The sequence below is a fragment of the Solanum stenotomum genome, chromosome 12 (assembly GCF_019186545.1).
Source record: "Solanum stenotomum isolate F172 chromosome 12, ASM1918654v1, whole genome shotgun sequence".
Lineage (NCBI taxonomy): Eukaryota > Viridiplantae > Streptophyta > Magnoliopsida > Solanales > Solanaceae > Solanum > Solanum stenotomum.
In genome coordinates, this window is record NC_064293.1 from 47895577 (window position 1) to 47963368 (window position 67792).

The 67792-nt window shown below is 31.8% G+C and overlaps 9 protein-coding genes and 1 non-coding gene across 14 annotated transcripts; 3 read left to right on the forward strand and 7 right to left on the reverse strand.

The window, feature by feature from the left end:
* Positions 1 to 13638: 13638 nt before the first annotated feature.
* LOC125848644 (uncharacterized) lies at positions 13639 to 17481 on the forward strand. 3 transcript variants are annotated; one of them, XM_049528554.1, is made up of 6 exons: positions 13639 to 14182; positions 14256 to 15496; positions 16291 to 16353; positions 16444 to 16713; positions 16794 to 17029; positions 17211 to 17481. In XM_049528554.1, the coding sequence occupies exons 1-6, from the start codon at positions 14064 to 14066 to the stop codon at positions 17463 to 17465; spliced, it is 2184 nt and encodes a 727-aa protein (XP_049384511.1). In that variant the 5' UTR covers positions 13639 to 14063; the 3' UTR covers positions 17466 to 17481. The 3 variants fall into 3 exon arrangements, with proteins under 3 accessions (XP_049384511.1, XP_049384509.1, XP_049384510.1); XM_049528553.1 differs by having other exon boundaries at positions 13642 to 13833; positions 13898 to 14182; positions 16291 to 16713; XM_049528552.1 differs by having other exon boundaries at positions 13640 to 14182; positions 16291 to 16713.
* Positions 17482 to 18321: 840 nt separating this feature from the next.
* Positions 18322 to 22151, reverse strand: LOC125848176 (uncharacterized). Its single transcript, XM_049527997.1, has 7 exons — positions 22000 to 22151; positions 21554 to 21671; positions 20957 to 21118; positions 20245 to 20309; positions 19340 to 19427; positions 18973 to 19073; positions 18322 to 18764 (listed from the first exon to the last, which is right to left on the reverse strand). Exons 1-6 carry the CDS (start codon positions 22114 to 22116, stop codon positions 18979 to 18981), a joined length of 645 nt encoding a protein of 214 aa, XP_049383954.1. The 5' UTR covers positions 22117 to 22151; the 3' UTR covers positions 18322 to 18764; positions 18973 to 18978.
* A 3630-nt stretch (positions 22152 to 25781) lies between these two features.
* LOC125849123 (60S ribosomal protein L34-like) lies at positions 25782 to 27984 on the forward strand. The gene is made up of 4 exons (XM_049529140.1): positions 25782 to 25923; positions 26222 to 26301; positions 27419 to 27528; positions 27632 to 27984. Exons 1-4 carry the CDS (start codon positions 25845 to 25847, stop codon positions 27723 to 27725), a joined length of 363 nt encoding a protein of 120 aa, XP_049385097.1. The 5' UTR covers positions 25782 to 25844; the 3' UTR covers positions 27726 to 27984.
* A 746-nt stretch (positions 27985 to 28730) lies between these two features.
* Positions 28731 to 28814, forward strand: TRNAL-CAA (transfer RNA leucine (anticodon CAA)). Its single transcript has one exon. It is a non-coding gene; the product is annotated as a tRNA-Leu (tRNA).
* A 500-nt stretch (positions 28815 to 29314) lies between these two features.
* On the reverse strand, positions 29315 to 31329 carry LOC125848567 (putative NAC domain-containing protein 94). Its single transcript, XM_049528448.1, has 3 exons — positions 30891 to 31329; positions 30314 to 30618; positions 29315 to 30225 (listed from the first exon to the last, which is right to left on the reverse strand). The coding sequence occupies exons 1-3, from the start codon at positions 31069 to 31071 to the stop codon at positions 29521 to 29523; spliced, it is 1191 nt and encodes a 396-aa protein (XP_049384405.1). The 5' UTR covers positions 31072 to 31329; the 3' UTR covers positions 29315 to 29520.
* Positions 31330 to 36171: 4842 nt separating this feature from the next.
* LOC125847487 (non-specific lipid-transfer protein A-like) lies at positions 36172 to 36507 on the reverse strand. Its single transcript, XM_049527096.1, has one exon. The coding sequence runs from the start codon at positions 36505 to 36507 to the stop codon at positions 36172 to 36174; it is 336 nt and encodes a 111-aa protein (XP_049383053.1).
* Positions 36508 to 38205: 1698 nt separating this feature from the next.
* LOC125849401 (cullin-3A-like) lies at positions 38206 to 42560 on the reverse strand. Its single transcript, XM_049529475.1, has 3 exons — positions 42470 to 42560; positions 42039 to 42322; positions 38206 to 40554 (listed from the first exon to the last, which is right to left on the reverse strand). The coding sequence occupies exons 2-3, from the start codon at positions 42197 to 42199 to the stop codon at positions 38340 to 38342; spliced, it is 2376 nt and encodes a 791-aa protein (XP_049385432.1). The 5' UTR covers positions 42200 to 42322; positions 42470 to 42560; the 3' UTR covers positions 38206 to 38339.
* Positions 38206 to 51644, reverse strand: LOC125849402 (cullin-3A-like). Of its 3 annotated transcripts, none has more exons than XR_007444623.1 (3): positions 51066 to 51551; positions 47275 to 49368; positions 38206 to 38285 (listed from the first exon to the last, which is right to left on the reverse strand). XR_007444623.1 is itself a non-coding variant. In XM_049529478.1 (3 exons), exons 2-3 carry the CDS (start codon positions 51224 to 51226, stop codon positions 47328 to 47330), a joined length of 2202 nt encoding a protein of 733 aa, XP_049385435.1. In that variant the 5' UTR covers positions 51227 to 51364; positions 51509 to 51644; the 3' UTR covers positions 47194 to 47327. The 3 variants fall into 3 exon arrangements, 2 of the variants coding, with proteins under 2 accessions (XP_049385435.1, XP_049385434.1); XM_049529478.1 differs by lacking the exon at positions 38206 to 38285 and having other exon boundaries at positions 47194 to 49368; positions 51066 to 51364; positions 51509 to 51644; XM_049529477.1 differs by lacking the exon at positions 38206 to 38285 and having other exon boundaries at positions 47194 to 49368.
* On the reverse strand, positions 45116 to 45537 carry LOC125847488 (non-specific lipid-transfer protein A-like). The gene is made up of 2 exons (XM_049527097.1): positions 45200 to 45537; positions 45116 to 45125 (listed from the first exon to the last, which is right to left on the reverse strand). The coding sequence occupies exons 1-2, from the start codon at positions 45535 to 45537 to the stop codon at positions 45116 to 45118; spliced, it is 348 nt and encodes a 115-aa protein (XP_049383054.1).
* A 7133-nt stretch (positions 51645 to 58777) lies between the features above and the next one.
* On the reverse strand, positions 58778 to 60613 carry LOC125846763 (tubulin alpha chain-like). The gene is made up of 4 exons (XM_049526356.1): positions 60427 to 60613; positions 60105 to 60339; positions 59638 to 60008; positions 58778 to 59564 (listed from the first exon to the last, which is right to left on the reverse strand). Exons 1-4 carry the CDS (start codon positions 60517 to 60519, stop codon positions 58911 to 58913), a joined length of 1353 nt encoding a protein of 450 aa, XP_049382313.1. The 5' UTR covers positions 60520 to 60613; the 3' UTR covers positions 58778 to 58910.
* Between the last annotated feature and the right edge of the window lie 7179 nt (positions 60614 to 67792).

The following is a 67792-nucleotide window of genomic DNA, read 5'->3' on the forward strand; positions in this document are numbered from 1 at the left end:
GAGATCTAATATTCTCTCATATCCATTTTATATGACTGGATATTGTTAAACTTGCTTAATTTTCTAACTTTTAAAAATAAAATTTATATAAGTAGAATGTACTTACTACTATAAGTAATGAGTAAGAATTAGTACAAAGATATTTAAATGAATCACGAACAGTGCCACACAGAAAAGAGGGAGTAGCAGTGTACAATGGCACATGCATGTAATAAGTCACTTCATATCTAATGCATGAAAATGACATAATAGAGGAAAAAGGGACAATGGCATTCATATGCGTATTAATCAGCCGGACGGGCCTCCAATCGACGATCAAAGCAGACGGTGAGTGCCTTTTTAAATTTATTAATGGAAGGCTACCCACTATTAACACTAGCATTCATTCACAAGCCAAAAAATATCAACCGGACTTCCGGGTCCGGGTTGGGCTTGTGATTTGTGAATGACGTCCTGTCATTAGCATATAAGCCCTACGAATTGAGTGTCAGCACCTAAGAAGATAGCCGACCTCTTTCGAAACACTTTTTATTTCAAAATTCATAAAATGAGTTGAGTAGTAGGTGTTGCTTTCCCCTACCGATGATGTGCCGAGAAGTGCATTGTTGGAATTGGGTTGGAACCTAAGACCATAAGGTCTAAATTTTTTGAAGAATAATTAAACCAAATTATTTTGATTTTGATAATTATTTAATTCATATGTAATGAAATTTTAAATCATAAAGTTATAAGAATAAATTTTACAGATAGCTAAATTAGGTGTGTTACATTGCTAGTTACATTCATGTAGGGGAGCTAATAAAGAACTGTAGAGAGCATTATAAAGTCTATTGTGTTTATGAATAAAATGGGAAACTAAAGTACAGACTGTCTTATACACTCTAATAATATATGTTCTTGCTAGTTGTGTGTATATTTTGTAAATTAGATGAGGGAATGAAATTTGACTTAAAAAACTCCTAAAATATTTTCCTTGGGTTGGTGTTGGAGATAGTCCTTGTCATGGATTTAGAAACATAGCATGGTCAGGGCTATCGAGCTAAAATCTAAATCATATAGAAAATTTCTTAGTGATAGCCGATAGGTCATCCATTACGTCAAACCACTGCAAACTTCTGTGCATTAAATTTCTTATGAAAAGAAATAGAGGTATGTCTTTTGACCAAAGGAAGTCATTATTTAAATCAATTCATCAAAATTATATGTTTTTTTGAAAATTTACAGAATTAGTATAAACTTATTTCTCAGTAACGTTTTAGGCTATATTTTATTAAAAAAAAATTGACGCATAAAATATATGGGCTGACGACGTTAAATAAAGAAATGTTATTGGTGGTAACGTTTTAAGCATAAAACGTTACTGCCAAATACGTTTTATGATTCATTACTCGGAGGCGCGATTTATAGCTAAAACATTACTTACAATGACGTTTCTTTAAAATTCAGACAGTTGCTTAGTACATTTTTTGTTAATGTATCAGCTACTTTTTAATCATTCCAGGATTTTAACTGTGTTAGTTGAAAGGATCTAATAATTCTAAAAAGTGGAGAAATTTAAATATTCACATATAAAAGAATTTTTGAGTTCTTCCAAGTGTAGAAAAAATTTACGTGTTCAAGAAATAATTTATAGAAATATTTCACTGTCAGTCATGCGATTTTTCAATCGCTATCTCACCCACAATATATATATATATATCCAAACATTTGTTTTCAAGTAAGTTACTTCAAGATTTTCTAAATATCAACTCTCTCTATCTATTAAATTTTAATTTTTTTTTAGTGATGTCTTCAATTTGAGGTAAATTTTAATTTAATTTATTTTAAAATTTTGAGAATTAATTATTATTGTTTTGTAAAACTATTTTTCTTTAAATAGTTATATTAACATTAACAATTTTTTGATTTTTTTTTAGAGCAAAATAAATTTCACCACTTTAGATCCTAATTATTAGGATTCTCGATGGTTTTCGATATTCATTTGCCTATTGGTTCTTTACTCTCCTTTTTCTTAGTATTCTCTACATGTATAATGTTGGTTTTCTAATTCGAGAGTAATTTTCTCTCGCTAGGGTATTAATTTGAGGTGGTAATTTATCACTATAATTTATCGAACAGTTGGCAAAAAATTGAAAGAAAAATCATCACTTTTATTTATTTGTTTTATCCTTTTTTGTTCACTTGATTTTCACAAGAAAAATCCAATAGAGCATGGTTATGCTCACAAACATAGCTTATTCAAAAGGGACAAGAACGGAAAAAATAAACGTCGTGCATTGTTGGTATCTTGGATTGAAGTTAGCTTACAACAACTTATTGAATGGATACTAACACAACTAAAATTCGTGAACAGTTAAAATGTAACCGACACATTAACAAGAAATGTACTAAAAAAACTAAAAGTCTATGTCTGAATTTTAAAGAAAATGTTGCGAGTAACGTTTTAGCTATAAAACGTGCCTCCGAATAACGAATCATAAAACATATTTGACAGTAACGTTTTATGCTTAAAACGTTACCACCAATAACATTTCTTTATTTAACGCCGTCAGTCCATATATTTTATGCGTCACATTTTTTTTAATAAAATATAGCCTAAAACGTTACTCAGGAATACGTTTATACTATTTTGTAAATTTTCAAAAAAATATATTATTTTGATGAATTGATTTAAATAATGACTTACTTTGGTAAAAAATTCACTGCTTGTTTAGTCATCTGACAAACATGCAACCTGCAGTGTTTGCGATCTTTTTCAACTTAAAAAAATACAAGTGTGAGGGCTGAGATCGATTACAAATTTTAAAATTATGGGTTTGAAATTAGTATAATACTATGTATGTATTTTAAAATATATGCGTCAGTCAAGTTGTGGGAATTGTGGAGTCAGCAACAAGCTCAATAAGTTATAAGGTGTAACCCATTGGAGTTGCTGTTGGGCTATTGCCCATGTTCCAGCCAAAGACCCATGGCCTAATCCTACTTGAAAAAGGATTGGAATTATTCTCTTTATTTGATTTTCAATTCTATTAGGAAAATGATTGGAATAGTAATCCTATTTGGAGTTGGTTTTGGCTTTGTAAGGAAAAGCACAACTCTATAAATAGAGGATGGTCTTGAGAGAATAATTTAGATTGTTCATTAGTATTGTCTTTGAAAGACATTAGGACATAAGAGAAGTTTCGAGAAAGCTTTCAACAAGAGGTAAGAGAGAAGAAAAAAAAAGGTTCTTTTGCTGCAGTCTTTTAATCCGACCAGCAACCTTCAGATCGTGTTTTCCGATTAACTAACCGTTGGATCTGACTGAAATTTTTACTGAGTGTTCCTGACATCTTGGTGGTTGATTTGAACGGTGGAGATCGGATTCGGAAGTCAGCAAGATCCTGTTTTAGGTCCCAAACAGCAGCTGGGTTTGGGTGGTGTTTCTTTCTATTTATCTTTTGTTGGTGTAGCTATTGTTTGTTCTCTTTTGGCACTTGCTGTGTAGCCATTAGAAAAATAATTGTAACTCTCTTATTGTTATAGTGAAGCAATTCAGATCTTGTCGATCCCGTGGTGGTTACCTTCATTTTGAAGGATTTTTCCACGTTAAACTTGGTGTTCTTTATTTTAGATTTTCATTTTCATCTTTTCGTCACAACAGTTGCATCTATCCACCATAGTATGTTCTCCGGATTTTGTTTGATTGTGTACGACCTAATTTAACATGGTATTAAAGCAGAGTCCATCTCATCCAATGTTGGGGTCCCCAAAAATCAAAATTGCCCATGCACTATATGCTAAGCACTGCGCGTGAGGTGGGTGTTAAAGAATGACAAAAGTTTCACATTGATGGCTAATGAGATGGATGGACTCCTTATAAGGCTTGGGTAATTCTCCTCCCTTGAGTTAGCTTTTGAGTGTGAGTTAGGCCCAAGACCTAATTTAACATATTGATATGATGCGTTATGGTTATCTTCTTGATTCCAGCAACCAGCAAGTATCTTGCGAGTTATTTCCTATACTTTCATTCAAGTATTGAGAAAATCCAACTAAAGTAACTTTTGAATTTTTCTTTCCTATAAGATCAATAATACTTGAATGACATATAATTGGGAATTAACTCCTGCTCGTTATCCTGTATGTGAATATAATTAGTGGAAGTGGACTATTATTCGTATGGGTTTCGCTCATTTTTCAAGGAAATTTGTTAAGAGGGCTTTTTCATTCTTCAACTTGGACATGAGAAAATGAGGAATTTAAGTGGGTTCACATTAGTGGAGCATTCTCAATAGGCCCCTTAACTATCTACTTCATCTCCACGAGCCTGTTATATTTGGCCCAAGTGCAAAAATATCACTTTTTTGGAGTTGCTATTTTGATTGTAGTCGATGGTGAAACCCCCTTTTTTGCTAACACATCCAATTTGGAACCACTTTAGATATATCAGATTGAAGTTTGGAAATTCACGTGTGAAGTTTGATAAATTTAATTTATTTTTGTTTGAAGTGTGTCTTGTTAAAGATGAACATCAAACATTTTTACCTAAACTTTAACATAATTTTGCCAAATTAAGGCTAACTTCAAATACTTTTGAATGAAGTTATTGGCTTGGTAAGGTCAAACTTCAGGCATTTCTTTTTACTGAAGTTGTGGCTTTGGTAAGGCCTACTTCATACAGTTTTTCGACTGAAGTTACGAACTTGATCTAATTTCAAACATTTTGGCATGAAATTAAGGTGAATAATTTTTTGCTTGTGCAGCTAAATTAATTAACCAATAACAAAAAGAATGTAGCCGGTAGAATTTTATAAGTGTAATATGAAAAAGATAGGATATATGCCTATTTTCACTTAAAAGAGACTCTTTCAAAAATGTCAAAAAAATAAATTAACCATATATATTAAATTAGTACACCTACAATGGGACGGAATGAAATTATTTTTTTTTTAGTAGATTTTTCACACTAAACAAGATGGGACTACAAAATCTTTTTAACACCACGGCCACGAGAAAAATTGGTGGTGTTAGTAATATGTATCATGTTGATATAGCACCTTCAATTTGAACCACACTTAGAGCATCATATATCGTCTTATTAGGAGCCTTATCTTCTCATCTCTACATATGCAATCACGTCATAACCCAATATTTCGATTCGAAGTTGTACATATACGCTATATTGAGTTGTGGTATTTCGAAAATATCAATAGAATATAATTATTAAATATATTTATTTGCAACAAAACAAATATTAAAGTAATGAAAATAAATCAACCACAAGCAAAAGAATATTTTATTGATAAATTAATATGAGCACAATTTTGTTTCTCCCTTAATTCTTCTCTCATAAAATTTATTCATGATGAAGGTCATTAGTGACGTATTTCTCGAACTAGAATCATTTGAATTTAATCTTTTTACGAATATTTCATGATTTACGGGATATTTGAGATTCGAAATGTCTTATTAAAGGAACATAATAACTTTTATATAGGCATAAGTTAGGATTTAGGGTTAGAGTAGACTCCAAGAATTCAATCTCTACAGTATTGTTATTGTTACAAGTCTACTTGATACTCATTATTATATATAAATTTCGAAGTTACCTAATTTTGCCAAGTAAATATCACATAAAGCTACTTAACTATTTTTCTATAATAGAAAAAATCACTGTCTTTGCCTAATTATCACAGCAAGTCAATAAACAATTTGTGTAATAAAAAATTCATTCAACTTCTTTTTTGTTTCATTTTAGTGGCTTTCTTGATACTTGGCCAAAGTTGATTTTTTTCTCTATTACCAACAATTAGTCTAGCGAATTTCTTGATACTCATGGTGAAGGAAATAAGAGTACCCAAAGAAATAATATATGCACAAGTGAATAACTCAACATTAGCTATATAGAAGAAGTTTTAAATTATAAGCAGTAAAAAATTTTATTCAATAACTCAAAAATACTAAAAGAGAACATATATCAAAAGTAGGCTGTTGAAATTTAGAACAACGTTCAAACTAAAGTTCAACGTTTTTTCTTGCCAAATATGCTAAACTCCGGCTCCATTCCTTTTGGATTGCATGAAAGGATTTCTTCAAAACGGTCTGGAATTCTTTTAGGTTTCAATACAAGTATCAAGAGTGAGATTTAAAACTTTAACAGTCATGAAATATAATATGACTGTTCGTATCCCCCTATCATAACATTCGCTTTCTCAATCTTCAAAACCTTGTACTTAAAAACATTATGCTCTTTCTCATTGTGTTCTTGAATAGCACGGTTAGCAAATTTCATCATTATCCCAAAGTCAGCGTCCTCCTTGACATTTAAAATTGGTTCTATTAGAACTTCCCCACCGGGATAATCATAAAAATCAAAACCATAGGATTTACGAATTTGTTGACCGTATCTCTTTCGAATTTGATCGACAAGAGGACGGTGCTCCTTTAAAGTACCAATAGCATAGTCCTCGAAAATGTTGTCGCTATCTTTCTCCGTCATTGTTTTATTCAATGACTCAAAAATTCTGATATTTCACTATTAGAAAATATGTGAAAAAAACTTTGTATCTCGCTATTAGAAAATATGTGAAAAAGAAACTATATTTATAATAGTAAGAAATCAAAGTAAATTAGTACTAGAATATCTATTCCAGTATTAACTAGGATAACTAAACTCTAGCTAGATTCCAAATAAATACCAAATAATCAATCCTAAACAACTTAATTAGTATTATTACAACTTTGAAATAGTATTCCAACATAAAAAATTGAATGTTTTTTTGTTATAAAAAACAATTTAATATTCATTATATAACTAAACAAAAATTGAGTGATCCCATCTATGCTTAAAGCGAATACTTTCATCTCTTTACTCTTTTCTACGATCACAAATTAAAATTTTGTTAGTTGGAAGTTTTTGCCCTCTAAGTAGTATAAGAAAGTATTTATTAGAGATTTATGGTAGTATTCAATATTTTAATGACACTCGCAGAAAAATTACACAAAAAGCTTTCATGTAACTACTTATTAATTCTACTATTAACTTAAAGTAAAATCAAAATAAATCTTTCAGTTTTAAAAAAGGCGTCCGGAGCCAAAAGGGCAAAAAAAAATTGTCAAAAATTTCAAAAGGACACATCAAATTTTTTTAAAACCAAAAGGGTAAAATCGCTCCTGACGAAGCGATTTCCCTCTGACACAAAGCGATTTTGTCCATAAACTTTTTTTCTTTTATTAAAAATTGCTGCCACAACAGTGATTTTAAGTTGAATTTTTTTTTCCTTACATCGCTGCAAGGGCAGCGTTTTTCATGCCTATTGTTAATGTGCTATTATTTTCATGCCTATTGTTAATTATTAATAATATAAAAATGATAAAAAAGACAGACATTATACTCAATAAAATTGTTGAAGCATGAGAAAAATTGAATTATATATCATAAATAATAATAAAAGAATATTGAATTAAATAAAAAAAGACTTCAAAAGGGGCAAGATTAAACACATCAAAAAAAAATTCTATTTTTTTTTTTATCAAAATTGCTGGAAGTATAGAGAATTAAAAAAAAAAAAANGGCAAAAAAAAAATTGTCAAAAATTTCAAAAGGACACATCAATTTTTTTTAAAACCAAAAGGGTAAGATCACTCCTGACGAAGCGATTTTCCTCTGACACAATGACTAAAAATCACTGCCCTAGCAGCGATTTTGTCCATAAACTTTTCTTCTTTTTTTTTTAATTAAAAATTGCTGCCACAGCAGTGATTTTAAGTTGAATTTTTTTTTCCTTACATCGTTGCAGAGGCAACATTTTTCATCCCTATTGTTAATGTGCTATTATTTTCATGCCTATTGATAATTATTAATAATATAAAAATGATAAAAAAGACGGACATTATACTCAATAAAAATGTTGAAGCATGAGGAAAATTGAATTATCTATCATAAATAATAATAAAAGAATATTGAATTAAAAAAAAATTCAAAAAGGGCAAGATTAAACACATCAAAAAAAATTCTATTTTTTTTAACTTTATCAAAATTGCTGGAAGTATAGCGATTTTAAAAAAAACTTTTTAAAAAAAAATTCTTAACTATAGCAGCGATTTTGAAGATTTTTTTTTTTTTAACAAATGACGTCAATTTTTATCAGAAGAAAATCATTTCACGGAGCCATTTTTTCCCTTTTAGTTAATTTTTTTGATGTGCCGTCTTAATTTTTTGAAAGAAAAAAAAAAATTACCCTTTTAACTTCTGACTCTTGAAAAAAGCAAGTGAAAACATAAGTGGTGGCCCCTGTCATATAGCAAAAGCCATGAATTTCGGCCCAAAAGCAAAACTAATTAGCGTGTGAAATTATTTACTTCTTGAATATGAATATACTAGGGTAGTAACAGGGATTATTTACCTTATTTATAAGCAAAAAGTGCTGAAAAGAAATTTAAAAAGGCATGACCCTTTTAATTTACCATTTTCTACCTAAGGGATGAGACAGACATATAAACACGTTTAAGCTTATCTATGCTTTTGGTAAACACTCAAAATACACAAGTCAAAATCAGCCAAAAATCTTTTTTTTTTGAGATACTTTGCCAAAACAAGACCCTTAACTTCTTCTTTACTCCATATTAGTCGTTCATCATCTTATTTGCGAGAGATAATTTTTTTTTTTTAAATAAGTCTTGCGGCGGCAAGTAAAAAATATTTTCCATATGTATATATTTAACATAAAACAAAAAAATTGGAAGCGGAAGGCTAGATGGAGTGGGTAGAATTAATTTTTTTTAAAAAAATAAAATAATATCTAAATGAGTATTTGAGGGGTGAAATGAAACTAAAAAAATGTAAATACTTTTATAAAAAAAAATTAAACAAAAAGGGGGGAGGGGGTGTACGGCGAGAGGAAGTGATGGTGGGTAAGAAACATATTTTACATTTTATTTTATAAAAAAAAATAAAATTTTGGGATAATAATATTTTAATCTTTAATTTTTACTAATGCTAATAATTTATTTAATTTTCGTGAAGGTGAAATGTTTTGTCCATGTGGAGTGTAATGTGACAATTTTTTTAAAATAAAAGAGAGAGTATTACACACACCATGGTGAGAATATTATAATAGAGAGATGAGTGTTTCTCAAATTAATAAGTGATAGTTTAGATATGAAAAAAATAAATAGTTTAGATGTGTTTTTGACATTTATCTTTTTATTAATAATGATCGTCATCACTATATTTACTAATCACATCAACAATTTAGTATCAATTTCAACACTTGTATTCAAACACGTAATCATTTATTTATAATATTAATTTGGGCACTTACAAAATATTTTTTCTATTTGTGAAAATCTTCCTAACCTCTTCATTGTGACAATCTGAAGTGATGTGTTCATTGATAATTAGAGTGTGTGTATCCACTTATATACTATCTAAGAACGTTTTCATAAATTGAGGTTAATTAGTAACTAATCACGTGGCCATAATTAATAAGAAAAAGTTCAGCCTAGTAGATCTGTGTCTAAGATTGAGATCTTAAAAAGGAAAGACATATCAAGTGGAAATCTCTTACATAATCATAATACTTATCTTAAGCCAAATGAATATGATGAGCCATATCAGATCTAATACACTTAGTGATGTTAATCATTTTTTCATGTGATCGATAAAATGTAGAAGATGCTAAATTGGCATAACATTTGGTCAGAATTTGGTCAGAAAATTAAAAAGTCTATAATATCCTTTTTATTTTAAAATAAACATATCTTTTTTTTATTTTTTAATTAAAAAGTATTAAAGTTAAAAGGGTAAAAATGTTCAAAAAGGTAAAATAAAATAGTTTTTACCATTCTGGCTAAATTTTCTGGCCAAAAAGATTTTTCCAATGTTAGAATTATAAAAGATAAAGAAAAGTAGCTATATATATATATATATCACACTCGAAACACTATTAGCATAAATGTGAAAATAATTGCAATTAAGCTAAAAAGGGCTCATAAAGGCAGCAAAAAGTTCTGAATGAATTGAAACTAATAATTGAAAATGAGAAAAGTAATCAAGATGTAAGTGGCTAAACAAAAACTATTAGCAATGGAGATGTAGAAGATAAACAAGATAATGAAATTCAGAAAGTGTAAACTGTGATTATTGTTACTCCCAGTGGTCTGTTTTTACTTTGTTTAGTATTGATATTACATAATCCAAAATAATAAATAAAATAACAAATTTATTATTGTATATCACTTTGAATATAATAAATTTAGTACTCTGGAAAATCTTTTGGAAAATACTCCCGCTATTCCATAATAATCAAACTTATGAGGCAATGCATACTTATTAAGAAAATTATTCAAAAACATAATGCAAATCATACTTTTCACTATTGTCGTGAAATCAGAAATATAACTTTGTAATTTATAAGTAATGAAATTTATCTCCTAGAAAATATCACTTTATTAAAGGAAAGGATAAATATGAAAAAAAATTCTAAAGTAATATTTATCTTGAACTTTGAACTATTCAATTATTTTGAATAATAAAAAAATTCCAAAAAATTCAATTAGCATAGAGTAGAGGAAATATGTTTTCATTTTTCAAACTGGAAAAATACTCGGTCTGCTCTATTTTATTTGGTCAAGTTGACTTGACATAACTATCTATTTAAATTATTAAGAAAGCAACCTCCATTCGTGCTTTGAAAAGTATATTGAAAGGCTTACCGATTTTTCTACCATTAGCCATTAAAAACGCTTTTATTAGAGAAATAATCTTATTAATAATGTCTTGGGGGTTGGGATTCTAAATTTGACTATTGTTACTTTATTTAATTATTTAATATTAAGTGCAGCATGAGAAAAAATAATAAAATTCTCTTAATTTACTATAATAGTTAATAGATGGAAAGTGCTAAATGACCAGAAAATTTAAAAAATTATAATATTTTTTTATTTTAAAATAAACTGATCTTTTTTCTATTTTTTAATTAAAATGGATTAAAGTTAAAAGGATAAAAATATTTAAAAAGGTAAAATAATATAGATAAATATCATTCTGGCCAAATTTTCTGACAAAAAAGATTTTCTTTTTAATATAATAAACTGAAAAATAAGTTTGATTTCTTTAATATGCATATTTATTACTTTATTATTATGCCCGCTTGGAGTAGCAATATAACGACATACTCCCTCTGTCCCTAATTATTTGTTCACTTTTAAATTGACAAACTTAATAAAAAAGTAATTATTGACATAATGGATTTACCATTTTACCCCTATTAATTATGAAGTGGATGGATTAAAAATTTAAGATTTTCAAGAAATTTTACATTTTTCAAAGTAATTAATTGAGAGTATAATAAGTAGAATTATTTTGTCCTTTCTTGATTTGTCAAAATGAACAAGTAATTAGGGACAACTATAAAAGGAAAATGAAAAATCTTTTTGGCCAGAATGATAGTTTTTCTATGTTATTTTAACTTTTTAAATATTTTTATCCTTTTAACTTAAATACATTTTAATTAAAAAATGGAAAAAAGATCAGTTTATTTTAAAATAAAATAAAAATTATAGTTTTTTTAATTTTTTGGTCATTTAGCACTTCAAAAAAAAAAAAATAGACAAGTAATTAGAAACAAGGGGTAGCAATTTGTATCACTATGTTGATAATTTCCACATATTTGTTCCATGAGAATGTGGTTCCCAAGCACTATGTTTTCTCGTCAACCTTATAGTCAAAAGCATCATAAAATTAAGCCGACATATAGTTAATATGTCACATTTTATGAACTCACGAATAAGTTCAAAAAATATTTCCAGAAAAGAGAAGTCATTAAAGAACTATGACTACAAAGATTTACCCCACAAAAAAAAGAAAGACTACAAAGATTTACCCCTTTTCGCACTTTTCTCTCATACTTAAATGTTTAATTTAACTAGTATTTCAAATTATTATTGTTTCCGCCATTTGTATTAGAATTGCAATTTATAAGTTATTTATATTCAATTTAATTCGTAAAATTTTTCGATCCAACTGAATTAAAACAAGACGTATATAATATTTCACAGGAATTGAAATCGAAGAAGCAATCTTTTCAAATTTATGAGCTTGGTCAATTTAGCTATGATGCATTGATAGATTGTTAAGTAGTCAAGTAGGTAACAAAATTTATTGGTATTTATTTTTTTGGTTATTAGTAAGGGATTGATTATTCATTTATTGGTAGGGGATAGATAACTCATTTATTTTGTGTAATTATTATTAGATTACGCGGATGCCAAAGCCACCTAAGAAAATTAAATTTCATTCATAATTTAGTACCGTTAGTTTTACCATTATAATCAACGCGTAAGCAAAAGTAGAGAAATTTCCTTTATAGCACAATTACACCAGCAGACACGCTTATTGCTCGATTCCAAAATATGTCCATTCACAAAAATAATTTGACAAAGTCCGTTGCATATGCAAAAATTACAACTTAAACAAGAAAGTATAGACAGTTTAATGCACATACGTATTGCACGTGCAAACACAATACGTACTTAGGAAGATGATCCTAAAATGGTTGAATTTTACACCTTTTATGTAATGAAATGAATTGAACTTAAATAGAAGAGCCAATTCATGTAATTGATCTTAATTTATGTACTTTCTTTATGGAAACATCATTTTGGCCAAAATTTGACTATAATGACCCAAATACATATTCACAGTATAAATTTGATTTTCTTTTTGATAATTATATCTTTCTTTGTCAAATTTATTTATTAATTATGTTTCAATAAAAGAGAAAGCTTTCCAATACATGGGAAATTGACTAATTTTCATATTATTTTTTTTAACTTCCATACACATGGTTTTTAATTTCCTTTAGAAATGTTTTAAAATGACCAAAAGCAAATACGTATGTAGTTATTTTTTCCTTTTCTAAGTAATTAAAAATTTGTAAAGAATACCAAATTTAATGCAAACTTATTAAGAAAAAAAGGACATAATTTAACCATACTTTTCACTATTGTCCTTAAATATCAAACTTCATTTAAGGAAAAGGTAGTGTTATATTGGGATCGATTATGTATTTACTACTCCCTTTGTCCCTAATTACTTGTCCACTTTTTCTTTTTTAGATGTCTCTAATTACTTGTCCATTTTGACAAATCAAGAAAAGACAAAAATATTTTACCTATTATACCCTCAATTAATTATTTTGAAAAAGGTAGACTTCTTGAAAATCTTAAATTTTCATAATTAATAGGGGTAAAATGGTAAACTCACTATATCAATAATTGTTTTCTTAATAAGTGTGTCAATTTAAAAGTGGATAAGTAATTAGGGACATAAGAGTATTACTTAATAAATTGCCACATACTTGAAGCTTTTTTAGGAAAAAGTAATAGTATTATTTTGCCACGTATTAAAAAACTATTTTAACCAAAAAACACTTAAAATAAGTTAATTCAACTGAGCTATTAACGCAAATATTCTCAAATTACAACCCATAATAAAATTAAAATAATTTGCATACTTTTTAACAACATTTTTCTATTGAATAAAATAAATGAAATTTGCAGCCGACTGAAACTTCATAAAAGAAATAAATGTAAATTCCGTTTTAACCCCAATTTACCCCTATATATATATTTGTTTATTTACCCCCAAAGCCCACGCCCACTCTCCAATATTTTCGTCTGCAAAGAATAAGCAGGAAGAACAGGACTTGTCCAACTGATAATTTCCGATTCTGTAGACGAATTTTTATATAACAAACTCAATTCTTCTCTCTCTACTTTTTTTTTAATTAATAAACCAGAATTAGGCCAAGATGGTGACTGGTAGCTCTCATAAATCTGTGAAATTCTCCAGTTAGGTCACGTTTCAATTTCTCGACCCACACTAAAAGAATCCAACTTTTGTATTTGTTTACAGGTGCAGTGTCGATTTCTTGCTCTGCAAAATTCAAAATTGGCATGAGTTTTCCTTCAGATTTCCTCTCTTTCTTTCCTTCAAACTGAATTTTTCACCACTGGGTGTTAAAATCCATGGCAGATTCAGAAACTCTTTCTTTCTCCCAACCCTCTTGGTTTCTCTGAATATGGATTTCTATTATCGCTTATTCTTTCAAAATCTGTTCTTGTTTCTTGCTATCCTATTCATCTCTGTTTTCTTCTATTTGGTTCCTCTGTTCACTTTCATCCCTACATTGTTCCTCAGGTATCAAATTTCATTCTTTTCAGTAATTTTTATGTTGTTTGTGATTATATCATCACTAATTTTCACTTTGTAGATTAAGAAGGGGTCACGCTACTTTAAACGACAATTCGGAATTTTTTGAAGTTCTGCCTGAAGAAAAACAATTGGACAATGTGAAGGTCGAGCAAGAATTAGAACCAAAGTTTGAAGATTTTGAGAAAGTTGATTCGGACAAGAATGACGATAAGGAGAAAACTGAGTTTTGTTTTAAGTTTAAATTCCCAACCTATGAGGAATTTAGTAAAGACAAGACAGAAACTGGTGAACTTATCGCGTCTGATTTTGTACCAGAAAAGAGTTTTAGCAGTTTAATTCAAGAACCTGAGATTGTGAACCTGAATGCTGAAGAAATTGGTTGTAATATGAAAGATGTGTTTGATTTGGATGAAGAAAACAGGAAAGAAGTACCACATCATAAAATGGAAGGCATTCAGGAGGAAGAGGAGCACACAGGCGCGCCTGAACACCACGGTTATCAAAAGGAAATTGAAGGAATGGAATTCCTCAAGGGAGAATCAGATTCTGTGTGCAAACAATTTTTGGGTGATTCAGATTTCCCTGATGAATTTTTGTTTCAATCAGAGAAAGATTCGTCAGGTACTGATTCAGATACTGTATCAGTTGGTTTTGAGCATATGCGTTCGCTTATGAGCAGGTTAGTAAATTCCTACAGTGATGGCTTCTTGTCAGATGAAGATTTTGGTGGTGAATTTGAGCTTGATCCTTTAAATGATATTGATTCAGACTTAAAAAAATTTGATTTGTCTGAAGAAAATCATGAATCTGAGGATTTTGAGGACAGTGATAGTGATATAATGGAAGAGTTGAGGGAATTAGAACAAGAAGACCAGCAAAATGACTCAGAATTTTTATCCCAGAATGATATTCATGAAGATTTGGGCATGGTTAATACTTTAGAATTTGTTACAGAAGATGACAAGTTAATAAATGGTCCACAAGAGTCTGAAAATCCCAAGTCAATAAACACAGCTATTGTTGACACTTCTGGGGATGCAAACAAATTAGAATCCCTGTGGGAACATCAAGAGTTGATTGAACAATTAAAGATGGAAATTAGAAAAGTCAGAGCCACGGGTCTGCCTACTATTTTGGAAGAGTCTGAGTCTCCAACAATGGACGAATTACAACCATGGAAGATTGATGAAATGCTTCATCGTGAAGATTCTATTAGCGAACTTCACAAATTCTACAAGAGTTACAGAGAGAAAATGCGAAAATTCGACATCTTGACGTATCAGAAGATGTATGCAATAGGTCAGTTGACAACTCTAAACTACGTAATTTTTTTTCATCAACTGTCAACGTATAAACGTTGGAGTCTTTTTCAATAGTAGGCGCTCCAAGATTAGTGTCCATGGTTATCATCATAATTAGAAATTAAGTTAAAAGAGAATGAAGTGGCTAACCTTTAATTATTCAGGACCCACAAGATCTTGTTAGCTTGGGATCCTGAAACTCATAATAACATGAAATTCAATGCATTGGATCCATGATGTAAGTAACAGAATAGGCCCCAGTGAAAAGGTTAACAACCTTTTCTCTTATTTTATGTTGTCGTCCATATGAAAAAAGAAAAGGTTAGATAATGATAACACTCAATACACGTTACACCTTTGTTTCCATTTGAATAAGTCAAAATGTTGTTTTTAATGTTTATTCATATGAACAAGAGGAAGATTACACAACAAGATGTCCATATTATATAGTAATACTGTACTTGCTACAAGTATGTTCTTGTTTCTTTCTTATGTAGCTGTCTAAACAGAACACACATGACACAAATAAAAGAATAGAATAATGTGTATACTGACCTTTTGTGTAAGATCATATCTGGAAAGTTGAACTTTTTAAACTTTCATAATGCATACCTATAAGTTTGTTGGCCAACAACAGACAATTTGCTTAAGATAATCTTGTAGGATTGACTGATTACGTAGCGGATCATAGTTCTCTTCCCTAAATGTTCCACCTACTTGTCTCGCGAAATACTTTCTAATTATTAAATCCTTTTTTGATATTCAGCTGCTCTAATCTCAAATGTTTTATAGGTTATCTACAGAAAGATCCGCTAAAAGATCCACTGCAATTACTGTTCAACCAGAAATCTTCAGGTCCAACACTAAAATCCCTTCTCTCACAAAATATTAGGCTATTCAAACATAAAAGTCATGATATTGACCCAATGGTAAGGTTTATCAAAGAAATGCAGAGTGATTTGGAAGTGGTATACGTTGGCCAGATGTGCCTTTCTTGGGAATTTTTGCACTGGCAATATATGAAGGCTTTAAATTTGTGGGATTCTGACCCACGTGGGATCCGAAAATATAATGAAGTAGCTGGAGAGTTTCAACAGTTTCAGGTGCTCATGCAAAGATTTATTGAAAATGAACCTTTTCAAGGGCCTAGAGTTCAATATTTTATCAAGAGTCGATATGATCTTCGTAATCTTCTTCAAGTTCCTGTTATTAGAGGTTAGTACATTTTTGACTTTTTTTGCTGATTGTCGTTAGAGGTAAAATCTAGTGTATTTAAACTCAAAAGTGACGTACAGATGACAGAGTGAAGGACAGAAACAAGGCAAGAACAAAAGAGAAAGCTGTTTTTTCAATTACAAGTGACATGCTAGTGGAGATACTGGAAGAATCTATACGAATATTTTGGCGCTTTGTCAAAGCTGATAAAGATTGTTATAGCGTGATGACGAAAGGTCAAAAGGGAATTCATCCAGAGGTTCAAGAACAAGAGGACATGGAGCTTTTACTGGAGATAAAAAAAAATCTTGAAAAGGTTAGTTTCTTTTTGTAGCAGCTATATCTAATGAACTTTGTGACTATATAATCTAAAGTTTAAGTTGTTGGACAAAGCACATTTTTATTTACTTAATTATGTTATGTCTAAACAATATCTGTTTTCGATATCTAGAATCTACAATGACATGATTGCCTGAAAGTTTTTTTACGGAATGCAGAAGGAGAAGAAGCTGCAGGAAGTTTTGAGAAGTGGAAATTGCATATTGAGGAAGTTCAGGAAGAACAGAGAAGAGGATTCAGATCATGTACTCTATTTTTTCTCTCAAGTAGATGTGAAATTAGTGGCTAGGGTCCTCAACATGTCAAGGCTAACCAAAGATCAACTAGTGTGGTGTCACAATAAATTAAGCAGGATTAGTTTTGTACATAGGAAAATACATGTAGAGCCCTCTTTTTTGCTCTTCCCTTGTTAATACTAGTCATTGTTTTTAGTATCAAATCAAGCCAACAAGTTTCCTTTCGTATTGTTGTCATTTTATTTACTCCTAGATTGTTAGTCATTGACAAGTAAATATGAACAAGTGGAAACGTAGACGTACGTAGTATTATATATCTTTTGGCCGTAAAAGGAGGTAGCTTGTCTATTTATCTTTTATTATAGGAAGTTTCCCCAACTCCAAAGATTGACTTGGGAACTCCTCTTAAGGTAACTTCTGATGAACATGAAGTGACATGTTGGGAAAGTCTGTTTCTTGCACGAAGGAACGTGGATGGATTGAACTAACTGTATCACTTTCTGCAATTTAAAGGTGAAAAAGTAAAGAAAGGGAAAGAACTCCGCATACACATAAATTCCTTCTATTTAAGGACTGAATTGGATTTCTGACAGTAAATCAACCAATTCCTAGAATTTCAGATGCCAATAGATACTTCGTGTAACTAGAAGTAGTACCATTAGTTATGAGGGGTTCTCACGTAATTAAAGTAAAGATGTCCAGCGATTATAGGTATGGTATGGGTAATTTATATACACAAACTTTGGGTAAACTTCAATCGAACATGCACTGAGAAGAAAACGGGCATGTGCTACTTCCATAACAAAAAAAATCGCCCAGTTTTCAAGTGTCTTACGTTTTAGATATGACGTCCCTGCTGAGAGCTTGTTCATTTCTTTCTCTACATCCAACTTCTTAACAAAACTTCCAAGGTGCGACTGCAAGTGGATTGTCATAAGATCATGAAGCAGCATATAAGATTGAGTAGTTGCTGGTATGAAACCTTTACATCTTAAACAATACAGCAAGTATGTTGCTTAGATGATATCTCAAATTGAAATCATTGAACATTCTGTCACTACTAAAATTCTTTCTACCTATCACTGCTCAACATAATACGTAAAACTTGGTTCACTTAATTGGCTATTGGAACCCACACCCCCAAAAAATACTAGCTCATAAGTTTTTAGTTTAGTTGCACAAATTAAATACCTTCCCTGTGGAAAAAACCATATGAAATGTGCAAGAACTTGCACCGGAGAATCTTACAGATAAGCAGAAATACAAAAGCTAGATCAGTTCAAATAAAGCCATCATCTCTCTGTTAGTCTGTTTATACCAATGCCACCATCTCCGGACCTTTGAGTCTGTTCCTCTTCTTTACTTTTCTCCATTTTGTATTCCTCTTTAGGCAGGGCTGTATTTGCATTTATTTGATTTATTCCCCCTTGGGAAAGGTCATAAGGAGGCGAGATCTCCAAACACAGGGCTTGGCTTCTGATAAAGGCACACAAGAGAACAAGTTATGCTGAAAATTATTATTACTAAAAAGTTCATTAACATGTTATCTTGAACTTGACATTGCTTATTATACATTATTTTTATTTTTTTGAAACTTACTTATTACACATTATTTTTCTAACCCTAAGGAGAAAATAACGAACACCCGGGGATTCAGGAACCAGAGAAAGCGAGAGAGTGTAACCTTTGGTCATTTGGTGGTGCTCTCCTTCTTTTCTCGCATTTGGTCATAAGCATTAAGGAGGTCGGCCCGTTTATTTGCTACTTCCACTAGAGTTTCAAGAGCTGCAAAAGATGAAGCCACCAATTCTATCAAGATGAGGCACAGAAAGATTGCAAAAATAGATACACAGAATTGATGCCAGATTTTCGCAGGTTCTATAGATGGCTAGACACACCAATCCTAGAGTAGTACGGTATAGTTTTGGCACTTTTAGTTCTCGGAGTTTAATTTTACCAGGGATTCTTTGTTACTCCAAGCCACTTTTATTTCCAGTATACCAATGTGAAAAGATACTTTGATCGTTGCTGGAGGGATGAAAGTAATTTACCTGTCTCAAATGACGATTGGGCAGCTCGAAGCTTTGGACAGACCAGCACTCCAAACATGGATAATGACTTGAGTCGCTCTTTTCGAGCCTAGAAAAGAAATAACAGTACCATTAAATTTAATGTACAGAATAACACTCAATTTAATTCCAGTCTGACCCTGCCAAATTAATAAAAAGAGAGGTAAAGTTTAAACATTGCAGATTTGCACTCCACCTATCCAATTTTGGAAAATAGCATGGAGATAAAAACACGGGGAATTTGATGGACTCTTTCAATAAAGTTGGTGAAGGGTGCTTTGAAATGATGACAGATAACATGCAATGGAAAAGAGAAATAGTTTGTTGAGACGGTGTCACATCAATGATGTAAAGGAAGAAGAAGACACACAGAGAGATTATTTCTTCACTTCAGTTAATCAGTTCACAGAGCAATATTGTAAGAAAACTTGGATGAGAAGGGATCATATAACTGAGGAGATAAGTAAGTTGAAAACAAGATTAAAGTTAAAAACCATTTGGTTAACCTTGATCTATGTTTACTTCTAATCACATCATAAAGAACATTTGGTAGCAAAGCTGAAGTGCAAGGTGATTCAATGATTCTGAACAGAATTGTCAAATTATAAATGAATTTATTGGCCATGAAGCATTTATATATGTGACATGAATTTATTGGCCATGAAGCATTTATATATGTTGTCACAGCCTGATCTCTCTCTCTCTCTCTCTCTCTCTCTCTATCTATATATATATATTAAGGGGATGTACTGCATGGCTGGGGAGATTAATTTAATAATGCATGTATAGGTGCCAAAGGCGAGCATCGCTTTATAAAATCATACCACCTGGAAAACACTGCTTGATTAGAAGTTGTTGTGAGAATATAAATTGGCGAGGTCACTTACTTGATCCTCCACCGTGCATGGTGATTCGGTAGCTTCCGGTGCTTCTGATACTTCTTCCTGAATTTCTGCAAAAGTAAAAGAAAAAAAAAAATATTTATCAGAGAAGCTCAATTCAGGTAAAGGATTTTTTGATGCATCCTTTATTTACTTATTTGAATACATATCTTATACTCCCTCTGTCCCAATTTATATGACTCACTTTCCTTTTTAGTCAGTTCCAAAAAGAATGACACATTTCTATATTTAGTAACAATTTAACTATAAATGTTTATTTTACCCTTAATGAAATAATTTACAGCCACACAAATTTCTATCATTCATTTTGGACCACAAGTTTTAAAAGTCTTCCTTTCTTTCTTAAACTCCGTGCCGAGTCAAACTACATCACATAAAATGGGACGGAGGGAGTACTATTTTTTACTTTAAGTGCAGAAGAAGCATTCCTTAAGCTGGACTTACATGGCACTAACAAACATCAAGTGCTGAAGGAAAAAGGTTATAGATATTGTCATGCAGTCTGAAACTACAGAAGTTGAGAGAGAAATATTTCCTTACTTCTACCTCAGTAAGTGTAGCTGAAAATTCAGGTCTATTATCATATTTGAAACAAGGTGTCTTACTTCATATTAGCAGCCCAGTATCTTATTCTTCTTAAAACTGCTTTTTAAGAAACGGTGTAAGTGTTAAAAAAGCCAGGAACATGCATCTGTACCAGAATTTGATGAACCATCCTGATTCAGAACCTTTGGGCTATTGGATTTCTTCTGTAACAGCTTATCCTCCTCAAATTTTGCTTCCTCAGAACAGCTTTTTGGACTCTCAGATGATGCCCACTTGCACAAACTGAAATGTGATTCCTCCGATTTAGGCCCAGCTGCATAACAAAATTAGTATACATCACAGCTAGTCTTATAAAGAAAATCTAGGATAAAAAATATAATCAAATGCAGTCCATGAGCCCACTTTATTCATATAATCAATTACATGGAGAATGGAAGAAACGCTGGGTCCTAAACATGTAAATGAGGAAAAAGATAAATCGGGCATCGTCTTATAAATGATCCCCTAGATAGAAAATTCCATCATTATAATTTGGGTAATGGATGGTTACATAACCGCATTAGAACTCCCACGAGTCCTACAGATTAAGCATTTTCTAACAGAAAAGGAACTCCATGAATCACAGGCAATATTGTGTGCCGTCAAGTAAAAGGCACACTACCCTCCCCAAACCCCACCGTAGGATTACACAGGGTATGTTGCTGTTATCAACCCAAAGGCTGAAATGCTGCAAAGAGTATGGATTTACCATCCTGATGGTTTAATTGCAATGTAGTGGCAGCAGAATGAGATTTGAGATCAAACAATGCACTGCTGATACGTGAAGCGCCCATGGAATGCCTAGCACTCGCCAGCTCCAGCCATCCCTGCCATGTAAGCCAAATTCAAGGTCAATACTATAACAACTTGTCGGATCAATAGACGGTACTTGCACGGATTCGAATATCATCCCCTCGCAATCATCTCAATCAAACTCAAATTTTCATCCACTTTGAATAAGCATTATATTTACATATGCATCATTACAAGTTAAACTACATTCTGGATCCACCTCTGTTAATGACTAGGAGAAGATGCTACTCAAAGTTAAATCAGGGATAGTGAGGATTACAGCGGAATCAGTAACTATCTAATGTAATATTCAGATGTTTTTGAGGGAAATCAGAAAAGAGGGATAAAGAAAGAAGTTGAAACCTCGCGAAGTGATGATGACAGAGAATTCATAAGAAGTAGATAGCTGTCCGTCGAATCCATCAACTCCAAAACAATCTTATCGGAACTCTGTATTTCTGAGTTTTCTCCATTCACCATGTTGAATCACAATCTGCGTATTATTCCGGAAGAAAGCTATAATCCTTAATTTGATTTTACATATCCTTGATTCAACTTTAGTTTTACCCTCTATAGCGTGCCCCGACCCGATTCTATTAAATCAACCCGACATTTCTAGATTAAATTGACCAACTTACCCTCTCATGTCAAGGCATTGTCAAACATAGGGATGTACATAGGTCGGTTTGGTTTGGTTTTTCATTAAAAAAAAACCTAAACTAATTATGTCGGTTTATTGAATCTAAATACCAAATCAAACCACACAAAGTTGGTTTTTTCGGTTTCGTTTTTAGTCAGTTCTTTTGGTTTTTTCGGTTTTTTACAACTTAACGGTGTTTAAAAAAGAGATCAAATATATTTTCACCTACCTGTGTGATAAGTTAAACTTAAGAAATGTTAAATGAATAGAAATTTTAGTAAAGACGGTAAAATTCACATGAGTACAAAATATATATTTTTTAAATATCAACGTTCATTATATTAAATTAATAAGATTAAAGGATACAGTCAAACTGAATACAAAATGAAATATTTACAAAGAAAATTGTTAACTTCGAATTTGAAAAACTATAACAATATAATTGTAACTTCGGATCTTAATACAAAATAAAATATTTACAAATTTTGCAAGCCCAAATTTGAAATAAAATATATAAACATTGAAAACTATAAACTAACTAAAAATATATTAACAAAGTAGATTATAAGTAATATTCTTTTATCTATAAATAAAATAAAATTATATATATAATATTTACAAAATTTTACAAGCCCAAATTTGAAATAAAATATATAAACATTGAAAACTATAAACTAACTAAAAATATATTAACAAAGTAGATTATAAATAATATTTTTTTATCTATAAATAAAATAAAATTATATATATAATATTTACAAAATTTTACAAGCCCAAATTTGAAATAAAATATATAAACATTGAAAACTATAAACTAACTAAAAATATATTAACAAAGTAGATTATAAATAATATTTTTTTTCTATAAATAAAATAAAATTATATATATAATATTTACAAAATTTTACAAGCCCAAATTTGAAATAAAATATATAAACATTGAAAGCTATAAACTAACTAAAAATATATTAACAAAGTAGATTATAAGTAATATTTTTTTATCTATAAATAAAATAAAATTATATATATAATATTTACAAAATTTTACAAGCCCAAATTTGAAATAAAATATATAAACATTGAAAACTATAAACTAACTAAAAATATATTAACAAAGTAGATTATAAATAATTTTTTTTATCTATAAATAAAATAAAATTATATTATTTACAAAATTTTACAAGCCAAATTTGAAATAAAATATATAAACACTGAAAACTATAAACTAACTAAAAATATATTAACAAAGTAGATTATAAATAATATTTTTTATCTATAAATAAAATAAAATTATATATATATATATATATTATGTCGGTTTGGTTTGGGTTCGGTTTGACTTTTTTCCATTTAATATCAAACCAAATCAAGAGTGGTCGGTTTTTTTATTGAACCGCCAAACCAAACCACAAATCATTTTTTTTTTCGATTTGATTTGATTTGTCGATTTGGTTTAACTTTACAGTTTGACTTGTACACCCTAGTCAAACATATGTGAAAGGAGCTTAAATTTATTTAGAAAAATAATTGAGTCAACAAAACGTGAATGATATGATGATGATATTAAAAAAAATAAATCATATTAACATTATAGTATGGTGAATTTTTAAACATGTATGGAACAAATTACTTTCAGAGATTAACTTTAGCGATGTCTGAGATATAATTTTTTGAGTGTTAATTTTCTATATTCAATTAGTATATGATATGTATTAAAAAATTAATGGAAACTTAATCCATTCGTATTATGTTAAAAATAATAATTGTTCTTTAGTTAATCTCTATTCCCTTCGTTCACTTTTACTTGTCACAATTTGACTTGACACACCCATTAAGAAAATGATAAATGATATAGGTATTTTATCAAATTATTCCCTATTAAATGATGTCTTAGAAAATGATTTGAAAAATAAGTATTTAATGTTGAGGGTAAAACATGGAAAGAAAATTATGTTTTTTTTATATGTCAAAAGTGACAAGTAAAAACAATAATCTATTTCAGGAATAAGTGACAAGTAAAAGTGAAAGGAGGAAGTAATTATTAGTAAATGAAACTAATATTTTGGTCTTCTACTTGTATTTGTAAACAAAAGACCAAATTGAATACTAATGAGAATGTAAAGATTCAAATGGGAGATGCTATTTTTGAGAAATTCTTAAACATGACAAAGAAAGTGAATATAATTGTCTTTTAATTTAACTTTAGTTTGTATTTATGTCATTTAATTTTGAGTGTGCACAAATAAACAGTTAAAATTGTATAAAGTTGTACACACGTGTGACATTTTATGTGGTGTTTTACGTGGCCAATTGATATTTTATGTGTATAAAGCCACGTAGGATGTGTGTGCCTATTTGTACAATTTAATACAAATTTAAGTGTCTACTACTATGTACCTCCAAAGTTGGAAGGCATAAATATGAATTAATAAACTCAAAAAACATATTTATGTATTATATCTTAATTTTTGTAAAATTACTTAAGCATGGAGTATCAAACGAGGTAAACAAATATATAGATTGCAAGTACTAATTGAAACTTAACAAAATAAATATTATACAAGTTCGAAAAGAAACAAACAAACAGGGTTAGGCATGGTATGATATAATACCAAATTATCATATCATATTGAAATTTTATGGTATTTGGTATATATTTTAAATTATTTTGATATTCGGTACGGTATTTGGTATTTAGAAATAACATACCTACTATCATACCGAATTATATATATATATATAATACTAACAAATATGCAACCTAGTATTAGTATAAACTAAATGTTTAAAAGTAAAAACTTGACTATTCTATTTTGATTGAAATGTATTTAAGTGTAATTGATTAACAAAATGAGTTGTTTTTACTTTCTTTTGAATATATACTTTTAAATGTGTAATGTGTTAGTATGATACATTTGAGGTCATTTTTTAAATTATCGAAGTCATAATACTCTAATTATACGAGTATGTATTAATTGAAGTTGAACAAACTATGATTACCAATTTATCATACCGTATAATATCGAAACCAAACTTTAAAATACCGAACCATACTGAATTAAATTGGTATAATATTGATATAGTAGTTTTAAAATCCGTATACCAAAATTTCAAATACCGTATTGTACCATACCATGCAATACCACGTCCACCCGTACAAACAATATATAAATTTATAACAAATGAAGGTAACATAAATAAAATAATATCTTTATATGATAAGATATTATTTATTATTTATTTTTATTGTTGCTCCTAGCCTCCTAGTACATTTATGCATAAATAACTATGAAAATATTTTACATTTCTATTGAGTAGTAGTATTTCTTAAAGTTAGAAAAAGTAAAAATGATTTGATTTGATCAAAAATTTATTTACCCATACATGAGGTGCTTTTGTAATATACTCGAAATCGGATGGGCATTTTTGGAATAAAAAGTGAGGCATTCGGAATTAGGGTTTGCAACAGTACATACCCCAGTATATATATTCATCTCCTTCACAAGACTTCACCCTTTCGTCCATTCTTGTCTCCATTAAAGAGAAGCGGAAAAACTTAACCTAGAAAATGGTTCAGAGACTTACGTATCGAAAGCGGCACAGTTATGCCACCAAATCCAATCAACACAGGATTGTCAAAACTCCGGGTAAATTTCTCCACACTGTAACCTAATTTTCCCCTGTTTTCATTGACTTGGATTTGTCTCAACATTGTTCTTATTGTTTGTACTAAGACAGATCCTGAATTTGAATTAGTGTGCATATTTATCCTAATCATATCTGTAAAAGTGTTAGACCTAATAGACAGTTCGAGCTGAAGTTAGTTTTGATTAGTAGTGTATATGTACACCCGTTGATAGAATTTGTTTGTTATATACATTGTATTGAGAGTACTTAGTTATGTGATCACTGATGTACCGTTATGTTCATCTTTTTGTAAATTAGGTGGAAAGCTAATTTACCAGACCACCAAGAAGAGAGCCAGCGGCCCTAAATGTCCAGTTACTGGGAAGAGAATCCAAGGGGTACTTTTCACTGTTCCCTTATTGTTTAATCTTCTAATGATTTAGTTCTTTTCAGTATGCGAACCCTGGGTTATGTGTTAGCCCTCTCTCTTATTTGTGACTCGATTCTAAAATGAAGGATTCCTGCTTGAAGATTATTATTCCTTTTAATGATGTGATACTAAGACAAGTAAATGTACTTTTTATCTAAGAAAATAATTAATTGGAATTGTTCTGAAGTAATTGAGTGGGTTGGCTAACAATCCTAAAGGCTATGGCTATGCAATTAGTTGTTTTCTCTTTTCCCCTTTAGAACTTGGCTAATGGATAGAGTAAAGCTTGCGTAAACTAAGTAGCGCTTTAAAATTATCTTTAGGTATTTATCCATAAACATGCTAAGAATCACCTTGGTTCTGCTAAAGGACATAGTTACCAATTACTGAGAATGCAAGACCTTATTTAGTGTATATAGACAAACATTTCTTGCCCCAGCCTCTTCTCATCTTCAAGCATGTATTTACAATAGAAGCAACAACTGGTACCATAGAGAAGCGGCGATAAACTAGAGAGTCATGACCTCGCATTCAGCAAACAAAAGAATGGAACCTTAGTCAGTGAAGACTCTTATTGTGCTAATGGTTTACAAAAGTGGTCATATTAGAGTTTCATTTTCCAGATTAATTGTGAATGTACTATTGCTGGTGCCTATGTCCCTTTTATTCCATTTTTAGTGTATGGAAATAAATTATTTTTGATCCTAGCCTCTCTGTGTCAGATTGTAGTTTTAAAATCTTTTATGTGTACTATTTACACATAACAAAAAAATAGTATGAAGCCTTCTTGAGTATATTAAATTTGAATTCTCATGTACTATGCTAGACAATAAAGTCTGGACGTTTGGTGGGGGAAGTGAGGACATTAGTAAAGGGGTCAAAAATACCCATTAGATATCCATATCCCTCCATGATTAGGTGAACTCATGTTTGTCGGCTTATCGCAGTCTTAATTTTACTACAGTGGGAATTCTTCAAAATCACCAAATATTAACTTGTTTCATTCCCTCTTCTCCTGTCCCAGAGTCGAAAAAAGGACCTTCAAGCAACAACCATATATTGATGTGTTTCTCTATCTTGTTTAGATTCCGCATTTGAGACCTGCTGAATATAAGAGATCCAGATTGCCAAGAAACCGCAGGACTGTGAACCGCGCTTATGGAGGTGTGCTATCTGGAAGTGCTGTAAGGGAGAGGTATGCCTTTTTTGTCAGCAAAATTTCATATTTGCTTATGATATATATAACTGGAGTTTCTCAACACATGTATATTAATCTAATCCATGATTTACCTATGTAGAATCATCCGAGCTTTCTTGGTTGAAGAACAAAAAATTGTGAAAAAGGTGTTGAAGATTCAGAAGGCAAAGGAAAAACTAGCTTCAAAGAACTGAGTGTAGAGACCCTGAAGTCTCTGTCAATTCTATCATGTTTTCAGATAACTTAGCTTTGATGACGATGAATATGTGTGAAAGAACTTGTTGAAATGCAATTACTAGAATTCGATTAGAATTTAAGCTTTAGTATGGTTTTGCAAACTCCTTTTTGGAACTATTGCCATCTTACTGGAAGAGGTTGTTTCCTCTTCCCAGTTAAGTGATACTTTATTGCATGGTTACTTGAGTTTACTTTACTGTTTTGATTAATACTCAATTCAGAATGTTATCTTTTTTGGATGAGATGCACAGGAGTGGTGGTCATTAGAAAATTAGTATTACCTTGAAATGTGAAGGAGGCAGGGTTGGTTGTCCTTGCAAGCCTCAGTATGTGATGATGCGGAAGATTTAATTTAGGATTGTTTTTACGTTTCCCTTGAAGTAGTTGATAGTAAAATTACGTTGGAGAAGGTATAACTTGGGAGGGTATCAGAAAAGTAATTGGTAAAATTTGAAGCAAATACAAGAGCCATACATACATAAAAGAAGAGTAACTGTGTTGATCCAAACCCAAAGAAACGCTGAAAATATGTTTTGATGAGTTGTATATTCTCAAGTAGCCTGTCCAGATTGGTTCATTCAAACCTTCCTGTTAAGTGCCATAGTACATTTAAACTCGCGATTGGTTCTACTTACCTAGTGGCAGAATTAGTTGGTTCAAATTAAGTTTTTGGAGATCCAAGTGGTAAGTTTTTTTTTTTACTTTTCTTTTCTACGATTAAAACGTTAGAAGGCAACAATTAACACTGTGATGTAACAAGACCCTTGCCAAATCAAGGAGAGAAATTTCGTAATGAAGAACACTGTATGACAAGTAGGCCATAGCCTAAATCTGAAAAAAAATACATGGGTTAAATGTCAAATCGTAAAAGAGCACAAAATGCAATTTCGTGGTAGGTTGCATGTCAAAAATGGGAATCTTTAATTAGTAGATATAAATTTCTTGCTTATTATTGAATATATGTCAGGGTGGCCGAGTGGTCTAAGGCGCCAGACTCAAGTTCTGGTCCTCGTGAGAGGGCGTGGGTTCAAATCCCACTTCTGACAATTTAATTTAATTTTTTTGATTTTCATTTATAAAAAACAAAACAAAAATATGACTCTAATTCAAGTAATTGCTTATCTCTATAGGCCGGCCCTTAAACATGGTGTTGCTCCCTGGTAATTAACAAAGCACTATAAAGTTTATTTTTCATCTTGGTAAGTCTATGTTCAGGTTTCTGTTTGATCCAATTTTATTCTAGTTTGAAGTTGATCTAACTTGCTATTTATCCAATTTCAGTCCCTGCCATTTTAGGGTTATAAAACGGGTCAAGTTTGCTCCCAGCAATTTCAGGTTTTAGAGAGTACACAGACAGTCATTATCTCAATTAGTGTTAGGCTTTAAACAGCATCTAATCTGATACTAATGGTTTTGGGGGAAAAAGAAAGAGAAAAGTCCAACTTCAGAAAGGGTAAACATGCTATTAAACATACCTAATAGTACTTAAATACTAAGAAAAAAAACATGAAATTTTATCCAAACATATTACGTTTAAATTCGAGCAAGCTAAAACAGTGAAAATCATAAAGCTGTACAATAACTTTTTAACAGAATATAGCTGGTTTTTTTAGTGCTATGGCTAGATTCTTTTTTTTCCATAGGCATCCGGTATCTGAAGTTGATTGAGTCGACTACCTTAGATACTGGATGCCGAAAAGGAAAAAATCTAGATGTACACAAAGGCAGGAGGTTCTCTATTTGAATGTAGAACTAGTTGTAGCATTTGTTTGTTGAGAAACTGGTGGATATCTCACTAGGACAGGGAGGAGAATCCCATGACAAACTAGGCTTCCATTCATCAGCCAAACTAGTTGTCAAACTAAAAGGAAATCCCACTGATCTCATGTTTTCCCATTCAGTATTATCATTTGTTGAAGTTTGATTACTCCTTAATCCTGCTTCATCATCTTCCATGCTTATACTTCTTTGCATCTCTTGTGATGAACTAATTGCGTAGCTGTTCAGTTGTTGATTTGGACCGTCAAAGTCTATGGACTCGGAAGTCTTGCTGATATCAGTGATTAAGCCAGGGGATGCGTTGAAAAACATGGAATTCGCGTCTAGTAAACACCTGCTGTTTTGTCCTGAAACCTCAGGAGACGAAAACATGAAGTTATAGGAAATGTCTGTGCTAGGACTTGAAAGATAAGATGGTCTTGAAGCCATAGTATTGAGGGCCTTATATGAAGGAACATTTGAGACTCCTTGTAGTAACTCACTATTATTGGATAGGTGGAGAACTGATCCTGCTTCGGTTATAGAAGAGACATTCTCCGAGATGAAATGAGTATTAGCACTTTGATTGAACAACTCTGGAGATGCTACTTCAGATAAAGGATTTACCCATGCGTAAGATAGAGCTCTATTTGCCATTGAGTTGGTTTTCTTGAATATTCTGCAGATGGCCCATGAATCCTGCAAGGACCAAAGAGAATATATCAATTTAAACTAAGATAATACAAAGTCTTCAAAGGGGGTTCATTAATCTACATAGTGAACCTACATTTGGTGGAAAATTCTTATCCAAGAATTTCTTAGGTGGTCCTGACTCACTGTTAGTCGTAGGAAGGCGAAATTCGTGCATCATCCAGTCAGTTTTTATGCCTCTTGCAGCCCTGCCTCTGTAGAAGACTAGGGACTTCTTAAGACCAATGCATTTGGTGCTATCAGATGAATAAATTGGCCTGTCAGTTCCAGTAGCCTTCCAAAAACCAGCTCCTGTTACACGGTTAGGACGGGCACTATTCCTGTACTTACGGTCCCTTGGACAGTAAAAGTACCACTCTTTTTCCCCTGTAGATGCTAGCTCTGGACAAAAATTGGTATGACAAGGAAATATTAGACTATGGTTCATAATTGTTAAGAATGAACCAGGCTCAAAATCAAATCAAATTTCATGACCAAACAGAGATATATGAAGATAAAATTTTCAAAATCTGATGGACAAACGCTAGCTCACTATATTTAACATCCATAAAAGTTAGATAATCAGTAACATGAGAAGTAAAACAATTTAGTTGCTACTAAGAAATTAGAAATGAAAAATGAACCTAAAGTGTATGAAATGCAGAGTTTCTTACTTGGAAGGTCCCATGGATCATATTTATATATATCGACTTGCTTGATGAGCTCAATAGGAAGAGATCTCTGCTGAATCTTTCTCTTTAGGTAGAACCCAACCAGCTCTTCATCAGTCGGATGAAATCGAAAACCAGGCAGCATCACTTCATCAAGCTTTTCCACATCACTTTTGTCATCCATAATTTCACTAGTAAAAGTCTCAAGGCAAAGATTAGATTGTGATTGTAGTTTAATTTAGAGCAAATTGACAGGCAATATTGTCCCTTAAAAATGATAGCTAGAGACCAAATTTATGATCTCGAAAAGACTACAAAGTTAGTGTGTATGGAGATATGTTTTCACACCTTCCATGATGTGCTTATTGTTGGCTATCCTTTATATTCTTCTGAGTTCTGGAAATCTAAACAAAATGACAAGTCAATCTTCTAATGAAATTAGTGCATGCTAATATTATATATAATATGTTGGGAGTTTGAATAGTTTTTTGTTTATCATGCATTGCCAATGTTTTGTGTACATCCTCCGATTAAATTATGATTTTTTAGGTCATTGGATCTAAAAATAGCAGTTTCTATTCTCTGATATAAAAAACTTCTATTCTTTCTGTCACCTACGACCACGTGACCCTTCCCCATTTAATATCTTCGATAGTTAGAGATTCATTAAACAAAAAATTTGAAAATACTATTACTCGTCCGTCCATTTTTACTTGTTATATATTTAATTATGGTTAAATTTTATTTTAATCTCACTTTAATTAAATTGTTTGGTATGGTAAAAACACTTGATATAGGTAAGTATATTTAACCAAGTCCTGGTTGTTAGGACTGATAAAAGGCTATAGTTGGATAAGGCAATACTCGTCATAAAATGTTGTCTTAAGTGTTTGTCTTGTAACATTTGTCTTTTCAAAAAATCCATTTATGCAGTCGAATTCTAATTACTTTTTATTCCAACTTGGTTGCTAAAACATATATAGAATTATAGAATTCATGTTCTATATGTGAGATAATGTTACAGAAGATAAAAATTAGAATTCTCCAATACTTGGTTTACCATGAAGTATCTGTATTACTTTGAAGCTCTGTACGTAGAAGAGGTTAAGATGATACAAATAAATATATTTTCTGGCTATTTTTACTTGTTCAAATTTGACATGACATACCTTGTAAAAAGTAAATAAAAATGATAAGTTTACTATACCACCTTTTGAATATACCAGTAATAAATTCATTGTTTTGAAAAATGCATTAGGAAATGAATAGTATTTTCTCCGTTCACTTGTACTTGTCCACTATACTAAAATTAAATGTTCATTCTTTACTTGTCCAATTTGAAAAACCCAAACATAAATTATCACTTCGTTCCTAATTTTCTCTTATTATTACCTACAATAACTTCTCGAAACATTGAATTAAGTATATTCAAAGGATATTATATTAAACTTATCCATTTAACAATTTAGTTTTAGAGCTAGGGGTGTTCCAAATCAAACACGAACAAGTAAAAATGGATTTCTCAATTTTATTTTAAACTGTAGGAGTAAAAATGGTCTGAGAATGTATTTTATTTAAAGAAATGGGAAATTAATAAAGTTGAATGAGAAGATTGGTGGATCTGGAAATTTACGTCATGAGTGCATTGATTTAGGTTGGAATTTGTACAAGGGTTGAGTATATTTCAAGACTAGGTTAACCACATATGATATAGATTTAATTACCAGTGTNTTTACTTGTTCACTATACTAAAATTAAATGTTCATTTTTTACTTGTCCAATTTGAAAAACTCAGACATAAATTATCACTTCGTTCCTAATTTTCTCTTATTATTACCTACAATAATTTCTTGAAACAGTGAATTAAGTATATTCAAAGGATATTATATTAAACTTATCCATTTAACAATTAGTTTTAGAGCTAGGGGTGTTTCAAATCAAACACGAACAAGTAAAAATGGATTTCTCAATTTTATTTTAAACTGTATGAGTAAAAATGGTCTGAGAATGTATTTTATTTAAAGAAATGGGAAATTAATAAAGTTGAATGAGAAGATTGGTGGATCTGGAAATTTACGTCATGAGTGCATTGATTTAGGTTGGAATTTGTACAAGGGTTGAGTATATTTCAAGACTAGGTTAACCACATATGATATAGATTTAATTACCAGTGTCTAATTAAGTGGTGCGCATGTGCAAACTATATATATACCAAGGTAAATACTACTTATTGCAGTTCACCAAACATTAAGCAACGAGCAGCTCACCTACTAGATATATACTATATCGTTGACTGCTTCTCTAATCTTTTCATCATTATTTCTATTATTGGAAAAAAAAACATATTTACTAGCTAATTAGCTAGGCGTCATCCAACAACAAAAGAATATTAAAACTCAAAATTACATTGAAAAGGAAATATTTAAGCTAAATTACATCATATCGATCTTCATTACATAAAAATAGTACTCCAATTAGTATTGAAAATGAATTGAAGCTTTCCCATAGTTGCAATCATTTATCAATACACATAACCCTTATATAGACAATGTTAAGTGGAAACCTTGCATGAGATTGCTAACCCCATGTCTGCTGGCTGAAGAGCATATAATTAAGAAATAAGCAATCCATAATTAATAATTAATGGGGGAATTGAAGTTCTTCAATGGCCAACTCTTTTAACGTTTCTGGTTTCGTTAGTTAATTTCAATTTCCAATTAAAGGAGCAAGTCAAAGTTCATCTTGTAACCTGAGCTAACCACACTCTTTTTCTGTGTCAATTTCATTATTATAAACGATGTGTTAGAGGATTGAGTAGTAGTAAAATTGTAATTATTGCCCAGGAACGTAGGGATAGTGTTTTACGTACTTTGTAAAATAAACAAAAAGGCATAGCCTAGCGAGAATTTAAGTTTAATGAGTTTAATCATTAATATTATGTTTATCGGAAACAACTCTACCTTTGAGATAGAGGTAAGATCTGTGTACACTCTACTATTTTGAGACTCTATGCACATATACTGAATGACGATGATGTGTGAGTCGGCTGAAAAAAACACAACCTTAACGCGTCTTTTTGGATTGTAATTTTAGAAAGTGATAATGTTGTTTGATTTAAAGATTTTGTACATTACTCTAGATTGAGATAGCCCACAAAGACTAGTTGATTGGCTTTGTCATTATACATCGTTGGCAAATCAATTAACATCACCAAAAGAAAAAATAATATTAGACATAAATATATTGATGGAATCTTGGGAGGGGAGGGGAGGGGGGGAGAAATTATTTTAATTTGCTTCTAAAGTTAAGAGACGGTTTTCACGAATAAACTAATGCTCTCGTTGTGAGACATTACATAAATATATATAGTAAGGTTAAGATTTAATTAAGAATATTTGGTTTAATATATTATTTATTTTTAGATAGAATAATTGTACTTAATTTAGAAGTTTCATTTTACAGATCAATCCTACTCTGCCAGCACTAACAGGATCATTTTTGTTGGAGAAAAATAGAACCAACATATGTGATTTTGACACCATGTCTGAATCTTTAGAGCAAAAAGATCGATTTTTTAATTGATTTAAAATGAAACTCTACAGCATGAGTTCAATCCATCTTCAACCTCTAAGGTTCGTTTGGGTTCCTTAGAGGCTAGCTAACGCCTATAAAAAGAATATTTATTTTTTTGAAAATGCATTTCGAATATCGCAAATTGAGTATTCATGATAAAAAAGATCAAAATATCAAATAATTGTCTTTCTCAAATTTGAAGTAATTAAAAGGAGGCATTCCTCAAGATCAACCCGACGTTAATTTTAAGCGATCAAATACAACTTCCAATAAATTATCCCACTTGAGAAATATGTTTCTAACGACCCTCAAGGTAAAGAGAAAATTGTGAGAGAGACTCAAGAAAGGAATAGAATTATTATACTCACAAATATTGATGAATAAAATATATGTTTTTTCATATTTTATGTGTGGTTGCAATTAATTTTTCATCACTGTATAATTCGCTGCAAACATTATCATTCTATTCCTTGTGTAGTATTCGTTGTCTTATGGTTACATCATTGAACATCAATCTTCAAGTAACAAGACGTTTTAGACTTAATTATATCAAATTTTGGTTTAGTTAATAATGACTGCTATTTTGTTACGTACATAATAATACAAAATTACAGTTACTAGAGAACCCATCCATTGTTTATTAAATTTATGGTTTCATCCGTGAAAATAACAGGATATAGCACATAGAAAAAAAAAACATATGTTGATGTTAACATGAACAGCATCACCAAGATTATAACCTCTATTCACATTCATCTACCCAAAAGTTAGCCGCAACATGAGGCACAACACAGATTATCTAACTTCCTTTTTGGCGTTTGCATGAAAGTTGTTTGTATATAAGAATTTCATAAGTGATCTGATTGTTTAACTGTTTGCATTAAGGTTGAAGGGATTGCGATTTATAGAAGGCTAATCACTTTGAAACTTTTACATCCCTAAACAGTTGAAGGGATGGTTATCATATATATTCATGAGTGACAAATAATGTTTGTTTTTTCTTGTTCGTTTTCTCAATGCATGATGATAATCCATTTTTTATAAGTGATTAGTTCATAATATAATTAATGGGTTGTTCTCTTGTTTTCTGCAATGACTGGGATCGGAGCATTGAGCTTGAGCCACTGCAGGAACTCCAGTCTCCAGTGACATGATCATATTCGATTAAATATAGAATATGTAGAATATATTTTTATACACTTTCTGTATGTATGGGGATAATGTTTTCGTACATAACGTTCTATCCTTTATAGTAGTCCTCACTTATGGAATTACACTAAACATGTTGTTTGTATATAGTATGAGCCTTCTGATTTTATGAATATATTCATTTACCCTTGTATTAATTTGGATTTAATAAGTGTGGTTAGCTCTACATAGTGGACGAATTGGGCAGATCATATTCTGTGAATTAATGTGTATGATGATAATAAGAGTACTAGAGAGATAAGCAAAAGAGCTAGCTAGGTAGACATATTTACTTTTATAACATTGTTAATATTTAATACATACACACAATTCATAATTGGGAGTACAATTAGAAGTATATATTTTGCACTCGTTATTACACTTAGGTTAATATTGCATTTGCAAACGCTTCCTTCCATACTATTTATTGTCCACCCATGATCTCAAGGAACGCTGCAATAAATAAATAATTCCAAGTAAAGAGAGAAACTAATTAATTTGTCTGTCATTGTATATAAGTTAATTACCTTTTGCAGTTAGTAGTAGGAGAGATTGGTATAGCAGTAGTAACACCACAGCGTGAAGGGAGATTAGATGCAGCATCTGGTTTAAGATTAGAGTAACGAGCTGCAGCAGCTTTCATACATTCACAAGCATCTTCCCTGTCTTGTTGTGTTGGCGTTAGTTGTACAACTTTTTTCACACCATCACAACATGAACCTGATGGATCTCCACCTTGTGTCAAATAAGGCACACAAGGACCTAGTGCTCCACCAACTTCACCACAATTTATCGCTTCTCCTAGTTGCACTACAACTACCAACATAAACAAACTCACTAAAACTGCAGCTCCCTTCATTTTTTTTATTTGTTTTATAATTCAATTACGTCTATGTTGAGGAGATGGAGCAGAGTATTTATACTAGTTGCGGGGACGGATAGCTTTATCGTATTTTTTGATGTAAAATATATGTAAAAATTTATTAAAATTGCAATAAATAATAAGTTTGAACCAATAAATTTAAATTCTGGATCCGCGTTTGTAAGTGACAAGATTCGGTGGAGTGTTGGAGATATAGTAACGCTTGCGGAAATTTGGTCTTTTAATTTCTTTTTAGGGTGTCGTTTTGTTACTAATTTTAGCAAATTGGACATAACTTTTTCATTTCCTTCCACATTTTGGAACTTTGTAGGTTGCGTACTGCATGTTGAAGGAAGGATTTTAGGGAAAGAACCGATCGAGCTCTTTGTGAAGAATTATTCACGTGAATACGGAGTACTACTTTGTAATTTAACATTATCAATAGGTGCTATTAATTAAATAGATTCACCGATAATTATATAAAGTGAATATTTTTTAAATCGTCAATACATAAAATGGTACTACTAATTTCAACCGTTTATTACTTATATATATGTGAGTTTTATAGTGAAGACCAATGCCAAAATATTGTTGATGTTATTACGTCGTAACTAGTACTACTAAAGTCTCATAAAATCAAAGATTTATTTGTTTTACGTGAATGTGTTTGGTATGCTTGATTAAATTATTTTCTATTACTTGATTATGTAAAATTATTGCATCAAAAATGAAGAAAACTGATTTCCGTCACTAATAGGCATAAGTCATGTTTCTTTTGGATTATTTCCTTCAGCAAACAATTACACAGATTCCACCTTATATATAAGTTAAATTAATTACCTGAACATCCAATCAAACACAAAAAGAAAACCTACCTCGAAAATAATTTTTCAAAGAAAAACATTATGCGTTATCCCAAATACACCAAATCAATTTTTTTTTCTATACACTTTGCTCGTGCGTACACTAGTTCCATTACACGTATAGTTCTTTCCTCACATCGTATTAAATTTATCAACCACATCTTCATATAATTGTGTTCTCTAATATTAATATATACCTCAATATATTATTCATGTTCTTTGCTTTCGAGAGAAGACGTTTGATAAGATTATTTACATGTTCTCCACTACTCAACACTATCTCTATCATATTCTTATAGTTCTGTCACAAAAGTAATATACCTAATGTATATTTATAAGTGGAGTCTGTAAAGGATATAGTATATACATACTTCACCCTACCTCATAGAAATAGAAAGACTGTTTCCAATAGATTCCTGATTTAATAATGCATTTCTACATTGTTATAGTTCGTTAAAAGATTAAATTTTGCCAGCTACATAAATTGAGAGATTGAGGCCCATGCCAAGTTTACTTTCGATGATGGGATATAGTCATCGCCCTTAATTGGGCTTCACCAGAACTACATGATTATTACAAAAATTGCTGCATAATAAGGGGTTGAAAAATTGTGGACATCCAAATCACTCAGTCCGAGTCCATAAATAAATTTAAAATCATTTCTGGTGGAACCTTTAAGTTTGTCAAAACAAGTCTGGAATTACCATTCTACAGTTGGCTACTTAACATAGTAATATTGAACCCATTTTCCAGTTCAAGTTACCCTCTATTCTCTTTGAGAGTTATAAGCTTATCTAGTTCAGAAGGAAAAATTAAAAATAAAATGGATGCGTTGTACCAACAAACAACTGTCATTAAAGCCCGCCTGGGCACCAAGTGACTTGATAAACATTCAAACTTACATAGCGACAAGTTCAGGGCCCAACAAATCCCGAAAAAATCACAGGTTCAGTGCCTGTGGCTTCTTCAAGCCAGATAACGATACAACTTCCTATCGGTTTTATCCCTCTCCAAGAATTCACGCTCAATCAAAGACTCAATTCGTTTCTTTATGACAACAGGGTTTGGCAGGAATCGAGACTGTAGCTGCTTTGTTACTTCGGCAACTATATTGTTGTGATCTAGCACCCTCCGAGATTTCATGATTCTGACAATTGCTGCCTCAATCTGTGGTTTTCGGTCCTCCTCCACTCTCTGCCTAGTCTCCTGTTTCTCAGGCTCTGACTCCTTTTGTGCAACAACAGTACCTATCTTCACCTTGTAGAACTTGCTCGAGAATTTATCATTGAAGTAAAAGGCATCATCTTCAGCAATATCCTTGCTCATTGGCTCCTTCCTCAAAACATTCTTCCCCTTGACACAAGCGAGAGATTGTAAGCACCTCTTTAAGTCTGAAGCTGGTATTTCCGTAGCCTGTTCAATTTCTTTGTAACTCATTCGATCCGCTTTGTTAAACAACATAAGGATGCACATCTGATAAGTGGAAACATTAAGCTCATGCTTCTGTCCCTTTCCAAATGTAGCTTTCAGATCAGCAGTCCCCATATTTGTCTGCCATGACAACCTCCTACCCGTATGGGTCCCCAGATAGTATGTCTTGAACCTATCACAGACCCCTAAGATTTCCGAAGGAAGATTGCAAGTATTAACAGATTGTGTTGGCCAGGACCCAGTAGTAAGAACCTGGACAGTAAGTGAAGGACCCTCTGCAAGATCAGCACCCGCAGCAGCATGAAAACCCTGCATTGTATCCTGTGAGGTCTTCATATCAGTAAACATGCCTTCCAGTTTTGAGGTGAACTGGTACCCGCATTCTGTTTTAAGCTTAACTATCAAACTTCTCTCTGCGTCATCAGATACCGTCTTCCCTGAGAGTAGCCTCTTTGCCAAGTGCTGCTTGTAGTACTTCTCAAACACATCTTTCTCCTGAAGGTAGCGGAAGAGCATCATCACTTTGTCTAATATGATCTCTACATCCTCCTCAGTAACCCCTTTCAGCCCTTTCCGAAGTTTGTCATCCACAAACAAAGAGATGAACTCTGGTGATCGTGGATTCAGATTAATGAAGAACTCAAATGAGGAATTGAGAGCATTCTGGAATGTTTTGTCATTGTTAAATGCTGAACTAATGATCTTATCATGCTTATCCTTCTCATCCAAAAGCCTCTGCACAAAGTCTACAGGATCCTTCAACTTTTCTGGACCAGTGACAAGCTGCTTACCAATTTCTCTAATATGAGAAGTCATGACATCTCTAATCAGTGCGAGCCCAGTTGACACTCTTCGGAACAAGTTGTACATCCTTCCTAAATCTTCGTACTTGTCATTTACGATCATATTCACTAAGCCCGAGTTCTCCATATGAACCAGCCTGTGCATATGGCTTTCAATCATCTCTTTCTCCACGACATTAGTAAGTTTGTACATCCTAATCAGTGCGAGCCCAGTTGACACTCTTCGGAACAAGTTGTACATCCTTCCTAAATCTTCGTACTTGTCATTTACGATCATATTCACTAAGCCCGAGTTCTCCATATGAACCAGCCTGTGCATATGGCTTTCAATCATCTCTTTCTCCACGACATTAGTAAGTTTGGGTTCACTTTTTGTATCTAAATAGTGGGACACTCTTTCAATCTCTTCGGTAAGACGTTTCTCAGCTTTCTTCAGATAATCCCCACAATCACAGCACTCAATGTATTGCTGAGACTCAAGCCGATAGAAATCAGCCGAGACATCAAGAAACGGCTTTTCAAAGTCTTCTTGGTATACTGAAGAACCTAAATCCATTAGCATTTGTATTACATTCCTCATCAAACCCCTGTTTATCACTTCACCGGTCCTCTCATGCTGAACTAGTTCAAGAAGTGTGTCCTGAAGCCTTTTGTGTATTTTGCTAGAGTGGATGATGTTGTCTCTCCATAAATTCAAACCAAGCTCATGAACAGGTGTTTTATGTGTACTGGGAATGAAAGTTCTATCCATATACATCAATATATCTCGAATCATTTGCAGTGCCTTGTTATGCTCTGCCCATATCCGATTCAGTTCTTCAAGAAACAGCCCTCCCTGAGTAGATTCAATATGTTTTGCAATTTCCTTCAAATGTGCTGTCATAGTTGACACAAGTCCTGAATAGAGCTTCTCCCCAAATTTGTGTAGTACCATGTTATATGCATTTCTGCAGATGTCAGATAATAAGAACATCAAAGTAACAAGACGGCTATTCAAGAAGAAAAAATTATCAAAATAAAGGTGGCAGATCACCTCCTTAAATACAAGAAATAGAACTTGTCACTAAGCTCAATTACAGAAGAAAAAGATTAAAGCAAGTAATTTTATAAATATCTAAACCCCCACTCCCCAATAAATGGTATGTGAAGTGATATATTGAAACTATCTGTTCATGTCAACTGGGAAGCTGTATGGTTTATGCACCAAAACATTTGGCAAAAAGGTTAACAAGTTCTAGGATTTCAGTCAATATCTATAATGATGCAATCAAACTACATCAAGTTTTCAATAGATATCTACTACATCTGTTACTAAACTACTGGCATATTATTTTTCTTTTGACAATTAGTGCTATACCACCTACATTATACCTAACAGAATAAGCAGGAACAGTTTGGACTTAAAAGGGCAAGGATAAACTTGCACTTTGCACTTAAAAGACATAGACACAGCTAACAGTGTGTACTTAAAGGAGGAGCACACTTCCATATAAATTATCACATTGCTATTTAGAAGTCTAACAGGAAGAGAGACCTTTTACAGAGATATATACTCCACTTATTAGAAGTAAAACCTCTCAGCTCAATCTTCAACAAGTAACGTTATGTGCGGGATTTTTTGTGTGAATCTACAAAGACTGTGTATGTGTCCCCCTAAACGACAGAATAGTATCTCTATATCAAATTGCATTTCCTTCCCCTCAAATGAAAATATTCGCGCAAAATTAACTACAACGATTAAACTTACTTAGGTGGAATGAGGTAACTTTTTCCTCTTGATAAAATAAGAACATCTACATTTGACAAACCAGCCTGAAGTATCAGCTTTTTATGTTGCATCAAAGTCAACCTAACCTTGACTCACATTGTAATAAATTATGGTCAAAATTGTGACCACAAATCCTCCTCTTGCAACCATCAGCATGGAAAGGAGCCTGATCGGGTGGAACAAAGAGGTATTAAATAGAAAAGCACATTCAAAAAAACAATTATTTAGGGTTCTCTAATATACCGGCCTACAAATAGACTAAATGGACTACTACCAATTAACTAGTTAAAATCTATATACTAGTATTTATCCTATAGTTTCAAGTCTCTAATACAGTTATTAGAACAAAATTAACCTTGCACCAGCAACAAGTACCAAGTTACTCTGTCCACAAAACTAGGACAGATGGAAAGAAATCACCTAGTGTTTTCACTTCTGCTGGGTTTTGAACCTGAGAACTCAAGATTCTCGACTTACTGCATTGACCACTATACCGCATCCTGGGGTGCCTATGTGTTGAGTAATTTAACAGCTATTAATTCTTCCTCAAACAGCAGAATACAATCAATTACTTCTGCGCTAATCAAACAACTTATAACAAGTAGCAACATCACCAAAAGAAAATCTTAAACAAAAAAAAAACAAAGAAAAGAAGAAGCAAACCTATAGAGCTCTTCAAAACTTAGACCACTGGCGTTATGATTGTAAATCTCATGAATCGCATGTTCAAGGATCTTCCAAGTTTTTTCAGCATACTTCGGATCCACTACAACACGATGCTTAAATGCCTCTATCTGGAAATTTTTTTTCTTCGGTGCACTCATTTTTCTCAATTCCCGAAGTCACACGCCGCCTGAATATTCCAACTTCCTAAACCCGAATATAATCCGACTTTGAACGATCAGGTTTTAAATCACCGATCTAATAATTAGGGATTTAGGGTTTCTCTGCAAATAAAAAAAATTGAAAAATTGGGGAAAGATACCTTAGCGATTAAGAAAGTAGAAATGGAATTGAACTTTGAAATTAACAGACGAAGAAGATTGATGGATTATAAAAGAAACTTGATGAATTAACAAGTAAAGATGGCTAACCAGATAGCCATTTTTGGTCGGTTGAAACTTTGAGCGTTTTCTTCTATGTGATACTGCTTCCTTCCTATCTGTCTTTGTTATTTATTTCAATCATTTTTTAATTTTCCTTTACAACTTACCAGCCCCTCGAGTCTCGTTTTTCCTGTTTTGGAGCCTTTATTCGTTGGGTTTTTGAGTCGATATTTGGGACTTCAAAGCCCGGCAAAATGGCCCACGAAACTAAGTGCAAGAGCATCATCAACTTCCTTGAGAATTTCAAATTTTGTAGAGTCTAATTTGAGATTTTTTACATTGCTTCTAAAGTTAGAGACAGTTTTCACGAATAAACTAATGCTCTCGTTGTGAGACATTACTTAAATATATATAGTAAGGCTAAGATTTAATTAAGGATATTTGGTTTCATTTTTTTTAAAAAAAGATAGAATAATTGTACTTGATTTAGAAGTCCCATACTCCCTCCGTCCACAGTTGTTTGGCAGATATATTAAAAATAGATGTACAAGATTAATTGTCAATTTAAACAATCAAGAAATAATTAGTCTTTTTTTTTCCAATTCTGCCCTTAATGATAGTGTAGTTCAATTGAAAAGTTATGTGGACTTTTGGTATTCTTGGTATAGTTGGGTTATATTAATCAAATTACACCTTGTATTAAATTTTCCTTGAGGGTTGTGCATGACCTTACCCTGACAAACAATTGTGGACGGAGGGAGTATTGCATATCAATCCTAGTCTGCCAGCACTAACAGGATCATTTTTGTTGGAGGAAAATAGAACCAACATATGTGATTTTGACGCCATGTCTGAATCTTTAGAGAAAAAAAATCGAAATTTTAATGGATTTAAAATAAATCTTTACCACATGAGTTCAATCCATCTTCAACCTCCAAGGTCCGTTTGGGTTCCTTAGAAGCTAGCTAACGCCTATAAAAAGAATACGTATTTTCTTGAAAATGCATTTCGAATATCGCAAATTGGGTATTCATGACAAAAAAGATCAAAATATCAAATAATTGTCTTTCTCAAATTTGAAGAAATAAAGGGGACATTCCTCAAGATCAACCCGACGTTAATTTTAAGCGATCAAATACAACCTCCAATAAATTATCCCACTTGAGAAATACGTTTCTAACGACCCTCAAGGTAAAGAGAAAATTGTGAGAGTGACTCAAGAAAGGAATAGAATTATTATACTCACAAATATTGATGAATAAAATATATGTTTTTTCATATTTTATTTATGGTTGCAATTAATTTTTCATCACCGTAAAATTCGCTGCAAACAGTATCATTCTATTCCTTGTGTAGTATTCGTTGTCTTATGGTTACATCATCGAACATCAATCTTCAAGTAACAAGACATTTTAGACTTAATTATATCAAATTTTGGTTTAGTTAATAATGACTGCTATTTTGTACATAATAATACAAAATTACAGTTACTAGAGGACCCATCCATTGTTTATTAAATTTATGGTTTCATCCGTGAAAATAACAGGATATAACACATAGAAAAAAAAAACATATGTTGATGTTAACATGAACAGCATCACCAAGATTATAACCTCTATTCACATTCATCGACCCAAAAGTTAGCCGCAACATGAGGCGCCACACAGATTATTTAACTTCCTTTTTGGCGTTTGCATGAAAGTTGTTTGTATATAAGTATTTCATAAGTGATCTGATTGTTTAACTGTTTGCATTAAGGTTGAAGGGATTGCGATTTATAGAAGGCTAATCACTTTGAAACTTTTACATCCCTAAACAGTTGAAGGGATGGTTATCATATATATTCACGAGTGACAAATAATGTTTGTTCGTTTTCTCAATGCATGATGATAATCCATTTTTTATAAGTGATTAGTTCATAATATAATTAATGGGTTGTTCTCTTGTTTTCTGCAATGACTGGGATCGGAGCATTGAGCTTGAGCCACTGCAGGAACTCCAGTCTCCAGCTTGTTACGCCAGGATATATATTTTTATACACTTTCTGTATGGGGGTAATGTTTTCGTACTTAACGTTCGTTCTATCCTTTATAGTAGGCCTCACTTATGGAATTACACTAAACATGTTGTTATTGTTGTTTGTAGATAGTATGAGCCTTCTGATTTTATGAATATATTCATTTACCCTTGTATTAATTTGGATTTAATAAGTGTGGTTAGCTCTACATAGTGGATCCACTTATATATAGTATGACATTATTAATTTTTCCTTATTGTGTGAATATATAAGATGGAACTTAACAACACATAACATACCAAATAATTGAACTTGCAATTTTAGATGATGACGAAGGAAAATAATTAGTACTCAAATGGATGAGTTTGTCCAATTTGAGCGGATTAAAATGACTTGAGTTATTAAATGTGTGAATTATTAATTTACTCAAGTTTGGACGAATTGGGCAGATCATATTCTGTGAATTAATGTGTATGATGATAATAAGAGTACTAGAGAGATAAACAAAAGAGCTAGCTAGGTAGACATGATATTTACTTTTATAACATTGTTAATATTTAATACATACACACAATTCACAATTGGGAGTACAATTAGAAGTATATATTTTGCACTCGTTGGTTAATATTGCATTTGCAAACGCTTCCTTCCATACTATTTATTGTCCACCCATGATCTCAAGGAACGCTGCAATAAATAAATAATTCCAAGTAAAGAGAAAAACTAATTAATTTGTCTGTCATTGTATATAAGTTAATTACCTTTTGCAGTTAGTAGTAGGAGAGATTATTGGTATAGCAGTAGTAACACCACAGCGTGAAGGGAGATTAGATGCAGCATCTGGTTTAAGATTAGAGTAACGAGCTGCAGCAGCTTTCATACATTCACAAGCATCTTCCCTGTCTTGTTGTGTTGGCGTTAGTTGTACAACTTTTTTCACACCATCACAACATGAACCTGATGGATCTCCACCTTGTGTCAAATAAGGCACACAAGGACCTAGTGCTCCACCAACTTCACCACAATTTATCGCTTCTCCTAGTTGTACTACAACAACTACCAACATAAACAAACTCACTAAAACTGCAGCTCCCTTCATTTTTTTTATTTGTTTTATAATTCAATTGTGTCTATGTTGAGAAGATGGAGCAGAGTATTTATACTAGTTGCGGGGACGGATAGCTTTATTGTATTTTCGATGTAAAATATAAATTTATATGTAAAAATTTATTAAAATTGCAATAAATAATAAGTTTGAGCCAATAAATTTAAATTTTGGATCCGCGTTTGGTGAAACATGAAAAGCATGTTGGAGATATAGTAACGCTTGCGGAAATTTGGTCTTTTAATTCCTTTTTAGGGTGTCGTTTTGTTACTAATTTTAGCAAATTGGACATAACTTTTTTCATTTCCTTCCACATTTTGGAATTTTGTATGTTGCGTGCATGTTGAAGGAAGGATTTCAGGGAAAGAACCGATCGAGCTCTTTGTGAAGAATTATTCACGTGAATACGGAGTACTACTTTGTAATTTAACATTATCAATAGGTGCGATTAATTAAATAGATTCACCGATAAGTATATAAAGTGAACATTTTTTAAATCGTCAATACATAAAATGGTGAAGACCAAACATCATAACTAGTCCTACTAAAGTCTCATAAAATCTAAGTTTTATTTGGTTTACTCGAATGTGTTTGGTATGCTTGATTAAATTATTTTCTATTACTTGATTATGTAAAATTATTGATTAAATTATTTTCTATTACTTGATTATGTAAAATTATTGGATCAAAAATGAAGAAAACTGACTTCCGTCACTAATAGCATAAGTCATGTTTCTTTTGGATTATTTACTTCAGCAAACAATTACACAGATTCCACCTTATATATAAGTTAAATTAATTACCTGAACATCCAATCAAACACAAAAAGAAAACCTACCTCGAAAATAATTTTTCAAAGAAAAACATTATGCGTTATCCCAAATACACCAAATCAATTTTTTTTTTCTAAACACTTTGCTCGTGCGTACACTAGTTCTATCACACGTATAGTTCTTTTCTCACATCGTATTAAATTTATCAACCGCATCTTCATATAATTGTTCTCAAATATTAATATATATACCTCAATATATTATTCATGTTCTTAATTTGCTTTCGAGAGAAACGTTTGATAAGATTATTTACATGTTTTCCACTACTCAACACTATTTCTATCACATTCTTATAGTTTGTCACAAAAGTAATATACCTAATGTAATTTCATAAGTGTAGTCTGAAAAAGGTGGTGTATGCAGACTTCACCCTACCTCATAGAGATAGAAAGATTGTTTTTAATAGATCCCTTACTTAATAACGCATTTCTACATTGTTATAGTTCGTTAAAAGATTAAAATTTGCCAGCTACTTAAATTGAGAGATTGAGGCCCATGCCAAGTTTACTTTCGATGATGGGATATCGTCATCGCCCTTAATTGGCCTTCACCAGAACTACATGATCACTACAAAAATTGCTGCATAATTAGGGGTTGAAAATTTGTGGACACTCAGTCCGAGTCCATTAATAAATTTAAAATCATTTCTGGTGGAACCTTTAAGTTTGTCAAAACAAGTCTGGAATTACCATTCTACAGTTGGCTACTTAACATAGTAATATTAAACCCATTTTCCAGTTCAAGTTACCCTCTATTCTCTTTGAGACTTACAAGCTTATCTAGTTCAGAAGGAAAAATTAAAAATAAAATGGATGCGTTGTACCAACAAACAACTGTCATTAAAGCCCGCCTGGGCACCAAGTGACTTGATAAACATTCAAACTTACATAGCGACAAGTTCAGGGCCCAACAAATCCCGAAAAAATCACAGGTTCAGTGCCTGTGGCTTCTTCAAGCCAGATAACGATACAACTTCCTATCGGTTTTATCCCTCTCCAAGAATTCACGCTCAATCAAAGACTCAATTCGTTTCTTTATGACAACAGGGTTTGGCAGGAATCGAGACTGTAGCTGCTTTGTTACTTCGGCAACTATATTGTTGTGATCTAGCACCCTCCGAGATTTCATGATTCTGACAATTGCTGCCTCAATCTGTGGTTTTCGGTCCTCCTCCACTCTCTGCCTAGTCTCCTGTTTCTCAGGCTCTGACTCCTTTTGTGCAACAACAGTACCTATCTTCACCTTGTAGAACTTGCTCGAGAATTTATCATTGAAGTAAAAGGCATCATCTTCAGCAATATCCTTGCTCATTGGCTCCTTCCTCAAAACATTCTTCCCCTTGACACAAGCGAGAGATTGTAAGCACCTCTTTAAGTCTGAAGCTGGTATTTCCGTAGCCTGTTCAATTTCTTTGTAACTCATTCGATCCGCTTTGTTAAACAACATAAGGATGCACATCTGATAAGTGGAAACATTAAGCTCATGCTTCTGTCCCTTTCCAAATGTAGCTTTCAGATCAGCAGTCCCCATATTTGTCTGCCATGACAACCTCCTACCCGTATGGGTCCCCAGATAGTATGTCTTGAACCTATCACAGACCCCTAAGATTTCCGAAGGAAGATTGCAAGTATTAACAGATTGTGTTGGCCAGGACCCAGTAGTAAGAACCTGGACAGTAAGTGAAGGACCCTCTGCAAGATCAGCACCCGCAGCAGCATGAAAACCCTGCATTGTATCCTGTGAAGTCTTCATATCAGTAAACATGCCTTCCAGTTTTGAGGTGAACTGGTACCCGCATTCTGTTTTAAGCTTAACTATCAAACTTCTCTCTGCGTCATCAGATACCGTCTTCCCTGAGAGTAGCCTCTTTGCCAAGTGCTGCTTGTAGTACTTCTCAAACACATCTTTCTCCTGAAGGTAGCGGAAGAGCATCATCACTTTGTCTAATATGATCTCTACATCCTCCTCAGTAACCCCTTTCAGCCCTTTCCGAAGTTTGTCATCCACAAACAAAGAGATGAACTCTGGTGATCGTGGATTCAGATTAATGAAGAACTCAAATGAGGAATTGAGAGCATTCTGGAATGTTTTGTCATTGTTAAATGCTGAACTAATGATCTTATCATGCTTATCCTTCTCATCCAAAAGCCTCTGCACAAAGTCTACAGGATCCTTCAACTTTTCTGGATCAGTGACAAGCTGCTTACCAATTTCTCTAATATGAGAAGTCATGACATCTCTAATCAGTGCGAGCCCAGTTGACACTCTTCGGAACAAGTTGTACATCCTTCCTAAATCTTCGTACTTGTCATTTACGATCATATTCACTAATCCCGAGTTCTCCATATGAACCAGCCTGTGCATATGGCTTTCAATCATCTCTTTCTCCACGACATTAGTAAGTTTGGGTTCACTTTTTGTATCTAGATAGTGGGACACTCTTTCAATCTCTTCGGTAAGACGTTTCTCAGCTTTCTTCAGATAATCCCCACAATCACAGCACTCAATGTATTGCTGAGACTCAAGCCGATAGAAATCAGCCGAGACATCAAGAAACGGCTTTTCAAAGTCTTCTTGGTATACTGAAGAACCTAAATCCATTAGCATTTGTATTACATTCCTCATCAAACCCCTGTTTATCACTTCACCGGTCCTCTCATGTTGAACTAGTTCAAGAAGTGTGTCCTGAAGCCTTTTGTGTATTTTGCTAGAGTGGATGATGTTGTCTCTCCATAAATTCAAACCAAGCTCATGAACAGGTGTTTTATGTGTACTGGGAATGAAAGTTCTATCCATATACATCAATATATCTCGAATCATTTGCAGTGCCTTGTTATGCTCTGCCCATATCCGATTCAGTTCTTCAAGAAACAGCCCTCCCTGAGTAGATTCAATATGTTTTGCAATTTCCTTCAAATGTGCTGTCATAGTTGACACAAGTCCTGAATAGAGCTTCTCCCCAAATTTGTGTAGTACCATGTTATATGCATTTCTGCAGATGTCAGATAATAAGAACATCAAAGTAACAAGACGGCTATTCAAGAAGAAAAAATTATCAAAATAAAGGTGGCAGATCACCTCCTTAAATACAAGAAATAGAACTTGTCACTAAGCTCAATTACAGAAGAAAAAGATTTAGGGCCTGTTTGGATTAGCTTTTGGCTTATGACTTATAAGCCAAAAGCCATAAGTTAGGATTTCTAACTTATGGCTTTTGGCTTATTTTTGTTATTTTGGCTTTAAAATAAGTGCTTATAAGCACTTTTTAACTTTACCCAAACACTTCAAAACTGCTTAAAAACTATTTTGGCTTAAAAGCACCTAAAATAAGTCAATCCAAACGGGCACTAAAGCAAGTAATTTTATAAATATCTAGACCCTCACTCCCCAATAAATGGTATGTGAAGTGATATATTGAAACTATCCGTTCATGTCAACTGGGAAGCTGTATGGTTTATGCACCAAAACATTTGGCAAAAGAGTTAACAAGTTCTAGGATTTCAGTCAATATCTATAATGATGCAATCAAACTACATCAAGTTTTCAATAGATATCTACTACATCTGTTACTAAACTACTGGCATATTATTTTTCTTTTGACAATAAGTGTATACCACCTACATTATACCTAACAGAATAAGCAGGAACAGTTTGGACTTGAAAGGGCAAGGATAAACTTGCACTTTGCACTTAAAAAGACATAGACGCAGCTAACAGTGTGTACTTAAAGGAGGAGCACACTTCCAAATAAATTATCACATTGCTATTTAGATGTCTAACAGGAAGAGAAACCTTTTACAGAGATATATACTCCACTTAATAGAAGTAAAACCTCTAAGCTCAATCTTCAACAAGTAACGTTATGTGCGGGATTTTTTGTGTGAATCTACAAAGACTGTGTATGTGTCCCTCTAAACGACAGAATAGTATCTCTATATTAAATTGCATTTCCTTCCCCTCAAATGAAAATATTCGCGCAAAATTAACTACAACGATTAAACTTACTTAGGTGGAATGAGGTAACTTTTTCCTCTTGATAAAATAAGAACATCTACATTTGACAAACCAGCCTGAAGTATCAGCTTTTTATGTTGCATCAAAGTCAACCTAACCTTGACTCACATTGTAATAAATTATGGTCAAAATTGTGACCACAAATCCTCCTCTTGCAACCATCAGCATGGAAAGGAGCCTGATCGGGTGGAACAAAGAGGTATTAAATAGAAAAGCACATTCAAAAAAACAATTATTTAGGGTTCTCTAATATACCGGCCTACAAATAGACTAAATGGACTACTACCAATTAACTAGTTAAAATCTATATACTAGTATTTATCCTATAGTTTCAAGTCTCTAATACAGTTATTAGAACAAAATTAACCTTGCACCAGCAACAAGTACCAAGTTACTCTGTCCACAAAACTAGGACAGATGGAAAGAAATCACCTAGTGTTTTCACTTCTGCTGGGTTTTGAACCTGAGAACTCAAGATTCTCGACTTACTGCATTGACCACTATACCGCATCCTGGGGTGCCTATGTGTTGAGTAATTTAACAGCTATTAATTCTTCCTCAAACAGCAGAATACAATCAATTACTTCTGCGCTAATCAAACAACTTATAACAAGTAGCAACATCACCAAAAGAAAATCTTAAACAAAAAAAAAACAAAGAAAAGAAGAAGCAAACCTATAGAGCTCTTCAAAACTTAGACCACTGGCGTTATGATTATAAATCTCATGAATCGCATGTTCAAGGATCTTCCAAGTTTTCTCAGCATACTTCGGATCCACAACAACCCGATGCTTAAATGCCTCTATCTGGAAATTTTTTTTCTTCGGTGCACTCATTTTTCTCAATTCCCGAAGTCACACGCCGCCTGAATATTCCAACTTCCACAACCTAAACTTCCTAAACCCGAATATAATCCGACTTCGACCGATCAGGTTTTAAATCACCGATCTAATAATTAGGGATTTAGGGTTTCTCTGCAAATAAAAAAAAATTGGGGAAAGATAACTTAGCGATTAAGAAAGTAGAAATGGAATTGAACTTTGAAATTAACAGACGAAGAAGATTGATGGATTTATTATAAAAGAAACTTGATGAATTAACAAGTAAAGATGGCTAACCAGATAGCCATTTTTGGTCGGTTGAAACTTCGAGCGTTTTCTTCTATGCTTCCTTCCTATCTGTCTTTGTTACTATTTATTTCAATCATTTTTTAATTTCTATGTTGTTCCTTTACTACTACTTACCAGCCCCTCGAGTCTCCTTTTTCCTGTTTTGGAATTCTTTGGGTTTTTCAGTCGATATTTGGGACTTTAAAGCCCGGCTAAATGGCCCACGAAATTAAGTGCAAGAGCATCGAGAATTTCAATTTTTGTAGAGTCTAATTGGAGATTTTTTACATTGATATGTTATAATTGGTGCATATTTATCATCGATAGTGATTTAATTACGAGATTTTATTCAAATGTGATAATACGTAATTTGTTACTTTTACATAAATCAAAATTTTTCATTAAATATTGTCGGAAAGATTATATAGAGTGATGTGTTATACGATTTTTTTCTTCTATGTGAAATATTGATACAAGAAATCAAATGCAATAAGTTTATTTTCAATTTCGAAGGAGTTATAGTTCATTCGAAATATTTTGCGCTAACAGGAGTGTCAATTGCAAAGGAAAAGGCAATGAAGATGATGAAAGTTGAGTGAGAAAATATAGAGGGTGATACAAAATACAATCTCCTTCTCATATGTGGGATATTTATACAGGGAAACAAATTTATTTCCACAAAATTACAGTGCATTCGAAATATTTGACGCTAACAGGGGAATATCGACATAGAGATTTAAGGAAGAACAAAGGTTGCAATGGAAGAATCGATGAAGTGAACGGAAATTGCCTGAAAGAATACAAAGGGTGATACGATATACAATTTTTTTTTAATCATATATGAGATATATGCAGAGAATCAAACACAATGACAAAGTTGTCTGAAAAACACAAATAATGATACAATATACAATTTAATTCTCATATGTTAGATATTTATAGGGAATCAAACACAACAATTTTATTTCCAATTTTGAAGGAGTTACACTTCATTCGAGATAGTTGGTGCAAATAGGGAAATATTAACACAAAAAACCAAGGAAAAACCTAGATTCCAATTGGAGAGGCTTTGAAGTGCATGAAGGTTGATATATACATTTTCTTTCTCATATCTGAGATATTACTACAGAAAATCAAACGCAATAAAATTATTTTCAATCTCAAAAGATTTACAATTTATTCGAGATATTTTGTGCTAATAAGAAAATATTGACACAAAAATTCAAGGAAGAACCTAGATTGCAATGAGAGAGACTATGAAGTGAATGAAAGTTGATCAAAAAATTACAGAGGGTGATTATGATATATAATTTCTTTCTCATATCTGAGATATTTGATATAGGAAATCAAACGCAATAATTTTTTTCCAATCTCAAATGATGTACACTTTATTTGAGATATTTGGTGCTAGTAGGAAAATATTGAAACAAAAATTTTAGGAAGAACCTAGATTGTAATGGGAGAGGCAATGAAGTGAATGAACGTTGATCAAAAGATTACACAAGGTGATTATGATATACAATTTCTTTATCATATATAAGATATTGATAACAAGGAATCAAACGCAATAAATTTATTTTAATCTCAAAGGATTTACACATTATTCGGAATATTTTGTGCTAGTAGAAGAATACCGACAAGAGATTTAAGAAAGAACATAAATTGAAATGAAAATGACGGTGAAGTGAATGAAAATTGCCTAAAAAATGACAGAATACAATTTCATTCTCAGTGAAATTTTAATTAAAATTTACTAATTAAGATTATAAAACATAAGGAAAATTAAGATTTGATCAAAACAAATAGATAAAAACTAGAAATGTATATGGGTAACAAGAAAGAACAGAAGACAGATGGGTTATTTTTCCCTCCCACTGAAATGTTGTGGATCATAATCCAATTATCCTGTGGTAGGCCCACACCAATTATTGGGCTGGTACAATATCATGTGGATAATGGACTTTTGCTATTCCATTTTACAATGCGAGAATTTTCGCAAATAGTCAATATAATACATTTAGGAAAAATTACTGAAATACACGTATGAACAACTTTCACATATAACAAATATAAAAATCATATTTGTATGTTATAGTTATATTTTGTATAATTGGCTCCATAGCAAATTTTATGTTTGCTATGGAGCTTTTGATTTGTATAATTCGCTAGATACATCCAATTTTATACAAATTGTTCAATTTTGTATAAATTTATTTATACATTGTAATTTGTATAATAAAATATGTATTTATATAATTATAAGTGTATAGGATGAAAATAATGTATTTGTATTTGTATTTGTATATACACTTTTCTCTCGCTTTATACAAATACAAACGCATTTTATACATTTGTATATCGAATGACTAATTGTATACCAAACCAGATGGCAAAAAAATGGGATGTTTGTTGCAAATTACAAATAAAATAAGCTATGGCTATAGCATTTAAATTGAATTAATAGCTTGCATATTTACAGGTTGTAGTTATAGTTTAAGTTGCCTCGTACAATTTGCCAGGTGAGTTTGTATTATTGAACTATTTTTGTATAACTCGAAATAATGAATTTATATAAACACAAACACCTGAACTTTAAACAATTATTATATTATATAAAATTACATTATACAAAAGTTATACAAATTCTGAATTATACAAACTCAATATCTCAGCGCAATTCAGGATTTAAGACTTCGGATGCACCAAATATGATCTCCAAGCTAAATTTTAAATAAAAATAATAAATAGTGTCTAGCTAGATTCGGATCCTAGTCTCATAAGTTGTTCTTTTGCCTTACACCAACAGTACAAGAACACGCTTATGATCCTCATGGGGTGCATTGTTAATTATATTCTAGTTTCTTCCAGTTTCTAAATATAGATATACATATATACACATGATATTTTCCGAATTTAACGGGTGCACACGCACCCCCACTAATTATGGTGGGTCCACCTCTGTTGGTCGCAAATAATAATTAACTAAAACTATAGTTACAATAACTAATCAACTAGTATATGTTTGTTTAACTATTTAATTTTCCCTATTATTTAAGTATTTGTAAAGGGAATAATTTCTGATCTTCTGTTTTTATTTCCCTCCATTCGTCTAAAAAAGAAAAGAAAAAGTAACGGATTGTGCTATAAATTTATATTAGGTTGATTTTTAGCTTGCATTTCATAATTTATTTTTTAAGTGACTTTCATTTTATCTCAATCCTAGCCTATTTTAAGTTTTCCTTTAATTTGATTTATTGCTTAAATTTTTAAAGCATGATGAATATAACACGGTAACCCAACATTCAGTAAAGCAAATAAATGGATTTTCAGCCTTAATTAATTTGTGCTGGTAAAGTGCCTAATATCCCATACTTGCAGGTATATTATGTGGCAATCTCATGACCGTTTATCTCTTGCTCTGCTAATTTAATTTCCTACGATACATTGAAAGAGACATAAACATGCGATCCATATATAAAATATATAATATTTTGGTAACTGACTTCAGTAGCTGCAACATTTGTCTACTACATAACTTTAATTTACTAGGTACAATAAATAAAGGCCAAACACATATACAGTTCCTTAAATTTGTTCTCATTTTTTACCATTTTAACCCTTAAACTCCATTTTTTCTGTACCATTTAAACACTTATACTAATTTTTATGATTTGTTTTTATTTATATTCTTCAATTGCAATTTCTTATTTTAAAAAAATAGACGTGTGCCTGTTAATTAAAAAAATTAAATATTCGCGAACGAACATAAAAATTTTCAAACAATAATATTATTTTTTGATATTTCTCTGTATTTTTGCATGAAAATAAATTGACGAAAGTTCTTTGATTTTCTTTCTTAAACATTCAATTAAATTAAATAGCACTACTTATTTATTTTTTCTTATCATCTAGGCTATCTAAATTTAACGCAAATACTCACTTTTAATTTTTAATATAAATCAATACGAATAAAAAAACCCATTTTCAAAAAGACTCGACTGACTTTGTTAATAACACTACTAAAAAAAAGACAATTGTTCATTGCTAATAACACTACTAAACAATGTTAAAACTCAACTGACTTTGTTAGGTTGTCGGTGATTTTAAAGAAAGAAAACCAACACAATTTCGTCGGTTATTTTTCACACAAAAATACATAACACTCTTAAAAAGAAATAATTATTTTTTAAAAATAATTATTTTTTTGTTAATTTTTAATTTTTTAACTAAAATTAAATGACACATGTCGATTTAAAATAAGAAGTTGCAATTGAAGAATATATATAAAAATAAATAAATTATAAAAATAGTATTTCGTGTTAAAATGAAATATAAAAAATGAAGTTTAAGGATTAAACAAGACTAAAATAAAGTGTCAAAATGAAAAGTGTGAATAAGTTAGAGGGGCAGTATATATGTGTTTGGCCATAAATAAATATATTCATATTCATCAAAAGATAAGTCTCTTTTTAGATGCATTATTGAATAGTCATCAACCAATAGAATCCTAAAGTCTACTTGTAAGGTGGCTGCTGCTTGTCATTTCAATGAACATTGAGAAAGAGGATGAAGAGTACAGAACATTTTTGAGTTTGACACAAAATCATTTTATCTATCTATTGGGTTTGGCCTGTCTTCATGTGCTTTACAATAACAATAATATCATATTGAGTATAATTTTGTGAAATACAATTTTGTGAAATGGAGTTTTGAGATAGAATATATACAAGCCTTATTTTTAAGTCAAAACAATTAAAACAGTTAAGAAAAAGAACATATAGAAGTGTAGTCATCACAAAAATTTATCAAACAGTGAACAATAACTATAACAAAATATATCATAATCGAAATACAAGAAACATCAAACGATAACAAATGCCTTGATTCACCAATATTAGGTTAATACGCAATTGCCTAAGAACATAACTTTTTTAAACCTTTCAACAATTCCACGTGTCTGGTAATCCAAATATGTTGATATATTATCGATAGCGATTGTCAAAATTTAAAGCCTAATTCTGAAATATCTATCATATTATAATCTTTGATTTAATAGCTAAAAAATATGCCACTTGTTTTCCAATTTCCTCTCACGTAGAAATCCTTGTATGACCATTGACCCACCCATAATTGCAATTCCCCTGCCATTTGGACACCACTAGTAGTTGAATTATTGTAAAAATATTTGTCTTTCATCAGTTTCTTGATTGTTTGGCAACTCTGTTGGGACTGTGCAGATTTGATAGAGACCTCATATCCAATATTTGTAGCCCACTTAGGCTATATTCAAGATCCTCACATGTTTTATATATTCAAATGTATCGACTAACTTCATGAATAGACGTTCCATTAATTAAAAAAGACTAGTTGAGAGTATCTATATGTGAAATCAAGATACTATTCTGTTCAATTCAATCAATATCTGTTTTAACCTTAGTCCTTATGAAGAGTAATACATATAACCTTTCAATAAATAGATTGTTATTGTCATTGGTCAAATATATTCAAACTACTAGTTTGAACTTTGAAATATGAATAGATTAAATAATGCTTTTGTTAGTTTATAAAAATGAGTTTGAAATAAATTAATTTTGCAAATAATGTATTTTTAAGATCATAAGATTAAAGAATATTTTGATATATTTAATATCTTTTTAATTTAAAAAATCTTACTTATTTAAAGTTTCTATCAAATCAAAATTAAAATCAGACAAACCGATTAAATGTTAATAATGAACTCTACCAATAGCATATATGACTTGTCAACAAATGAAGTACATGTGTAAATTAAAAAAATTAGGCAAGGGGCTATACATGTGTCAACAAGTTAAAAAAAGGCTTAATTTTAGCTCCACCTAAAATGCGTAACTCAGCAGGTAAGTCAGCTTCCCACCGGCCCACCGATGCAGCACAAATTTTATGATTATCATTTGTAATTAAGAGAGGACACATGTATAACTACTATAAATACTACCAATATAACCATGACAAACCAAAGCGGCATACTTTTGTTTTCTTTATCGTCAGTTGCTTGCCTCAAATATTCATCTATCCTTTTTTCCTCAATATATATTTGGATCCATAATGATATATCAACACTTAGAGATGGAGAGTAATCAAGAAAGAGAGATTGAGTATTGTCGTGCTAGGAAAATGAATGCATATATTCATAGCCAAATTATGAGAATTAGAGCAGAGGATTCACAGCTTGGGGAAGATATAGCTAAGAAGCTTAGGCAGAGAGTTGTTGATCAGGATGTTGCTTCTGTTTTTATGTTGTCTAAGCCTATGTTGCCTGCTTCACCACTTGGTGGGAAAACGCCCATTAAGTCTGCTAATTAGGTGCGTTTGACTTGTTTATTTTCCATTTTTTCTCTGGTCACAGATTCAAAATTTGAAATTAAATGTGTGATATATAATTTTTTATAAACGTGGTGAATGCACATGTACTCACTAGTTTTTGAACTTCTAACATAGCGTCCGACAGAGTTTTAATGGACTTTTTTCTCTTGTTTTGAAATTCAATTGAATTCCCTTCGGAACTGGTATCTGTTCAAGTACCCCTTCTTACGTTCGAGCATGGGCAGAGCGTTTTTGTTTTTTTTTTTTAATCTCATTATTATATATTGTAAGGAATTCGACTATATATAAATGGTTGAATTCTCTTAATTTTAGGAATTTTTTTTATATAATGACAAAATTGGTTCAGAAATTGCGTTAGGCCGCGGTACATCTCTGACACTCTTGTTTAACATTTTTTACTTTACCGCTTCTTGATATATTAAAAGAAGGATTAGTAGTAGTATAATTTTTAGGTACTATTTTTTACTGTAGAATCTTTCTTCGCTTTGTATCTTGTAAATTAACAGGTTAATAATTCTGCTTGATTGGAACAGGAAGATTTTCTCTACGCTGGGGCTACCGGAAAAAGGAATAGAGATGGAGATGAAGTTCCTTTCTTATCACTTCCGTTATGTATATTTTGATGTACAGTATATATAATACGTAGGAAGAAAATAGACGAAATCTCCAACTCCACTATGTATATTAAAATATTGAAATACCAAAAACGTAGTTGAGAAGCAAAGTCTTGAGAATAGTATGGTGTATCAAAAAAGAGTTAATGAACACGCATGTGTGGGATTGTGAAATTACAATTAGTATGGTGAATGATAATTTCAACGTATCAATCGAATATCTCAACATCAATGTGTTTGGAAAGAACTGATGACTGGTCCATAAATTAGTCGAGATAGTTGGATAGTTGATAAGACACAGGATTAAGAAGTTGAAAATAGCAAACTGCATATTCAGAAGAAAGTTAAATCAAATATAAGAACCACTTCTAATTTTAGGTACCAATGAGACCATTGGCTACATAATCATCCAAGCAAAACATGGAGAAATAAACCTAATACTCTTCATTTTCATCATCTTCACCATCACCAGACTCACATCCAACTTCCTCATAGTCCTTCTCAAGCGCAGCCAAATCTTCTCTAGCCTCAGAGAACTCTCCTTCCTCCATACCTTCACCCACATACCAGTGAACAAAAGCCCTCTTTGCGTACATCAAATCGAACTTGTGGTCAATTCTTGAGAAGACCTCAGCAACACTAGTGGAATTTGAAATCATACAAACAGCTCTCTGCACCTTGGCTAAGTCTCCACCAGGGACAACAGTTGGTGGCTGGTAATTGATACCACATTTGAACCCAGTTGGGCACCAGTCCACAAACTGAATGGTCCTCTTAGTCTTAATTGTGGCTACAGCAGCGTTCACATCCTTGGGTACAACATCACCTCTGTACATCAAACAGCAGGCCATGTATTTCCCATGGCGTGGGTCACACTTGACCATCATAGACGATGGCTCAAAAGCAGTGTTAGTAATTTCAGCAACAGAAAGTTGTTCATGGTAGGCCTTCTCAGCAGAGATCACAGGCGCATATGAAGAAAGCATGAAATGAATCCTTGGGTATGGAACCAAGTTAGTTTGGAACTCATTTACATCCACATTCAAAGCACCATCGAAACGCAGAGAAGCTGTCAGCGATGAGATAACCTACAGAATCGAACAATTGATTCAAACAAAACATTTCAAAATAGGAAACAGTGAGATGCTAAAAATACAATACCTGAGAAATAAGCCTGTTAAGATTGGTGTAAGTAGGTCTTTCAATGTCGAGAGATTTACGGCAAATGTCATAAATGGCTTCATTATCCAAAAGGATAGCAACATCAGTGTGTTCAAGAAGCGAGTGTGTTGAGAGCACAGAGTTGTAAGGCTCAACTACAGCAGTAGAGACCTGAGGTGAAGGGTAAATGGTGAATCCAAGCTTGGATTTCTTTCCGTAGTCAACAGAAAGCCTCTCAAGAAGTAGAGAACCAAGCCCTGAACCAGTCCCTCCACCAACAGCATGGAACACCAAAAATCCCTGAAGCCCAGTGCAGTTGTCAGCTAACTTCCTTATTCTATCAAGACACAGATCCACAATCTCTTTCCCAACTGTCACCAAAATTAACCAATAAACAACATATAAAACAAAAACGAAATGAACAAATGAAACTCCCTCTTCATGAAAGTTAGGGTTTCGAGTCTTACTTGTATAATGTCCTCTGGCAAAGTTGTTAGCAGCATCTTCTTTGCCGCTGATGAGCTGTTCAGGGTGGAACAACTGACGGTAAGTTCCGGTCCTCACCTCATCAATAACAGTAGGTTCCAGATCTACAAAGACAGCACGAGGTACATGCTTTCCAGCACCCGTTTCACTGAAAAACGTGTTGAAAGCATCATCTCCTCCTCCAACAGTGACGTCTCCGGGCATTTGTCCATCAGGCTAGACAAATTATCAAACACAAGCCGGTAAATACAAAAATTCCAAATAGAACTACATCTATTGAAGTAGAGAGATAAGGGGACAAACCTTGATACCGTGTTCGAGGCAGTAAAGCTCCCAACAGGCGTTTCCGACCTGGATTCCGGCCTGACCAATGTGGATGGAGATGCACTCTCTCATTTTCTTATGTAAGAAATTGCAGAAAATCGAACTAGGAAAGTAGTGAAGATGGATGAAAATTTATGACAAGAGTGAATTGAATGAGGAGCTAGGGTTTGTAAGAAATGGGTTGTTTATATAGGAGAGGGAAAGAGGAATTATAGCCGGTGGAATTTTGAAATTTGAAATGCTTTCTTTCCAGCTGTTTGTGACCGTTGCCGCTCCTTTACGTTTTCTGGAAAATTTGAATTTTTGGTTTCGTTGGGCCTTACGATACTGGACCGAACTCATCAAACTATAAGAAATGGGCTCATTAGTTTTCTCTATTGGGCCAAATCTTGTGGATTTAGCCAGAGATCTCAGCCCAATCCTTCTATATAGGTCTAAACCAATAACTGGAGAGCTATCTTTTTCTCTCTCACACACATTAGTGATTAGACCCCCTCACTTTCAATCCGAAAGTTGCGAGTTCGAATCACCAAGGGAGCAAAAAGGGGTGGGCGCTGGTAGGGAGGGTAAAAAAAAAAGATTTAGACAATGTATTTCTCTCTTTACTTATTAATTATTATTGGTGAGCAAAAAGTGAAGAGACATAAGATTGTGCATTTAACATGCTTAAAATTATGATACAATTGATGTGTCATTGTCTCATCATCTCTTATCATTCAATTTAAATGATTTGTTCAAATTTTAATTGTTTCACCTTATATGAGAAGCTTAATCTAAATGAATAACAACTATAAACGGCAAAAAAATAGGTTTAGAACAAGGATATGCCATGGTAAGGCATGTCGGAAATAGTTTTTCTACCCCACAAAATAAGGATAAGGTCTAGGTTTGATTCTCCTCAAACCTCACTTGTAGAATTTCTCTGCATATGATATTGTTGTTGAGCTCCAGTGAAAAGACTAAATTTGTCCTAATGAAGTTAAATGTAGTTTTGGTTTACTAGTAAATTTAGCCCTATGGACTATACTAATAAAATACAACACAATTTCTCGTAATTCAGTGACCATTCATCAACAAATAAGGCCTAGAACTATTTTGACATGATTGTTCCATGCTAACTTTGAGATGTTTTATTGAGGGATTTCAAAATCCAGTATCCATCATGTTCATTATATGTGGATTAGGTTGGAAAGTTTACCAGAATTAATTTAATGTATGCATATAGGCCTCATTAGAAGAAAAGGCAGTTGTGGTCCAACACAAAATGAATTTAGCTTCACTGTCTATGTTTGTGGTCCAAATGTCTTTATGTCTGTCTCTAATAATCCCATTGCAAACTCATACTTTTATATATCATTGTTCTTCATTATTACTCTCACCTTCTTATTTTCATTGCTCTTATAATCATTTATATGATTACTATCAAAGTCCCTTTTAATTTCATTTGTTTTTTTTTTGTTGTATAGTTTTTCCTATTTTCCTAGCTTAATTATTAGCCTAGATTTCAGCAGGGAGTAAAGGGAATGAATTGAATGATCAACCGAATCATTATTAATGTAATTAACCTCATCAACCAAATCACTTCATAAGATTGCATGCAAAAATTAAGAAGTGACATATATCCTGTTTGGTAAAGTTTTTTTGAAACTTAAAAAGGATTTGTTTTAATAAAAAAAATTATTTGTTTAGAGTGTTAAGGTGTCTAAGGAAGATTGTTTAGGAAAAAATAAATACTTGGAATATATAGTAAAAGAAGATGCTAAATAAAATAACTTTTTCCTATAAGATCTTTTTGAACTTTGACAAAATACAACTTGTTGTTCTAATATTGGCAAAAACTTCTTTTTAATTTGAAACACAAAAGAGATGCTATAGCACTTTTGGTTCCTCAAATATGAGTAAATTCTAATTTTGATTCTTATGATGTATGATTCAAATTTATTTAATTAAAATCTGTGTTTTTGGTCCCTTATGTTCTGTTTAGACTATTTTTTAGAAATAAATTACTATCTTCAAACATGGAGTGACAATATAAACTTAACATACACTCAATAATTAAATGGTGCAACGTACCATAAATCTGTAGGAAATTTTTGATTATTCACAAGAAAGTGAATCAAAAGTGCATATTTTCAGTAATTGAAATTTGATTGTTCTTGATCAAATATTACAAAGAATTAAAAATATAATTTATTAATTAATAACTAACGAATCAAAAATGTTATTAGCATATATGAGCTATATACCTATTATTTTTTAAATTCTTTTTATATGATCGTGGTGTTCGGACCATCTTTCACATACCTTAACTTATTTTAAGGAATACCAGTCATCTCACCCCTTCCACCAACAACAAATATCATCAGGTACCTCTCTAGCGTTCTTTAGAAACAAAAACAAAAACATTAGGATGGGAATTTTGAAGAGATGAAAGATAAGTGGAAATCTTTGCATGGAGAAAGGAGGATAATATCCACAAAAATAGCACATGGGTAGTACTCTGGTGGGCATGCTAGCTAATTAGAAGAAGCTTAAATTAGTATAAATTATTTCACCGAAACGGATCTTATGTCTCCAAAAGTGACTACAACACAACAAAAGCCACTTCATTTGATTAATAAATCCTTTTACTCAAATACAAAATGGTTTTTTGTTCCTTATAATAATATATCTTTATTTACTATCATTCTAATCTTGACCCTTATAGTCAATAATCACATCTTTTCTAGAGCACCCAACTACATTTAGGATTCTCATCTGTTAATTAATTTCATGTTGTTAAATTTTATTATTGAACAAACATTTAATTATAAAAAATTACTTGAACAACAGCCACCCTACTTTTCTTTTCACACTAGCTAATATATAGTTTAATGTGTTACTGTGATGAAGAACAGATCATATTTCTCATGATTTGATAGTTTAACTCATAGTTTATACTATAAAAACATTATAATATTAACCCTTTTGTACTAGAGTTATTGATTCCTTTAAAGAATGAGAATCAAGGCAACTAAGAATGTGACATGGTTATCAATGATGTCGAGTGAAAATTAAATCCTGAGAGATCAATATTCAAATTTCAGCAAAAATAGTAAACACTAACTTATTATGTGCGAACTTAATTAAAATTTAATGTTTTATGTTAATTTCAGATTAATATTATACTAATAATAAGTGAATTCATAGTTATTTAATTATGATTATCTAGCGAATTTCATAACATAAATATACATACACCATCTGAATAAAAACTATTGTAATCACGTGAACTCAAAACCTACTCGTGTCTTGCATGATGGTCTATCTAAGTAAACTTTGTTGGATAAAATTATTCGGTGCCTATGCTAGTGAAAGGTAACATAGTAGAATAATTGACTAATATATAAATGCGCACAAACTAACTTAGACACCATTGTTCTAAAAAATATGACCATTCAATATTATAGAAAGATGGGACTTTTTGGTAAAGCAACAGCCAGATCTTTAAAGCCAGGATTTGTGCGTTTGAAGTTTGTAAAGGTGATACAAATGACCTAAATGGTCTATCAACATTCAACAGTGAAGCAAGGGCTAGAAGGTGGGCACCCTCATTCTTTCTTCTAATTGGGTTATGGGGTAATGTTTTTTTTTTATGGAGAAATTGTAATCATTATTCAAGAATAACAGAGCAAAAGGTCACCTCTTTTTTTTTTTAAGTGGCCTGGCTGAGGTTGGTTTGAGACATCAATGAACTTTTGAAACGTGTGATGGATATATAAATAATGCTAGTGTGTTTTCAAGATTTTCTAATATTTAATATCTAAAAATAGAACCTTTTGGGGTTGTTCATGTGGGGAATGGAATCAAAGATTTTTTTTTTTAAGACCACCAAGCTCAAAATAATTTTTACATTTTAGAATTGTAAGTGTAGCAATGTCTGACACAATTTTTTCTTAAGTCATACTCCCTTTGTTATATGTTACTTGATCATTATTGATCTTTCATACTACTTAAGAAAACTTTAATTAAAGATGCATTTTATTTCCTCTTGGGAGAGTTGAAAGATCATGAGGTTATATTTACCTAATAAATCTATTAAGTTTTCATTCATTCCAATTGTGATCCTTCAGTCTAGTTACTTTATTGGAAACTCGATAACTTTTATATATATATATTAAGAAATAGAATATCTGATTATAAATCTAGCTATTATAAGAGTGGTAACTTAAGATTATTGTAGGATTTTGCTAAAAAAAAACTTTAAATTCTAAGTTCAATTCCATTTTAAATTTGTCTAATCTAATTCCAAAAGTTCATCTCATAGATTCATTTTATCAAGACATCACTACTACATTTGATCGTTCATTTTCTAATTAGCCTAGCAATTCCAAAAAGTACCATCAATCTGTTATGTGTAAGTTATTCAATGCTTGTAATTTTTATGCTTTGTTTCTTGGAGACAACACTTTTAGTAATTCAATGTAAGTTTTATTTTGTTGGAAAAGGAATCTATATTGTTTATCAACACAACCAATTGGGCTATTTAATTTGGGCTGGATCTTAGCAGGCTGGACTGCTTTTTTATCTCAACAGTAGCCCAGAAAGAGACATTTCTGGCACAGCAAAACAGTGCAAAAGAAAGATATATGATGGCATTATTGATATCTTTCATTTTCCATAGAATTATACGTTTTGTCCTTCAAATTATTTGGTCTTTGATTTAAATAGTTGGTCTTTAATTTTTATTCTTTAGTAGTCAAACTTATGGCTAAAGAAGCATAAGCTATTTACAGGGCCGACTCAACAACATTGGGGGCCTAAAGCGAAACTTAAAAGAGGGGCCCTAATATTTTTTTTCATCATATATACTTTTATTTAATATCTACTTTTCTAGCTATTTTAGATGTGAAGTCATTAGGTACTATATTATAATCAAATTTTTTTAATAATTTCTGTTCAAATGATGATATAGCTAATTCATCAATCTCTTTTTAGACATTATTGATCTTAAAGAAGATTTAATCAATTTTAACTTCGCAAAAAACTTCTTTCGACTGAGGCAACAGTTACAAGAACTGTTAACATTATTCTATAAGCAATATGTGTATTTGGAAAAGAATCAAGTCTTTTAATTTGATTGAGTATTTTAATTAGATCATTATCTTCTACTTGTATTATTTCCCTTAACACTTTTAATTCAAAAAAATGAATCTAAACCATCAATATCAGAATAAATATCACATGATAAAGAAAGTTCAAGGTTAAGACAATATTTTTTTAAAATTCTCATCATCTAGTGATCTCAATATTTTACCACTAAATAAGAAATCGAAAATATTTCCATATGCTTCAATTGGTTCAAATCTATTTTGAAGTGAAAAAATAGTTTGATCTACTCTACATATATAAAACAATCAATTCTAAAAGGTTCTTCAAGGGACTTTGTGATTTCGCTATCCACATTTTCATCAAATTGTTTCTTACGAAATTTAGGTTTATTTTCATCTCATATGCAATTTCCTTAGTAGAAATCATAATACTCATAGTACATATAATTTTTTTTAAAAAATAACATATATAAGTAATTGTTTTTAAAAATGAGGGTCCCAAAATATATGGGACCCCAAGCGATGGCTTTAGTGGCCTAGGGGTTAAGACGGCATTGGCTATTTAGCAACTGAAACTTATGCCTAAAGAAGTATAATTTCAGTAACATAGCTGGTGAAATATTATGAAATAGGAATATAAACTTATGCTCTCCAAAATGACTGTTTGTTACCAAGGGCAAAAATGGAAATAACCTCATTTTTTCATCTACACTTGGATGTGACAAAGCTTTAGTGGACTGTCTTTGTAAGCACATGCATTTGTTAAATCTTATGATTGGAATTGAGTGAATCAGGAAATAACCAGATAAACCTTTGNAAGCTATTTAGAAACTGAAACTTATGCCTAAAGAAGTATAATTTCAGTAATATAGCTCGTGAAATATTATGAAATAGGAATATAAATTTATGCCCTCCAAAATGACTGTTTGTTACCAAGGGAAAAAAATTATGATAAGAAAAAAATAGGGGCAAAAATGGAAATAACCTCATTTTTTCATCTACACTTGGATGTGACAAAGCTTTAGTGGACTGTCTTTGTAAGCACATGCATTTGTTAAATCTTATGATTGGAATTGAGTGAATCAGGAAATAACCAGATAACCTTTGAATTGATTTGACATGAGAAATTAAAATAAATATTATCTAAATTTTGGGTTTTCATCTTAATAAAGAGTTTTATTTTTATTTTTAATAGGTTATATATAGCACAAATTCAAATTAGTATTCTAATCAGATAGGAACGGTAAAACAATTCATATTTAATATTTAGTTTTTAATGGACTCCATAACTTTAGACATTAAAAATAAAAGAACTAGTACAAATTCATTGATGTATGTGATATTTTTTGGGAGGATATTGTAGAAATATTAATAACTGAACGAAATATATAAAATTAAATAATAATATATAGTATCAAGTCACATGTGTAACGAAACTGGTTTGTTTGATTGAAAATGGCCCATCACCTATTCCAAGCATGGCAAAGTTGTATCATCAATTTTGTAGCATGTCTCTCTTGACTTTATTAGCAAGTTTTTTCTTACTTCTCCGCATCAAACATGGAGTCGCGCGGTAGTTGATCTGAAAGTGAGTTATGCATGTATTAAATTTTATATAAATTATGTCATATTATTTAGGTATAAAATAGTATAGTATTATTATTTGATTTGCAATTGTAAAACAATCCACATAACTAATATTATATAGGTTATGATGAATTTATGTAGTATTATTTTATGCAGGATAGAAGATAGAATACCTAATACAAATATATAATACATGAATAACTAAAAATTGCATAAATATACATAATTTTTCTCATAATTAATTCATACATTACTAATATCCCCGTAACTTTAATCTAACTACCTAATGATCCCTGGTTTGAATTCCTCATATATCTTCCAAATATATATGAATTTCAAAATATATATCCTGGATTATGAGAAGACCATTGCCTTTCTCTTAGAAATAAAAGGGTAAAAACAGAAGGTTATTTTTTGATTTATAAAATCTTTCGCTTAAGTTAGGATCATATGTTATTATATGGTACTTGCACAGTATAATTTCAGGAAAAAAAAGCTATAATTTGACCTATTGGATGAAGAGTCTTAATTGAGCTATTAAAATTCTTTTAAACTAACAATTACGTGTCAATTTCAAGTCACAAGTATGAAAAACAACAACCACGACCAACGTGCCCCCAACACTCTTATTTACACCTTACTTAAAATACAATATTTGAGGTTCCAAC

Bases quoted from the DNA above. Each gene is read 5' to 3' on its own strand.
- LOC125848644 (XM_049528552.1), top strand. From the start codon at position 14,064: ATGGATTTCTATTATCGCTTATTCTTTCAAAATCTGTTCTTGTTTCTT. The intron at 16,714-16,793 runs GTTAGTACATTT...AGTGACGTACAG, and splicing joins TCAAGTTCCTGTTATTAGAG to ATGACAGAGTGAAGGACAGA. The intron at 17,030-17,210 runs GTTAGTTTCTTT...TACGGAATGCAG, and splicing joins TAAAAAAAAATCTTGAAAAG to AAGGAGAAGAAGCTGCAGGA.
- LOC125848176 (XM_049527997.1), bottom strand. From the start codon at position 22,116: ATGGTGAATGGAGAAAACTCAGAAATACAGAGTTCCGATAAGATTGTT. The intron at 20,310-20,956 runs GTACAGATGCAT...TTACTTTTGCAG, and splicing joins GGATGGTTCATCAAATTCTG to AAATTCAGGAAGAAGTATCA. The intron at 19,428-20,244 runs GTAAGTGACCTC...TTTCTTTTCTAG, and splicing joins CATGCACGGTGGAGGATCAA to GCTCGAAAAGAGCGACTCAA.
- LOC125849123 (XM_049529140.1), top strand. From the start codon at position 25,845: ATGGTTCAGAGACTTACGTATCGAAAGCGGCACAGTTATGCCACCAAA. The intron at 25,924-26,221 runs GTAAATTTCTCC...TTTGTAAATTAG, and splicing joins CAGGATTGTCAAAACTCCGG to GTGGAAAGCTAATTTACCAG. The intron at 26,302-27,418 runs GTACTTTTCACT...TATCTTGTTTAG, and splicing joins CTGGGAAGAGAATCCAAGGG to ATTCCGCATTTGAGACCTGC.
- LOC125848567 (XM_049528448.1), bottom strand. From the start codon at position 31,071: ATGGATGACAAAAGTGATGTGGAAAAGCTTGATGAAGTGATGCTGCCT. The intron at 30,619-30,890 runs GTAAGAAACTCT...ATTTTTGTCCAG, and splicing joins TGATCCATGGGACCTTCCAA to AGCTAGCATCTACAGGGGAA. The intron at 30,226-30,313 runs GTAGGTTCACTA...TGGTCCTTGCAG, and splicing joins ATAAGAATTTTCCACCAAAT to GATTCATGGGCCATCTGCAG.
- LOC125847487 (XM_049527096.1), bottom strand. From the start codon at position 36,507: ATGAAGGGAGCTGCAGTTTTAGTGAGTTTGTTTATGTTGGTAGTTGTA.
- LOC125849401 (XM_049529475.1), bottom strand. From the start codon at position 42,199: ATGAGTGCACCGAAGAAAAAAAATTTCCAGATAGAGGCATTTAAGCAT. The intron at 40,555-42,038 runs GTTTGCTTCTTC...TGACATCTGCAG, and splicing joins AGTTTTGAAGAGCTCTATAG to AAATGCATATAACATGGTAC.
- LOC125847488 (XM_049527097.1), bottom strand. From the start codon at position 45,537: ATGAAGGGAGCTGCAGTTTTAGTGAGTTTGTTTATGTTGGTAGTTGTT.
- LOC125849402 (XM_049529478.1), bottom strand. From the start codon at position 51,226: ATGAGTGCACCGAAGAAAAAAAATTTCCAGATAGAGGCATTTAAGCAT. The intron at 49,369-51,065 runs GTTTGCTTCTTC...TGACATCTGCAG, and splicing joins AGTTTTGAAGAGCTCTATAG to AAATGCATATAACATGGTAC.
- LOC125846763 (XM_049526356.1), bottom strand. From the start codon at position 60,519: ATGAGAGAGTGCATCTCCATCCACATTGGTCAGGCCGGAATCCAGGTC. The intron at 60,340-60,426 runs GTTTGTCCCCTT...TAATTTGTCTAG, and splicing joins GCCTCGAACACGGTATCAAG to CCTGATGGACAAATGCCCGG. The intron at 60,009-60,104 runs GTAAGACTCGAA...TTTTGGTGACAG, and splicing joins TGCCAGAGGACATTATACAA to TTGGGAAAGAGATTGTGGAT.